The sequence below is a fragment of the Cololabis saira genome, chromosome 22, assembly GCF_033807715.1.
Source record: "Cololabis saira isolate AMF1-May2022 chromosome 22, fColSai1.1, whole genome shotgun sequence".
Taxonomy (NCBI): Eukaryota; Metazoa; Chordata; class Actinopteri; order Beloniformes; family Belonidae; genus Cololabis; species Cololabis saira.
Window position 1 is genome coordinate 217,496 of NC_084608.1, and position 72,089 is coordinate 289,584.

Consider the following 72,089-nt stretch of genomic DNA (forward strand, 5'->3'; position numbering starts at 1 on the left):
ATAGAGCTGGTCCAGTGTTCCGCGACCGGGACGAAAACCGCATTGTTCCTCCTGAATCCGAGGTTCAACTATCGGCTGTAATCTCCTCTCCAGTACCCTGGAGTAGACTTTCCCGGGGAGGCTGAGAAGTGTGATCCCCCTGTAGTTGGAACACACTCTCCGGTCCCCCTTTTTAAACAGAGGGACCACCACCCCGGTTTGCCACTCCAGCGGTACTGTCCCCTTCCTCCATGCGATGTTGCAGAGGCGTGTCAGCCAAGACAGCCCTACGACATCCAGAGACTTGAGGTACTCAGGGCGAATCTCATCCACCCCCGGTGCCCTGCCACCGAGGAGCTTACGAACTACCTCAGTGACCTCGGCTCGGGTGATGGATGAGCACGCCCCAGAGTCCACACTCTCTGCTTCCTCAGTGGAAGGCATGTCAGTCGGGTTGAGGAGATCCTCGAAGTATTCCTTCCACCGTCCGACGATGTCCCCAGTCGAAGTCAACAGCTCCCCACCCACACCATAAACGGTGCCGGCAGAGTACTGCTTCCCCCTTCTGAGGCGCCGAACGGTCCTCCAGAATTTCCTCGAGGCCGACTGAAAGTCTTCCTCCATGGCCTCCCCGGTAGGACTCCTTCTTCAGTCTGACGGCATCCTGTACTTCCGGTGTCCACCACCGGGTTCTAGGATTGCCGCCACGACAGGCACCGGAGACCTTGCGACCACAACTTTGAGCCGCTGCGTCGACAATGGAGGCAGAGAACATGGTCCACTCGGACTCAATGTCCCCCGCCTCCCCCGGCATCTGAGAGAAGCTCTCCCGGAGGTGGGAGTTGAAGATGTCCCTGACAGAGGGTTCGGCTAGACGTTCCCAACAGACCCTCACAATCCGTTTGGGTCTGCCCGGTCTGTCCTCCCCCGCCAGCGCATCCAACTCACCACCAGGTGGTGATCAGTTGACAGCTCAGCCCCTCTCTTCACCCGAGTGTCCAAGACATGCGGCCGAAGGTCAGATGAAACAACAACAAAGTCGATCATTGATCTGGCCTAGGGTGTCCTGGTGCCACGTGCACCGATGGACACCCTTATGCTTGAACATGGTGTTCGTTATGGACAAACTGTGACTAGCACAGAAGTCCAACAACAAAACACCGCTCGGGTTCAGATCGGGGAGGCCGTTCCTCCCAATCACGCCTCTCCAGGTATCACTGTCATTGCCCACGTGAGCGTTGAAGTCCCCCAGTAGAACAATGGAGTCCCCAGTTGGAGCACTATCAAGTACTCCTCCCAGGGACCCCAAGAAGGCCGGGTACTCCCCACTGCTGTTCGGACCGTAGGCACAAACAACAGTGAGGGACCTTTCCCCGACCCGAAGGCGCAGGGAAGCGACCCTCTCGTTCACCGGGGTGAACTCCAACACATGGCGGCTGAGCTGGGGGGCTATAACCAAGCCCACACCAGCCTGCCGCCTCTCACCCTGGGCAACTCCAGAGTAGTGGAGGGTCCAGCCCCTTTCAAGGAGCTGGGTTCCAGAGCCCAAGCTATGTGTGGAGGTGAGCCCGACTCTCTCTAGCCGGTATCTCTCAACCTCACGCACAAGCTCCGGCTCCTTCCCCCCCAGCGAGGTGACATTCCATGTCCCCCCTGTGAGGGTTTTAGTCCAGGGATTGGGTTGTCGAGGCACCCCGCCTCGACTGCTACCCAGATCACAAGGCACCGGCCTGCCATTGTCCTTCCTGCGGGTGGTGGGCCTACGGGATGGCGGACCCGCGTCGCCGTTTCCGGCTGAGCCCGGCCGGGTCCCACGGGCAAAGACCCGGCCACCAGGCGCTCGCCAGCGAGCCCCAACCCCAGGCCTGGCTCCAGGGCGGGGCCCCGGTAACGCCGATCCGGGCGTCGTAGCGGCCCTCTGATGTCTTCTCTTCATGATAGGCTTTGTGAACCGCTCTTAGTCTGGCCCGTCACCCAGGACCTGTTTGCCATGGGAGACCCTACCAGGGGCATAAGTGCCCCCGACAACATAGCTCCTAGGATCACTCGGGCACACAAACCCCTCCACCACAGTAAGGTGGTGGTTCAAGGAGGGGGCATAAATCAAATATATAATAATATATAAATCAAATCCATTAAATCAATTTCATTTTATTGTCCCCCAGAGGGGAAATTCGCTTTACAGGGGGGGGGATAAAAACAAGCAACATAGAACATAAAAGGCACAAAAACACAGAGCACATTCACACAGCTAGGACACAGCACACAAAGTACACACAAATACCAAATTTGGGTTCCTCCTAAAATCTATGCACATATCCTTGGTCTTTGTCACATTTAAGTTTAAAAAGGAATCATCAGAAGTTAAGGCTATGGGTCTGTAGTCATTGACGGATTTTGGGGATTTAATTTTGGCCACAGGCACGACTATCGACCTTTTCCACAGTTCAGGGACTGTCTGCTGCTCTAAGGAGCACTTGAATATGTGATGAAAGATAAAAGACAGCACAGGCCAGAACGCAGCTCCCAAGGCTCCAGCCTGCAAACATGCACAAAAGAGAAAAAAGGGGGGCCGGCACAAGAAACTACAGGAACGATGGACAAAAATGATAGCTATGAGATATTTATAATAAATAAAAATGGTAATGGAGAAGAGAGGCAGGGAAAAGGAGAGGAGAAGAAGGGTGAGAGGCACCGCCCAGCGGATCATGTCGGTGCCCCCCTGCAGCATAAGCCTATAGCAGCATATCTACCGCGAAGCTATATTTGAGACTAACTATTATATATATATTATATATATATATATATTTATATATATATATATATATATATATATATATATATATATATATATATATATATATATATTATATATCTTGTTCTATAGCTGCAACTATGACTACTGACTCTAACACACTAGAGTTTACACTACCTAGAGATTTACCAACACCAGCTAGAGGTTTACTAAACACTAACTATAGGCTTTACTAAACAGAAAGGTTTTAAGTTTAGTTTTAAAGGTGGAGGTGGTGTCAGCTTCCTTAACCCAGATTGGAAGTTGGTTCCAAAGTAATGGTGCCTGATAGCAGAATGCCCGCCCTCCAAATCTACATTTAGATACTCTAGGAACTACGAGTAAACCTGCACCCTGGGAGCGGAGAGCTCTGCCAGGAACATAAGGCACTATCAAATCTTGTAAATACTGTGGAGCTAAGCCGTTTTGGGCTTTATATGCAAGTAATAACATTTTAAATTGAATTCTGAATTTTACAGGTAGCCAATGGAGCGACGCTAACACTGGAGAGACGTGGTCTCTCCTGCTGATTCCTGTCAGCACTCGTGCTGCTGCATTCTGGATCAGCTGGAGCCTATTCAGCAAATTACTTGGACATCCTGCTAACAACACATTACAGTAATCCAGTCTAGAAGATACAAACGCATGAACTAGTTTTTCGCCATCACTCTGCGAGAGGATTTTCCTAATTTTTGCAATATTACGGAGATGGAAAAACGCTATTTTACAAACCTGATTAACATATGGTTTAAACGACAAATCCTGATCGAAAACAACACCAAGGTTTGTCACAGTTGCACTGGAAGCCATCGCAACACCATCTAATCCCTTCCTAAGATGCTCTGGACCAAGAATGATAACCTCTGTTTTATCTGAATTTAGAAGCAAGAAATTTCTGGACATCCAGTCCTTGATGTCCCTAAGACATGCCTGAAGTTTAACCAATGGTTCTGTCTCATCCGGCTTCATAGACAAATAGAGCTGCGTATCATCAGCATAGCAATGAAAGTGTATGCCGTGATTCTGGATTATACTTCCCAACGGCTGCATGTATAAACTGAACAAGATTGGCCCTAGCACTGAACCCTGCGGAACACCATAACAGACCCTTGACTGTTCTGAAGAAACCTCATGTACATGAACAAACTGGAACCTGTCAGATAGATATGATTTAAACCAACGTAGAGCTGTCCCTTTAATCCCAACAACATGCTCTAACCTGTGCAGTAAAATGCCATGATCAACAGTGTCAAAAGCAGCACTGAGGTCCAGTAGAACCAATATGGACACTAGTCCCTTATCTGAGGCCATAAGGAGGTCATTCGTGACTCGAACCAGTGCTGTCTCTGTGCTTTGATGCATTCTTAACCCTGACTGAAAGACTTCAAACAGATCATTTCTATACAAATAGTCACATAACTGGCTTGAAACTGCCTTTTCCAGAATTTTAGATACAAATGGAAGGTTAGAAATTGGCCTATAATTAGCTAAGGTGTCTGGGTCAAGAGAAGGTTTTTTAAGTAAAGGTTTAATTACTGCCACTTTGAAAACCTGTGGTACATATCCTAAACTTAGGGATAGGTTGATTTGGTCCGGTATTGTCGCACCAATAAGAGAAAAAACATTTTTGAATAGTGGAGTCGGGATGGGGTCTAACATACATGTGGTTGACTTAGCTCTATTAACGAGTGAGGTCAGCTCAGGGAGGTCTACAGGATCAAAACAGTCTAGAGTCAAGTCAGAGCCTAGGGAAGTCGCTAAAGCTGAAGAAACGCCCACAACCGGCTGGTTGATTTCTTCTCTAATTCTTGTGATTTTACTGTTAAAGAAGCTCATAAAGTCTTCACTACTGAGAGCTGCAGGAATGCACTTCACCCACCGCGACAACTGGAGAGTGACTGAGGACAGAACAAATGAGGGGCTCCGTAGAGCGTTTAGGGGCTCTACGGAGCCCCTAAAGGGACACTGATTTTTGTTTTATATTTAATGAGTTTTACGCCCGCGATAAACCCTTACGCGCGGGCGTAAGCCTAAATTATGGTTCCGCGTTAAAACGACGCAGAGCCTACGCCGTAGGGTACGCGGCGACGCGCACCTACACCGTTGGCTCTGCGTTGGTGTGACGCGGACCATAAATCAGCCTTGAGCAGCACTGAGGGGAGAGGGGAGGGGAGGAAGGGGAGCGGGGCTCCGTGCCGTTTTCGCATCGCCTTTGCAGGGGATGTCTGTAAAAAAACTGTAAAAAGTGGGGGGGACAAAAATATGATTTTGAAAAGTGGGGGGGACATGTCCCCCCTGTCCCCAGTGCGCTGTGGCACTCACGGGCAGCAACGGCGTGCTGCCACTCACTCGCTTTATTTTATACTATTTATATACTTTTTATACTTTTACTGTGACCACCAAATAATGTGGTTTCCCTGTCCTCCACCTCATCCACAACATCTCCCTCTCAGTCTCCGTGAAATTTAGTGGCACGGTGGCTGGATACGTCTCATCATGCGTCTCATTCATCCTGACGCACAAACAGGCTGCAGGAAGCCACTGCGCATGCTCAGCAGGCTCATTCATATGCAAATACTACTTTGCATTGCCCATTTATGGTATGGAGTGGGCGTGTAGAGGGCGGGATATGAGGCGAATTCAGCTGCGCAACCTTCCAGCTGGACTGTGATTTATAAAGCGAACATTGCGTGCAAGTGTGCGTGGACAGGGTTTTATAAATCCAGATTTTTTTTGCGCCTGCCATTTTCGGCTTTTGGCATTACGTGCACTTTTACTATGAATCCTGCGCACTCTTTTATAAATGAGGCCCCTGGGCTTTTGTTAATTTTGGTTTTCCTAAATAACATCCTAACATCTTCAACATTAAAATCAAGATTAAAAACAGGCAATATGGTAGTGGGGGGGGGGGGGGGGGGGGGGGGGGGAGAGTTGGGGGAGTTCCAGTCCTTGCCTGATCAACACTTCCTCCAGAGACATCCAGACACTTTTTAAATCCTTACTGTTGAATCACTGTTCAATTGTGTCTTTGTAGTTGAGTTTAGCTTTTTTAATTTCTGCTCTGACTAGCCTTTTTGCTTCCCTGTTCTCCTCAGCATTGCCCTTTTTAAACAAATCATGTTTTCTCCTTATTATTTCATTTAAGGACTTATTTATCCAAGGCTTTTTGTTTGGATAGATTTTAGCCTGCCTTGTCGGGATGCAGGTCTCTTCACAGAAAGTTATATAATCACATACGGTAGAGGTTAATTTGTGTACGCCCATACTACTTGAAGAGCACTGGGGTCCATCCTGCTCAGTAAACACAGACCAGTCAGTACAGTCCAGGCACCCCTGCAAACACTGGATAGCATCTGGGGACCACACTTTCACAGTTTTAAACTGGGCAGCCTCCCTTTTCAACACTGTCTTGTAGACAGGCTCCAGCAGTATGATGTTGTGGTCTGCGGATCCAAGGGGGGGCAGGGTGGATGATCTAAAAGCGTCTTTGATGGACCCGTAGCAGAGATCAAGTGTCTTATTAAAACGAGTAGGACAGGTGACATACTGATAAAAATGGGTCAGGGTAGATCTCAATTTACACTGATTAAAATCCTCAAGAATAAAAACAGGAGCATCTGGGCACAGAGACTGCATTCTCTCCGTGGATTGTCTGATCACATGTGCTGCATTTTTGGTGTTAGCTTTGGGGTGTATGTAGACCACACTAATACAAATTTGGGGAAATTCTCTGGGGAGGTAAAATGGACGTACTGACACAGAAAGCAGTTCAATGTCGAGGGTGCAAGTTCTTTCTCTGATGGTTATATTGTTGCACCATCTCCGGTTGACATAGAGACAGACTCCGCCTCCATGGGAGTTCCGCGTGACGTCACTGTCTCTGTCCGTGCGTAAGGGAATCCCGAAGCCGTCAATGTGTAGGTCTGAGTCAGGGACGTTGTTTGTAGGGGTGGGTATTGGGAAGGACCTCACGATACGATACGCATCACGATACTTGAGCCACGATACGATACAAATTGCGATATCCCGATTATGCGATATATCCCGATATATCGCGATATTCTACATAGTTCACCGAAAAATTTAAAAAAGCATTACACATCTTAAAATCCAAGTTGTATGTACATCAGATGATAGTGATAATGCATTGGACAGACTGAGTCAAAACAATGTAATTCAAACTTTCCATTTTAATTATGCAACATATTTGCATGAAAAAACACACTGAAACGCAATGAAAAGTGCAGTGTGTGCATTATTCTTAGATACTGAGCTGCGTTCTGGCCTGTGTTGCCGCCCCCCCCCCCCCCCCCCCATCCCCGGTCATCCCGTTGCTGCTTCCACCTGCCTACGTGGATGTCTGCCTGCACCCCCCCCCCCCCCCCGGTCATCCCGCTGCTGCTTCCACCTGCCTGCTGTGTGCTGCTGACGTCCCTGACTCCCCCAGTCTGGCCTTCGGCAGGAGGGTTCCCCCTTATGAGCCTGGTCCTGCTCAAGGTTTCTTCCCTCCTAAAGGGGAGTTTTTCCTTGCCACTGTTTGGCTTAAGGCTTTTCTCCCATTATGGGAGTTTTTACCTGCCATTGTTTATATAATAATTGCTCGGGGGTTTATGTTTATGTTTATGTTCATGTTCTGGATCTCTGGAAAGCGTCTAGAGACAACATCTGTTGTATTAGACGCTATATAAATAAAATTGAATTGAATTGAATTGATACAAAATACTCAAAATAAAATGCAGTGTCTCACCCACAAAACCAAAACCAACAAAACCAAATACAGTAGGCTACAGCTACTTGCCCCTGACTTAAAATGACAAAAATAAAATGCAGTGTCTCAACCACACTGAAATCACAAAATAAAGTGCAGCTAGGGGTGGGCAAAAATATTGATACGGAAATATATTGCGATACATACATTGAATATTGATATTGTATCGGGAGACTATGTATCGCGATATATTGCCGTATCAATATTTTTGCCCACCCCTAGTTGTTTGACAGCCAAGTATCAGTCAGCGTCAGTCATATATATACATATATATATATTCAATTCAATTCAATTCAATTTTATTTATATAGCGTCTAATACAACAGAGTTGTCTCTAGACGCTTTACAGAGACCCATACCCAGAACATGACCCCCGAGCAGTTATTACATAAACAATGGCAGGTAAAAACTCCCCTAGTGGGAGAAAAACCTTAAGCCAAACAGTGGCAAGGAAAAACTCCCCTTTAGGAGGGAAGAAACCTTGAGCAGGACCAGGCTCATAAGGGGGGACCCTCCTGGAGGGGGGACCCTCCTGCCGATATATATATATATATATATATATATATATATATATATATATATATATATATATATATATATATATGTATATATATATATATATATATATATATTAATAAAATAAATATATGTGACATATTAAAAAAAAAAAATATATATATATATATATATATATATATATTAATAAAATAAATATATGTGACATATTAAAAAAAAAAAAAACTTATGGAACTGACTTGTGCAGATCTGGGACAGGTTTCATGTTCCACTGAAGATATCCTGTTGTGAGCCAAAATCAATGTGGCCAGCTCCCTTTGTACTCTGGCTCATGTTCATCAAAAATTAGAAGAGTTAAGATGCAAATGTTGGTCGGGTGGCAGTAGTAGCGCATATATGTCCGTGCACTACATACCTCAAACCCACACTACTGACAGAGCGTTGCTTGAAGCTGCCTAAAAGCTGCAGTTCAAACCATCTGCTTTTCAGTGAAGGTACTTTCATCACCCAGTATGATGTTCAACACTATGACTTACAAATAAAATCCTCCTAAGAGTCCACACACCACGAGCTGGATTTAGATGTAGATGTTCTCTCTGCTCTTGAATGTGCCCCATGCTGACACCAGTGCACCAGGTGAAGCTAATCACCTCATCACAATAAATGACTGATGGCTTCCTCTGTGCCAGTTCTCCCAGTCAAACAAAGAACACAGTTGTGTCGTCTCTTATTATGTGTACCCGGTTATCCAGCGCTATATGATGGCTGCGCCAACAGGTTATGGGCCCAGGAAAGAGTTTGGAAGCCGATGGAATCGTTTATGCTTTGATGGTGACGAGAAAAACTATGAGTTATGGGAAACTAAGTTCCTCGGCCATCTACGTTTGCTCGGACTCAAGAAAACCATCCTCCATGAGCCAGATGAGGGTGAGGATGGTGCAGAAGAAGATGCCGGGAAAAACAAAGAAGCGTATGCTGAGTTGATACAGCTGTTGGACGACAAGAGTTTGTCTCTTGTGATGAGGGATGCGGCTGATGATGGAAGGAGAGCGCTCCAGATACTGAGGGACCACTGCGCTGGCAAGGGGAAGCCCCGTGTGATAAATCTGTATACTGAACTTACATCCCTCCAAAAGACTGTCAATGAGAGCCGAAAAGTTCAGGACTGCGTCTACAGATGAGGACAGCGTCATGAGAGTGAGAGGAAGACCTGGCGGGGACGTGAGAATGACCTGCTACAGCTGTGGCCAGAAGGGCCATAAAGCAATAGAGTGTCCAGCTGCGGGCCAGCGCAGTGGACAGAGACAATGGTGCAGTTTTTGTAAGAGCTCCACTCACAAAGAGGTGAACTGCAGGCGGAGGAGGAGAGACAAGGTCAAGCAGGCGGTGGATGAGGACGACCACACGTTTGCATTCAAGGTGGGCCAGGTGGATGGAGACCCTTTCAGCAGACCACAGAAGAGAGGGCTTATGGTCGACACAGGGGCCACATCCCACATCGTGACAGACATCACAAAGTTCAAGGACTTTGATGAGAACTTCAAGCCGCAAAAGCACATCCTGGAGTTGGCGGACGGTGTGAGGACCAGCGGAGTCGCACTGAAGAGGGGTGCGGCCAAGGTTCGTCTGATCAACAGGAGAGGATGCGCAGTGGACACGGTGTTGATGGGGGCATTATATGTCCCATCATATCCCCAGGACATCTTTTCTGTCAAGGCAGCGACCGCCAGAGGAGGAGTCATCTTCAAGGAGGGACAGAATGAGCTCATCCATAAAGACGGTATGACTTTTGGGATTCAAGTGTATGATAGGCTGTATTATTTAAACACTGCTGAGCCCATAGATGACAGTAATGATGGATGTCATGGATGCTATGATTTGCAAACATGGCATGAAATTTTGGGACACTGTAATTATGATGATGTGTTGAAGTTGGAAAGTGTCACAGAAGGGATGAAAATTAAAGGTGAATCGGATAAGCCGAACCGGAAATGTGAGGTCTGTATGCAAGGGAAATTTGCTCAGCGCAGGAACAGAGAACCAGATGAAAGAGCAACCGCACCACTTGCATTTGTACATACAGGCAGGCGGAAGCAGCAACAGCAGACATCCACGTAGGCAGGTGGAAGCAGCAACGGGATGACCGGGGATGGGGGGGGGGGGGGGCCCGGGAACACAGACCAGAACGCAGCTCCCGAGGCTCCAGCCTGCAAACATGCACAAAAGAGAAAAAAAAAAAAAAAGGTGAGGGTGAGAGTGTTAAAAATGCCCGATATCCAAAGAGGGAGAGGAGACCACCTAAGTACTATAATGATTATGAATGCAAGATCAAATGTGATGATGATGATGATGATGATGATGATGATGGTCAAGGGTTAACTGTTGACTGTTGTTACCGGGTTATGTCAGATGCAGGACCGCAGCAGAACATCTGGTCCTCCTGACACCGCAGCAGAACCGTGGTCTGTGTATCCCTGGCACCCGCTCACGTCAAACTTACCGAAGCATTTCCAACGCAGCAGGCCCAGTATTTGGGCCTCTGCCGGAAAGTTTTGATACAACTTTTAACTTCTCCCGTGTACACCGCAACTGTCTTCTCTCCGCTGCGGGCTCCTCTTGGAGCCCTCGCGAGTAAGTTTTGCTCTGAACTACCGGCTAAAGCAACTAGCTAGCTGCTCGCTACTCTGCCATTACTCGTTACTGGTCACCGCTGTTTTCCGTCCTCAGCCACCACCACCTCCTCCTCAACAAGCTTACCTGCTGGATGTAGCATGCTGTGGCTAATCCTGTGGATATTCCTGGGGTTCTCGTCGCTCCTCTACACCCGGACCCTCCGCTCCTCGACGCTAGCTCTCGTTAGCTTCCAGCTACCGCTCTCGACCCGGACCATGCCGCCGCTCCACTCCGCCGCGGCCCACCACCCGCGTCCGACGCCTGGTCCACTCTGGCAAAACCATCCTCCACACAGCCTCTCAGGACGCATGTTTTCCTACAACTTCACATCGCCAAACTCCATTCCTTCCTTCTGGTCTTCCTGCCGTCCTGCAACTTCGTTACGTCACCACAACAAACAGCATGTGAATCTGTCCAATCTCCGTCCACTTCCTCAGTCCTCTCAGCCAATCACCAAGCAACACCACCTGAAACTGGCTCTGTTCAACACCCGCTCACTCAACAACAAAAGCCTGCTGCTGAATGAATTTATAACGGACAATAATCTGGATTTCCTCTGTTTAACAGAAACCTGGCACAAACCCCTGGACTATTTCTCACTAAATCAGGCCACTCCCCCCAACTTCACCTACATGGAACAAGCTCGTGCTGAGGGGCGGGGGGGCGGTGTTGCAGCAATATACAGAAAGGACATTAAAGCAACCTCCATCCCCATTCCTGTCATTCTGTTATTTGAGCACGCTGCCTTCAAACTACCTGGCCCCACTCCTCTTGTCACCGCCGTCATTTATCGCCCCCCCAAACCAAACCCCTCCTTTCTCTCGGATCTCTCGGATTTTCTGACCCAGCTCTGCTCCATCTCTCCCTCTGTTCTCCTCCTGGGTGACTTCAACTTCCACATCAACGATGCTAACTGCAAACCTGCTGCTGAATTCCTGGACCAGCTACACTGCCTCAACTTCACTCAACACGTCGACTTCCCCACTCACGCCCGCGGCCACACCCTCGATCTCGTCTGCTCCACCGGCCTCACCATAAATCAGCTCTCCAGCCTCAACCTCCACGTGTCTGATCATCTGGCAATCATTATGGACATCAACATCCCCATCCCCACTCCCAAAGAAGCATGCAAAATATCCTTCCGCAACATCAGATCCATCTCCCCCTCTGCCCTCTCAGCCTCTCTTGCCACTCAGATGTCCGCCTCCCCTCCCCCGTCACCCGACAACCCCTTGGACCTCGTGGATTACTACAATCATACACTCTCCTCCTGTCTTGATCAACTGGCTCCCATCAAAACCAAAACAGTCTCTTTCGCACGCTCAGTACCCTGGTACACCCCTGAACTCCGCAAACTGAAATCCCGTAAACGTCAACTCGAGCGACTCTGCAAGAAATCCGGATTAACTGTTCATCAACTCGCCTACACTGATCATCTCCACCAATACAAGGATGCCCTCAACTCAGCTCGCTCCACCTACTTCTCCAACATCATCCATTCCGACTCCTCCAACCCAAAGGCTCTCTTCTCCACAATCAACAAACTTCTCAAACCCAGTGACAACATCTCCAACTCCTTCACAGTCTCTAAGTGCAACGACTTCCTCTCATTTTTTCAATCCAAAATCCAGACCATCTACAGTAACCTGACTACCTCCTCCACCCCCTCCACTTCCCCACCTGTTTCCCCCCCCTCCACCACTCAGCCCCTGTCTCACTTCTCTCCCATGTCTTCAGCGTCTCTTTCAACAGTCATGATGGGCATGAAAACCTCTTCCTGTGCTCTGGACCCCATCCCATCCACATTTATAAAAAACTGTCTCCCAGCCATCTCCCCACTCATCATCAACATCATCAACTCCTCCTTCAGCTCTGGATCAGTCCCGGACACCCTCAAACTGGCGGCTGTCACCCCCATCCTCAAAAAACCTGGACTCAACCCTGACACCATGAACAACTTCTGGCCCATTTCCAACCTCCCTTTCCTGTCAAAAATTCTGGAACGTGCCGTCGCCACTCAGCTCAAGACCCACCTCACCTCCAATGATCTGTTTGAAACATTTCAATCTGGTTTCCGCTCACGTCACAGCACAGAAACAGCCCTCATCAAAGTCACCAATGACCTCCTTCTCTCCTCCGACTCCGGCAACCTCAGCATTCTCCTTCTCCTGGACCTCACAGCAGCCTTCGACACCATCAGCCACACCATCCTCCTTTCCCGCCTGGAATCATCTCTCTACATCACCGGATCCGCCCTCTCCTGGTTAAAATCCTATCTCACCAACAGACATCAATTCATCAGCATCAACAACTGCTCCTCCTCCACTGCCCCTCTGTCACAAGGCGTCCCCCAGGGTTCGGTGCTTGGTCCTCTACTGTTCATCCTCTACATGCTCCTCCTTGGCAACATATCCGCCGCCACCGCCTCCACTTCCACTGCTACGCCGACGACGTCCAACTGTACATCTCCACCAAATCCCTCACCTCTGCAACCCACTCTACCCTGACCAACTGCCTCGCTGAAATCAAGTCATGGATGCACTCGAACTTCCTCCAACTCAACTACAACAAATCGGACATGCTCATCATCGGCCCAAAATCCCTCACCAAAACCGCTCACAACTTCACCCTCACCATGGACAACTCCATTCTGTCTCCCTCCACTCACATCCGCAACCTCGGAGTTATCCTGGACAACAACCTCTCCTTCCAACACCATGTCAACCACATCACAAGGACTGCTTTCTTCCACCTCAAAAATATTGCCCGTCTCCGTCCATCACTCTCCTTCTCTACCGCTGAAACCTTGATCCACGCCTTCATCACCTCAAGACTCGACTACTGCAACAGCATCCTCTACGGTTCAACTTCCAAGGTCCTCAATAAACTCCAATACATTCAAAACTCTGCCGCCCGCCTGCTCACCCACACCCGCTCCAAAGACCACATCACCCCAGTCCTCCAGAAGCTCCACTGGCTCCCCATCCCTCAACGGGTCCACTTCAAAATCCTTCTCCTCACCCACAAAGCCCTCCACAACCAGGCCCCCTGCTACCTCACCGACCTGCTCCACCGCTACACTCCCTCCCGCAGCCTCCGCTCCTCTGACGCCAACCTCCTGTCCCTTCCAGTCAGAACCAAGCACCGGACCTGGGGCGACAGGGCCTTCTCCATCGCTGCACCCACCCTCTGGAACTCCCTCCCCAAAAACATCCGTGACTGTACTGACCTCCCAGCATTCAAATCCCATCTCAAAACTCACCTTTACAGAACTGCTTTTAATGTGGGATTAATGTCCTGTTTCATGTTGTGTCCTTATGTACTGTCCTGTGTAATTGTAATTTGTATTATGTGTTTTGTTTTAATGTAAAGCGTCTTTGAGTGCCCAGAAAAGCGCTATATAAATAAAATGTATTATTATTATTATTTATGCACCTCGAACTTTGAAGGAAGCCATGAGCTCACCAAAATCACATTTGTGGGTTAAAGCTATGATAGATGAAATGGACTCTCTGAAAGAAAATCAGACATTCACCCTAACCACTTTGCCAGAAGGTAAACATGCAGTGGGGGGAAGATGGGTTTACACTGTAAAAGAAAATCCAGATGAGACAAAAACATACAAAGCCAGGTATGTAGCAAAGGGTTATAGTCAAGTTGCAGGGATTGATTATAATGAAACCTTTTCTCCAACTGCTAGTATGACATCCGTGCACAGTCTGATCATGTCTGGTCATGCAGCTTGCAGTGCAGCATGGCTTAGGATTGCACCAGATGGATGTTAAAACTGCATACCTGCATGCTCCTATTGATTGTGAAGTGTACATGGAGCAGCCTGATGGTTTTGAGGTCAAGTCAGAGATGGGTGAGAAACTAGTCTGTAAACTGAATAGATCATTGTATGGTCTGAAGCAGTCGGGACGAAATTGGAACAAAATGCTTCATGATTTTCTATGTGAAAATGGTTACAGTCAAAACCCGGCTGACCATTGTGTTTATAGTAGACAGACTGCAAATGAGAGGGTCATATTGTTAATCTGGGTTGATGACCTTATCATTGCTGCTGATGACAATCAAACTGTGAAAAATGTAAAAGAAATGGTGGGAGCAAAATTTAAAATGAAAGATCTTGGTGAACTTAAACATTTCTTGGGTATTGGTTTTGTGCAAAGAGGAGGTGAAATTAAAATGAGTCAAAAAAGGTACATTACAAAGATTTTGGAGAGGTTTGAAATGATTAACTGTAAACCTAGATTAACTCCATGTGAAAACAAACTGAAATTTGACAACGAGGGTCAATCTGTTGATCAAAAGAAATATCGTGAGGTTGTTGGCAGTTTGCTTTATGTCATGATATGTACAAGACCAGATCTAAGTTGGATTGTAAGCAAACTGTCACAATACCTGTCTGAACCAAAAGAACAACATTGGGTAACAGCAAAACATGTGTTGAGATATTTGAAGGGAACTGTAAATCAGGAATTGTGCTTCAAAAGAAGTGATGTAAAACTTAAACTTGTGGCATATAGTGATGCAGATTGGGCAGAAGACCAGAACAACAGCAAAAGTACAACTGGGTACTGTTTGAATTTGTCTGAGACGGGGCCTGTTATTTCCTGGAAGTCAAGGAAACAGCCCACAGTTGCTTTATCCACATGTGAGGCAGAGTACATGGCCCTGGCAGCAACAACTCAGGAAAGCATGTATGTCGTACAGCTGTTGAATGGAATGGACTGTGGCAGGGAATATGCACCAGTGTTAGTTTTTGAGGACAATCAGGGTGCTATTGCTTTGTCAAAAAATCCTGTACTGCGTCAGAGATGTAAGCATGTCGACATCAAATATAATTTTGTTCGATCCGCTCTCAGTGATGGGAAAATCTGTATCGAATATTGCCCAACTGTTGACATGGTGGCAGATGTATTAACTAAACCTGTAACAAGAGTCAGGATGGATAAGTTTGTGTTTTTTATGTTTGGGTTGAAGTGAAATGTATTGTTACTGTGGATCTTGTTGTCAGTATAAGATCAAGTGGGGGTGTTAAACTGTTGCAGAATGTCTTCTACTGCTCTTGAATGTGCCCCATGCTGACACCAGTGCACCAGGTGAAGCTAATCACCTCATCACAATAAATGACTGATGGCTTCCTCTGTGCCAGTTCTCCCAGTCAAACAAAGAACACAGTTGTGTCGTCTCTTATTATGTGTACCCGGTTATCCAGCACTATATGATTCAATTCAATTTTCAATTCAATTTTATTTATATAGCGTCTAATACAACAGATGTTGTCTCTGGACGCTTTCCAGAGATCCAGAACATGAACATAAACATAAACATAAACATAAACATAAACCCCCGAGCAATTATTATATAAACAATGGCAGGTAAAAACTCCCTTAGTGGGAGAAAAGCCTTAAGCCAAACAGTGGCAAGGAAAAACTCCCCTTTAGGAAAAGGAAAAAGAAAAAGAAACCTTGAGCAGGACCAGGCTCATAAGGGGGGACCCTCCTGCCGAAGGCCAGACTGGGGGAGTCAGGGACGTCGACAGCACACAGCAGGCAGGTGGAAGCAGCAGCGGGATGACCAGAGGTGGGGGGGGGGGGCGTCAGCAGCACACAACAGTCATGTGGAAGCAGCAGCTGGGATGACCAGAGGGGGGGGGGGGGGCGTCAGCAGCACACAACAGTCATGTGGAATGAGTAGCGGGATGACCAGAGGGGGGGGGGGGGGGTGCAGGCAGGCGGAAGCAGCAACAGCAGACATCCACGTAGGCAGGTGGAAGAAGCAATGGGATGACCAGAGGGGGGGGAGGGCCGGGAACACAGGCCAGAACGCAGCTCCTGAGGCTCCGGCCTGCAAACATACACAAAAGAGAAAAAAGGGGGGCCGGCACAAGAAACTACAGGAACGATGGACAAAGATGATAGCTATGAGATATTTATAATAAATAAAAATGGTAATGGAGAAGAGAGGCAGGGAAAAGGAGAGGAGAAGAAGGGTGAGAGGCACCGCCCAGCGGATCATGTCGGTCCCCCCTGCAGCATAAGCCTATAGCAGCATATCTACCGCGAAGCTATATTTGAGACTAACTATTATAGTTTTGTTCTATAGCTGCGACTATGACTACTGACTCTAACACACTAAAGTTTACACTACCTAGAGATTTACCAACACCAGCTAGAGGTTTACTAAACACTAACTATAAGCTTTACTAAACAGAAAGGTTTTAAGTTTAGTTTTAAAGGTGGAGGTGGTGTCAGCCTCCTTAACCCAGATTGGAAGTTGGTTCCATAGTAATGGTGCCTGATAGCAGAACGCCCGCCCTCCAAATCTACATTTAGATACTCTAGGAACTACGAGTAAACCTGCACCCTGGGAGCGGAGAGCTCGGCCAGGAACATAAGGCACTATCAAATCTTGTAAATACTGCGGAGCTAAGCCGTTTTGGGCTTTATATGCAAGTAATAAAATTTTAAATTGAATTCTGAATTTTACAGGTAGCCAATGGAGCGACGCTAACACTGGAGAGACGTGGTCTCTCCTGCTAATTCCTGTCAGTACTCGTGCTGCTGCATTCTGGATCAGCTGGAGCCTATTCAGCAAATTACTTGGACATCCTGCTAACAACACATTACAGTAATCCAGTCTAGAAGATACAAACGCATGAACTAGTTTTTCTGCATCCCTCTGCGAGAGGATTTTCCTAATTTTTGCAATATTACGGAGATGGAAAAACGCTATTTTACAAACCTGATTAACATATGGTTTAAACGACAAATCCTGATCGAAAACAACACCAAGGTTTCTCACAGTTGCACTGGAAGCCATCGCAACACCATCTAATCCCTTCCTAAGATGCTCTGGACCAAGAATGATAACCTCTGTTTTATCTGAATTTAGAAGCAAGAAATTTCTGGACCTCACTACTGAGAGCTGCAGGAATACACGGCTCCACAGAGTTGTGACTCTTTGTCAGCCTGGCTACAGTGCTGAACAGAAAACGTGGGTTACTTTTGTTATCCTCTATCAACGTTGAATAATAAGCTGTTCTTGCTTTGCGAATGGCTTTTTTATATACTATTAGAATATCTTTCCATTCACGATAAGAGTCTACAGACTTACAAGAGTGCCACTTCCTTTCTATTTTACGCACGCTTTGTTTCAACATGCGAATATCTGAATTGTACCAGGGAGTTAAGCTCCTGTGGCTAGAAACCCTCCTTTTCAAAGGAGCAACTTCATCTAAAGCTGAGTGCAACAGATCAGCAGTGTTACTAACAAGAAAATCAACATCAACATCAGAGGTAGAACCCAGGTCACTGGCCTCGACTACATCACTATTTTCCACTGTCGCAAGACGAGCAATGGTCTCCTTAAATTTAGCAATAGCTTCATCAGACAAACATCTGCTAAAATAATACCTCCTGCCCTGCACTTCAACATCAACAACATTCAATTCCAACGTTATTAAATAATGGTCGGATAAAAGGGAGTTAACAGGTGACACCAACAGACCATCAGTTTCAACACCGTAGGTGAGAACGAGATCGAGAGTATGACCAAAACAATGCGTCGGCCCGTCCACTTTTTGTGAGATACCTATTGATTCTAGAAGAGAATTGAAAGCTAATTTAAGATTATCGCTTTCAACATCCATATGAATATTAAAATCACCCACTATGATGAATTTATCTGTACTGATCAATAATCCAGAAAGGAAATCTGAAAATTCAGACAAAAACTCTAGATAAGCGCCAGCAGGGGGCCGATACACTACCACTAACACAACTGGCTTCTCTGATTTCCAGCTCGGAAATTTCAGACTAAGCGTGAGGCTTTCAAACGTATTATGATTGCACTTAGGTTCAATTTTTGTTTGGAGACTGGAGTTATAAATTGCTGCGACTCCTCCGCCCCGGCCCGTGTTTCTAGGAATGTGATGATTAAAGTAGCCGGGCGGAGTTGATTCATTCAAACTAACATACTCTTCATCCTGTAACCATGTTTCTGTTAAGCAGAAAACATCACTCCTGCTCTCTGTAATTATATCGTTTACTAACAGAGACTTGGAGCTTAACGATCATATATTTAGTAGTCCGCATCTAATTTTTCGGTCTCTTATTGGTACCAAATGTGCATTGGTTTTAATTTTTACAAGATTATTTTGGTTAACGCCTCTATAACGCCGCACCTGGTGAACTAGTGGAGGGCGGGGAACTGCAACTACTTCTATTTTGCTAGGCACCTGGTTAGAGTTACCAGTTACATCATGTAATCTTATAGTTTTGTTGGCAGGCGTTGGTCCTCGAGAAGCAGCAGAGAAGTGTGTTAAACTACAGCTCTGCATCCTGGCCTGGACCCTGCGATGTCAGGGAGAGGGTCTAATGATGGCTGCGCCAACAGTAGAAAACCTTTGGACCGTCAATATCAAATCTGTGGACTCATTTAACTCTTTTCTCATATTTTGCCACAAACTGTGACTAGTTATACTTTTTTTTTACTGTATATTAATGGTTAATACCAAATTTGGCAAAACTTAAAAGTGACGTATAAATGTATTTTGATCTTGCAACAGAGGGATTTTTTTCTTTTGTGCATGGATGTGTTAGCGTTTCATTCATCAGCCCTCTTGACAGGCTACCATATTTTATTGACCCCTAAAAAGAGGACCAAATCCCAAACAGTGGGACACAACAGAGCAGGAAAGATAAGGAAAGACAGTGATGAGTGCAGCTTGGTGACTGTGTGATGTCTTGAAGCGTATGTGAGTGAGGGTGTAATGTGTCGTGTTGGAATAAAAGTAGACATTTAAGAGTAGGACAGAAAAGGGGAGGAGCATTCACTTTTCAGTTGTATAATTTGTGTGTGTCTGTGTGTGTTAGGGGGAGGGGGGGGGGGTATAGATACTGTCAATTACGTGAAAATACCATGTTGTGGGAATTGCAGGAAATCAAATTTCCCATTCAAAAACGTGTGTTGTTTATTAGAAAACCTCAAAACACTGAAACACAAAATGGAGCTGCCCAGCAGCTAAAACCGCATGGAGCTCAACGTCATGACCACATTTAAAGGGGCCTCATCCCTGAACCGTCATAGTTGCATGAAGGACAACATGCTGCATTTAATAATGAACTGTGTGTAGAACCACACTTAATAAATAAGGTGAATTATGTCCGTAACATTCACTACACAGGTGCCCCCAGAATTCAGCATATTTGAAGAAAAACACATCAGTCACCGGGGAGGGGGGCGTATCAACCGTCCACAGCGGCTGCGCTGTACCGGAGGTTGATGGGAGCTTACTGCGGCAGGGGTCACATCGTGACACAGGTGCGAGGCAGGCAGCGTGGCAGGCTGGGGAGGGGGGGGAACAGGGGGCGGGGGCCGAGCGGGAGGCCGTCCACGTCGTGGGGGTTGGGCGAGTTCAACAGGCTTACCCACGTCCAAGTGAGCTGGTTTGAGGCGGTCAATGGAGAGGCGGGAAGTAGGGACAGGCGCAAAAAGTCTTGCATTGTCCAGCAGAGCGGACCGCTGGAGAGCAGCAGACCAAGGAACCGTGGCGTTAGGGACAAAATCCCCTGGAACCCGCAGCGGCTGCCCATAAACAAGCTCGGCAGATGAGGACTGTAGGTCCTCCTTAGGCGCGGTCCTGATGCCCAGCATCACCCATGGGAGTTTGTCAACCCAGTTATTGTCTTTGAGGCTGGTACGCAGGGCAGCTTTCATTGACCTGTGAAACCATTCACAGAGACCGTTAGCCTGCAGGTGATAGGCAGTAGTGCGGTGGAGTTTAACTCCGAGGTTCTGTGCGACAGCGGTCCACAGTTCAGACGTGAACTGTGCGCCTCGGTCAGAGGATATATCTGAAGGAGTGCCAAAACAAGCAACCCAGGTGCCGAGAAAAGCCCGGGCCACCTCAACAGATGCCACCGACGTCAATGGCACCGCCTCAGGCCAGTGGGTCGTCCTGTCAACCATGGTCAACAGGTAAGAGAAACCGTGAGAGGAGGGCAGAGGGCCGACCAGATCCATATTCACATGGTCAAAACGTCTCTCAGGAACCGGGAACAACTCTAGAGGGGCTTTAGTGTGACGGTGGATCTTGACACGTTGGCACACGACACAGGTGTTAGCCCAGTCCCTAACGTCCTTCTTGAGGCCATGCCAGACAAACTTTGCTGCAACCAGTCTCTGTGACGCCTTCGAACCCGGATGTGAGAGACCATGGATGGCATCAAACACTTGTCGTCTCCACCCTGAGGGAACAATGGGCCGAGGACTGCCTGTGGAGAGTCACACAGGAGCGTGGTACTAGTATCACCAAAGACCACGTCCTCGATCTTAAGCCCTGTGGTAGAGGCCTTCAGGAGCTGCACATCAGGGTCTATGGCCTGATCTGCTGCCATACGGGTATAATCAAAACCAAGATGGGCCGCCCCTGCCACAGCCCGTGACAGGCAGTCTGCCACGTGGTTGTTCTTACCGGCAACATGCTGCAAGTCCGTGGTGAACTCGGAAATGAACGACAGATGACGTTGCTGGCGGGCGGACCACGGCTCAGCCACCTTGGCCATGGCAAAAGTCAGCGGGTTGTAGTCGTCTAAAGCAGTGAAATGTCGTCCTTCCAGCAGGGAACGAAAGTGTCTCATGGCGAGGTAGAGACCAAGCAGCTCCGGATCGGAAGTGCTGTACTCTCGCTCGCTGGGACGCAACTGACGGCTAAAGAAAGCCAGTGGCTGCCAGGCCCCGTCCCCCCACGGCTCGTAAACCGCACCGACAGCGTAATCTGAGGTGTCTGAGGTGATGGCAATCGAGGCTGTTGGGGAAGGATGCGCCAGCATGGTGGCGTCCGCCAGGGCTGCTTTGGTGGCAGCAAAAGCCTTGTCCATGCACTCAGACCAGTTCACAAGTTGCTTGGGTTTACCTTTCAAGGTCTCATGCAAGGGTTGCATGAGCTGAGCGGCTCGAGGGATGAATCGGTGGTAAAAATTCACCATGCCAAGGAATTCTTGCAGGGATTTGACGGTCAGCGGGCGCGGGAACCGCGTGACCGCCTCCACTTTTGATGGGAGAGGTACTGCACCGCCCTTAGTAACTCTGTGTCTCAGAAAGTCAATGGTAGGGAGACCAAATTGGCACTTGGCAGGGTTAACAATCAGCCCGTGTTGGCTAAGTTGCTCAAAAAGAGCTCGGAGGTGTGGCATGTGCTGCGATGTGGATGCACTCGCTACCAAGATGTCATCAAGGTACACAAAAAGAAAAGGCAAGTCCCTTAACACAGAGTCCATTAGGCGTTGAAAAGACTGGGCAGCATTTTTAAGGCCAAATGGCATGCGCAAGAACTCAAAAAGACCAAATGGTGTGATCAAAGCTGTTTTGGGAATGTCTAGTGTGTGTACCGGCACCTGATGATATCCACGGACGAGGTCCACCTTGGAAAAAATCACCTTACCAGCCAGGTGCGCTGAAAAAACCTGTATGTTCGGGACCGGGTATCGGTTAGGTGTCGTTGCGTCATTAAGCCGCCGGTAGTCACCACACGGGCGCCAGCCGCCTCCCGGCTTGGGGACAATGTGGAGAGGCGAAGCCCACGGGCTGTCGGAGCGGCGGACTATACCCAGGCGTTCCATGTTTGCAAACTCAGCCTTTGCAACGGCAAGCTTGGTCGGGTCGAGGCGCTGAGCGCGGGCGTAGACGGGTCGACCAGTAGTGGCGATGTGGTGCTCCACACCATGCTTCACAGCAGACGCAGAGAAAGTGGGCCGAGTGATTGTCGGAAACTTGGCAAGGAGACAGTGGAAATCATCCGAAACTGAGAGCAAGCTAGATAAGTGTACGGATTCAGTCCCGCTGACCTCACACGCAAAAGAACAAAACGTAACAGCATCAATCAAACGGCGGTTCTGTACATCTATCAAAAGTCCATGTGCACACAGAAAATCGGCGTCGAGGAGGGGAAAAGTAACCTTTGCCGTAACAAAGTCTTATCCAAACCGCTGTCCTCCAAAACACAACTCAACATACCTCGTTCCGTATGTGCGGATGGGGCTGCCATTGGCAGCTTCCATAGGGGGGCCGTGGCTGTCAGTCACCATGTCCAAACGGGATGCAGGCAGGACGCTCCTCTGGGCGCCCGTGTCACACAGGAAACGTCGTCCGGAGATGCTGTCCTGGATGAAAAGCAGCCTGCCTCCGTGGCCGGTGCTCATGGCCACTACTGAGCACCGGCCCGCGCGTTTCACGGCCCGCCAAAAGTGCACGGTGAACGGCATTTGGTAGCCTTGTGTCCAAACTTTGCGTGATAAAAACACAAGCCAACCTATCGTGGAGCAGAAGGCGAGAAGCGGCCGTAGCAACGAGCGCAGAGTCGTCCCGCATCACCGGAGCGGGCTGCGCGGGGAGAAACGCGGCCACAAACTCTCCCCGACTCGCCAGAAAAAACTTATCAGCCTCCTCAGCCAGTTTCCGACAGTCAGTGATCGCGGTGTTGGCCAGTGCAGCCCTGACTTGGGAGGGCAACTGACGCAGAAAAAGTTGGGTGAAAAGAAAATCGGGTCTGTGTTCACCGACTTCCACCCGCTTCATGTGTCTAACAGATTTTCCCCACTCAGCGACACACCCGTTGAGAAACCGACCCTGGTGATTGGAGACTCCATAGTCAGGCATGTGAAGCCGACTCCAGAGACCATAGTTAGGTGTATCCCGGGGGCCAGAGCGGGCGACATAGAAGCAAATTTTAAGCTACTGGCAAAGGGTAATCGTAAATATGGTAAAGTTATCATCCATGTCGGAGCTAATGACTCCCGTCTTCGCCAGTCGGAAGTGACCAAAATGAATATTGTCTCGGTGTGTAACTACGCCAAAAGTATGTCGGACTCCGTAGGTTTCTCTGGCCCCATCCCCAATCTGACCAGCGATGACATGTTTAGTCGCATGCTCTCGCTCCGTCACTGGTTGTATCGGTGGTGTTCAGAAAACGACGTGGCCTTTATTGACAATTGGGAAACGTTCTGGGGAAAGCCCGGTCTGATTAGAAGAGACGGCATTCATCCCACCCGGGCTGGTGCTGCTCTTGTCTCCAGGAATTTGGCCTGTTTCATTAGACCCTCTCCCTGACATCGCAGGGTCCAGGCCAGGATGCAGAGCTGTAGTTTAACACACTTCTCTGCTGCTTCTCGAGGACCAACGCCTGCCAACAAAACTGTAGGATTACATGATGTAACTGGTAACTCTAACCAGGTGCCTAGCAAAATAGAAGTGGTTGCAGTTCCCCGCCCTCCACAAGTTCACCAGGTGCGGCGTTATAGAGGCGTTAACCAAAATAATCTTGTAAAAATTAAAACCAATGCACATTTGGTACCAATAAGAGACCGAAAAATTAGATGCGGACTACTAAATATACGATCGTTAAGCTCCAAGTCTCTGTTAGTAAATGATATAATTACAGAGAGTAGGAGTGATGTTTTCTGCTTAACAGAAACATGGTTACAGGAGGAAGAGTATGTTAGTTTGAATGAATCAACTCTGCCCGGCTACTTTAATCATCACATTCCTAGAAGCACGGGCCGAGGCGGAGGAGTCGCAGCAATTTATAACTCCAGTCTCCAAATAAAAATTGAATCTAAGTCCAATTTTAATACATTTGAAAGCCTCACGCTTAGTCTGAAATTTCCGAGCTGGAAATCAGAGAAGCCAGTTTTGTTAGTGGTAGTGTACCGGCCCCCTGCTGGTACCAGTTGTGTTAGTGGTAGTGTACCGGCCCCCTGCTGGCGCTTATCTAGAGTTTTTATCTGAATTTTCAGATTTCCTTTCTGGATTATTGATCAGTACAGATACATTCATCATAGTGGGTGATTTTAATATTCATATGGATGTTGAAAGCGATAATCTTAAATTAGCTTTCAATTCTCTTCTAGAATCAATGGGTATCTCACAAAAAGTGGACGGGCCGACGCATTGTTTTGATCATACTCTCGATCTCGTTCTCACCTACGGTGTTGAAACTGATGATCTGTTGGTGTCACCTGTAAACTCCCTTTTATCCGACCATTATTTAATAACGTTTGAATTTAATGTTGTTGATGTTGAAGTGCAGGGCAGGAGGTATTATTTTAGCAGATGTTTGTCTGATGAAGCTATTGCTAAATTTAAGGAGACCATTGCTCGTCTTGCGAGAGTGGAAAATAGTGAAGCCTCTACTGAAGCAATAGAGGCCAGTGACCTGGGTTTTACCTCTGATGTTGATGTTGATTTTCTTGTTAGTAACACTGCTGATCTGTTGCACTCAGCTTTAGATGAAGTTGCTCCTTTGAAAAGGAGGGTTTCTAGCCACAGGAGCTTAACTCCCTGGTACAATTCAGATATTCGCATGTTGAAACAAAACGTGCGTAAAATGGAAAGGAAGTGGCACTCTTGTAAGTCTGTAGACTTCTATCGTGAATGGAAAGATATTCTAATAATATATAAAAAAGCCATTCGCAAAACAAGAACAGCTTATTATTCAACGTTGATAGAGGATAACAAAAGTAACCCACGTTTTCTGTTCAGCACTGTAGCCAGGCTGACAAAGAGTCACAACTCTGTTGAGCCGTGCATTCCTGCAGCTCTCAGTAGTGAAGACTTTATGAGCTTCTTTAACAGTAAAATCACGAGAATTAGAGAAGAAATCAACCAGCCGGTTGTGGGCGTTTCTTCAGCTTTACCGACTTCCCTAGGCTCTGACTTGACTCTAGACTGTTTTGATCATATAGACCTCCCTGAGCTGACTTCACTCGTAAATAGAGCTAAGTCAACCACATGTATGTTAGACCCCATCCCGACTCGACTATTCAAAAATGTTTTTTCTCTTATTGGTGCGACAATACTGGACCAAATCAACCTATCCCTAAATTTAGGATATGTACCACAGGTTTTCAAAGTGGCAGTAATCAAACCTTTACTTAAAAAACCTTCTCTTGACCCAGACACCTTAGCTAATTATAGGCCAATTTCCAACCTTCCATTTGTATCTAAAATTCTGGAAAAGGCAGTTTCAAGCCAGTTATGTGACTATTTGTATAGAAATGATCTGTTTGAAGTCTTTCAGTCAGGGTTCAGAATGCATCATAGCACAGAGACAGCACTGGTTCGAGTCACGAGTGACCTCCTTATGGCCTCAGATAAGGGATTAGTGTCCATATTGGTTCTACTGGACCTCAGTGCTGCTTTTGACACTGTAGATCATGGCATTTTACTGCACAGGTTAGAGCATGTTGTTGGGATTAAAGGGACAGCTCTACGTTGGTTTAAATCATATCTATCTGACAGGTTCCAGTTTGTTCATGTACATGAGGTTTCTTCAGAACAGTCAAGGGTCTGTTATGGTGTTCCGCAGGGTTCAGTGCTAGGGTCAATCTTGTTCAGTTTATACATGCAGTCGTTGGGAAGTATAATCCAGAATCACGGCATACACTTTCATTGCTATGCTGATGATACGCAGCTCTATTTGTCTATGAAGCCGGATGAGACAGAACCGTTGGTTAAACTTCAGGCATGTCTTAGGGACATCAAGGAATGGATGTCCAGAAATGTCTTGCATCTAAATTCAGATAAAACAGAGGTTATCATTCTTGGTCCAGAGCATCTTAGGAAGGGACTATGGTGTTGCGATGGCTTCTAGTGCAACTGTGAGAAACCTTGGTGTTGTTTTCGATCAGGATTTGTCGTTTAAACCATATGTTAATCAGGTTTGTAAAATAGCGTTTTTCCATCTCCGTAATATTGCAAAAATTAGGAAAATCCTCTCGCAGAGTGATGCAGAAAAACTAGTTCATGCGTTTGTATCTTCTAGACTGGATTACTGTAATGTGTTGTTAGCAGGATGTCCAAGTAATTTGCTGAATAGGCTCCAGCTGATCCAGAATGCAGCAGCACGAGTGCTGACAGGAATCAGCAGGAGAGACCACGTCTCTCCAGTGTTAGCGTCGCTCCATTGGCTACCTGTAAAATTCAGAATTCAATTTAAAATTTTATTACTTGCATATAATGCCCAAAACGGCTTAGCTCCGCAGTATTTACAAGATTTGATAGTGCCTTATGTTCCTGGCAGAGCTCTCCGCTCCCAGGGTGAAGGTTACTCGTAGTTCCTAGAGTATCTAAATGTAGATTTGGAGGGCGGGCGTTCTGCTATCAGGCACCATTACTTTGGAACCAACTTCCAATCTGGGTTAAGGAGGCTGACACCACCTCCACCTTTAAAACTAAACGTAAAACCTTTCTGTTTAGTAAAGCCTATAGTTAGTGTTTAGTAAACCTCTAGCTGGTGTTGGTAAATCTCTAGGTAGTGTAAACTCTAGTGTGTTAGAGTCAGTAGTCATAGTTGCAGCTATATAACAAAACTATAATAGTTAGTCTCAAATATAGCTTAGGCTTATGCTGCAGGGGGGCACCGACATGATCCGCTGGGCGGGGCCTCTCACCCTTCTTCTCCTCTCCTTTTCCCTGCCTCTCTTCTCCATTACCATTTTTATTTATTATAAATATCTCATAGCTATCATTTTGTCCATCGTTCCTGTAGTTTCTTGTGCCGGCCCCCCTTTTTCCTCTTTTGTGCATGTTTGCAGGCTGGAGCCTCGGGAGCTGCGTTCTGGCCTGTGTTCCCGGCCACCTCTGGTCATCCCGCTGTTGCTTCCACCTGCCTGTTGTGTGCTGCTGAAGTCCCCGACTCCCTCGGTCTGGCCTTCGGCAGGAGGGTCCCCCCTTATGAGCCTGGTCCTGCTCAAGGTTTCTTCCCTCCTAAAGGGGAGTTTTTCCTTGCCACTGTTTGGCTTAAGGCTTTTCTCCCACTGTGGGAGTTTTAACTGCCATTGTTTATATAATAATTGCTCGGGGGTTTATGTTTATGTTTATGTTTATGTTCATGTTCTGGATCTCTGGAAAGCGTCTAGAGATAACATCTGTTGTATTAGACGCTATATAAATAAAATTGAATTGAATTGAATTGAAACTCAGGAGATCCAGCATACGGTCCATGAGCTAGGACGGCTTGCTGTCACCCAGTCCTTGAAGGGAGAAGAGCCTGCTGGCTTTCTCAGCATCCGACAGTTCAAACGTCTTCAACAGGTGAGATTTGAGCGCTATATATTTATCCGTCGCCGGGGGATTTTTAAGAAGGCTCACCACTCTGGATGCAGTTGAATTTCCCAGAGCCGACACAACGTAGTAGTACTTAGTTGTATCCGCGGTGATCTCACACAACGCAAACTGCACTTCAGTCTGGGCGAACCATGCAGATGCTGACGATTCCCAGAATTCGGGGAGTTTGAGGGTAACAGCGTTCGTAGACATGGTCGTGTCGTGTCTCTGGATACGTCCAGCAGACAAACGTCGGGGTCACCAGTGTGGGAATTGCAGGAAAACGCAGAGACAATTTCCCATTCAAAAACATGTGTTGTTTATTAGAAAACCTCAGAACACTGAAACACAAAATGGAGCTGTCCAGCAGCTAAAACCGCATGGAGCTCAACATCATGACCACATTTAAAGGGGCCTCATCCCTGATCGTCATAGGTGCATGAAGGACAACATGCTGCATTTAATAATGAACTGTGTGTAGAACCACACTTAATAAATAAGGTGAATTATGTCCGTAACATTCACTACAACGTATCCTTTATAGCTCATCCTTGTCTAAATATAATGATATAAAGTCATAAACATGAAGTAAAATGTACAGTCAATTATACATGCATAACCTTATATCCATTTGTGTAATTATGTATATACATTAAAGCTGCCAGCAGCATTGATCGGGCTCTCGCATTCAAATGTCACTGTACATTTGATCCATCTGAATGAAACTCACAGGATTTAATGAATGCGAAGTAAAGTGTTTGTGGTGAGTTTGAAGTTAGTCTGATAAATAGAGATATGATCATTAGACTCAGTGTTGCAGTTAAAAAAATTGCCTTTGTGAAAGGGATTTCATCCAAGATTGTCATAGTCATGAAAGCCTAACTGGCGCATATATTTTGTGTCAGATTGGAGAAGGTATGTGCAAGTTAGTGAGTTACATACTTCTTATTGGGGGAGGGTGCAGGCCAGGATGTCAGCAAGCATATTGCAGACATCCCCACAGACAGGTGGAAGCAGCAGTGGGATGATCAGAGGCGGCGACTGCAGGTCAGGACACAGCTCCTGAAGCTCTGGCCTGCAAAAATACACAAAAGAGAAAAAGAGGGGCGGGGGTGATGGGCACCGCTCAATGGAAATGGACAGCATGTGAGTTAAAAATGAGTGTCACAGCAAAGGGTCTGAATACTTATGAGTATTTTTCTGTAAAGATGGGGGCTGAGTGTACATTAATGAGAAATAAAATTACCTTTTTTATTTTCGCAAATGGCTGCAAAGAAACAAAGAGGGGAAATTAAAAGGGGTCTGAATACTTTGCGTACCCACTGTGGGCCTGATTTACTAAAGGTTTGCGTGCGTAAAAACGTGTGCAAACTTGACATCACCCGCAAACCAATGTGCAAGCTGATCTACTAACAGCGTGCAAAGAGGACTGCGCCTCTCAAATGAGCAAAATAGCACACGCTATTCATTTAGTACTTTTGCCCTGATGAATAATCAATATGGGGCGTACCCGCCAGAAATCGCTAAATACTGGGAGGGGAAAATGCAAATATGTTCATTTACCTCACGCAATGAGATTTACCAAGCCTGAAAGTTTTTGCGGGGATTGTGATTGCGTCTGTATTTAATACGTTCGAAAGGAAGATGCTAATCTGCCCAGCATTACGCAGGGATGCTTGTTGGTGCCTGATTTGAGGACTGGGGTGGGGATGGCTCAACTTGTGGTGAGGATTCTCCACATGCAAAAGGAGAAATATTTTATTTGAATGTTAAATCGAGTATTATTCAGCAAAAGGCTGCCACAGGAGGCACATTCATTTTTTTATTTGTGATAATAAATAAATCACGTGTTTTCATGGAGAAAAAAGTGTTTCTTATTGTGCGCCTATACTTGTTCTGCAGTTGTCATACCCCGGTGTTGTGCCGTATTCAGCACCTCTGCCGTGAAAAGCACCCCCTTGTCTGACAAAAATGATATTCTCATTCCGTGTCACGTTCTGTTTAGCGTCCAGTTTTGTGTTAATGATTCATGTTTAAATGCGCTCATGGATTCCACAATAATCATACTTTCCCACAATCACAGTCACAGATAACAAAAATCGGGTAAATGGTTATTGATGTCATTAATTAATTAATTAATAATGTGTTGTCTTCCATAATATTTGTAAATATATATAATATAAACTCCTAAGTATGTGTTTGTGTGAGTGTGTGTATATATAAATATATTGAAGTGTCTGTGTACATACATCTACTACTGATGCCTCTGGACACATCTTCCGTGATGTTCCTGGAATCATCGGGTGTTTCGGGTCTTTCAACATCATACACCCTCCTCCAGGTGACCCAACCGGGGCTGATCAGACCCCAGCTTGTGTCCAGATGGCTAGCTACCATGACTCCATGGCTCTCCTCTTTTGAGCCACAGCCATCTTGAGGCTCTCTCTGCCACATCGGTGGTGCTGCGGATGGCTCTCCTCTTCCTCTCTCCCACGATGCCTAAATAACTAAAGGCTCTGGCCAAAGATCGGGCCGCAAAACCTCTACACCCTACCTCCACTGGAAGAGACCTCGCTCTCCACCCTGCCTGCTGACAGTCACTGACCAGTCCCGCGTACTTGGAAAGTTTCCTCTCGAAGGCTTCTTCCAAGCGTTCTTCCCATGGAACTGTCAGCTCCAGCATCACTGTTTGCTTGGCCGACTCTGACACGAGAACAATGTCTGGCCGCAGGGTGGTAACAGCAATGTGGCTGGGGAACTTCGGTTGTCGTTCAAGGTCCACCAGCAGCTGCCAGTCTCTTGCAGAGGTCAGGATGCCAGCAGATGATCTTCTGGCAGGGGTTGCCTGCTCCCCAGCTCTGACAAAGGCGATGGTTCTCTTGGAGGGCCGGAACTGCTTTGCCCACACAAGTCCAGCGCTGATGGCATCAGCAATGGTCTTAAGGACTTGGTCATGCCTCCAGCGGTACCTTCCATCTCCAAGTGCCCTGGTGCAGCAGCAGAGGATATGTTCTAGGGTTCCTCGCTTGGAACACAAGGGGCATGCTGGTGTCTCTGCTAAGCCCCATGTGTGCAGGTTTGATGGGCTTGGGAGCATGTCGTAGACTGCCTGGATGAGGAATTTGATGCGTTGGGGCTCGGCTCTCCAGAGCTCAGTCCAGGTCACCTTCCTCTCCGTCGCATTCTCCCATCTTGTCCAGGCTCCCTGTTGTTTCATCCCCACTGCCTTGCAGGATCTCGTCTCCTCCTCTACTGCTCTCGCCTCCTCCTGGACAAGGCACCGCCTCTCCTTCCCCTTGGTGTTGAATTGAGGAGTTGGAAAGGACCCTAGTTCAGCTCGGCCCCGCGTGACCACTCCCACCAGGTTTTTGTGACGTAGCCTGCCCTCTGCCTCTTGGACAGCATCCTCTGCTCTCCACTTCCTGCCAGTCCTCACTTGGATCCCAGCATTGGCCACCTTTGGGTCCCTTGAATCCCTGTACTGCACCACTTCTCTGGCAGTGTGTTGTTTTTTGGTCTACTTATCATTGAATATACGAGGGGGTGCTTTTCACGGCAGGGGTGCTGAATACGGCACAACAATTTGCCTCTTCCACTAATATCTCCAACTCCAACTCGTCAAATTTCATTTTGCGCTCGCAAACCGTAAGACACGCAACACCTCATTTAAAGGAGCTTGAGGCCGGATTGTGGCAAGATTTATGAAAAAAATCCGTATACATTTTAAGTTTTCTAGTAATAATGTCAGATGAAGCGTTCCAAACCCAAAAGAATGAGCCCTCTAGTGTATCCCTCCGTTGCCTTGAACAGGCTGTGTGCTGCAAAATGTGCTGCAATTCGGTCCCGAATTTCCCGCGCCGGGCTGTGGATGTGACGTCACATGACGCTGCATGAGCGTTCTCCCCGTTCTCCCGTGCCGGCTTCACTGTTGGCTGCAGTACCCCCAATGGCCGTTGTGGTGAAGGTGGCGCTAGAGAGTCTCATTTCTTAAAAGGAGCCTCAAGCTCCTTTAAATACTGCGGTTTGCACCTGTTATCAATTGCGCATGCAATCTTAGTTGATCACCCGCAAAACACACAACAACAGCACGTGCAAACTTTTTCAGTGCACACGCAATTTAGTACTCTTTATTTAGGATCTTAGTAAATCGGGCCCTGTGTGTGTATATATATATATATATATATATACACATACATACATACATACATACATACATACATACATACATACATACATACATACGTACGTACTGTATGTACGTACGTGTGTATGTACAGTATGTATGTACGTACGTACGTACGTACGTACATACTGTACATGCATACAGTATGAATCTGTAAACATCTTGATAATATACAGGCAGAATAAAACTACACATTGTTCAGAACCGACTGTAGAAGCATAAAAGTATTTAGTATAACTTCTCCAGAGACTCAGACACACATTTGACTCCTAAGAAGATGTCCCATGCAGATGTTTGTAATGGCATTAATTAGTTTTCCATTGTAGATAGGTGAAAATCAGCCTTCATTCTTGTGTATTTTACTTGTATCTTCAAGAAATTGGAAAATAAATATTGTTATTAAACTTTAATATCATAAGAAGGATAGGGATGTTGAAGACTTGTGCACAGTACTGTAAGTACTAGCATTTGTGCTATGATTCTGCTGGCTGAACAGATAAAATGACATTTTCTCTTACAGACTTTTGGAAGGTAGAAGGTTGTCGATGCGCTGCCCCGATGAGCCAAAAGCTACATTTGAATGCAGCTGGATATACCACCGCCCATGCTACATCACTACCATCTGTCAACGAGTCAGTTTGAGTTTGAGACGCACCACTGAGGAAAAAACAAAATACGGAACAAGAAATGAAATTCAACAAAGTCACTTAAAACAACACCATTTGAGAGGAGGACGTTCAAAAATTAAAATGCTCCATGTCATTAAAAATGTTTCTATTATTAATGGCATTTATTCAAATACACTGATTGTCAGGATTTGACATTTCCCCCAGTTTCAGTTCTCTCTTGACCCTCCTGTTTCCCATCTGCCCTGATTGTCTGCACCTGTGTCGCGTTATCCTCTGTGTATATCTAGTCTTGTCTTTCCCCTGTCCTTGCTGGTCAGTACTGGACTGCACTGGTTCCTCCCTCCATGTGGCATGTCAAGTTTTTGTGGTTTTTGATCCTGTTTAAGTTCTGGTTTTTGGTCTGCTTTTGATCCTGCTCAGCAGCGCTTTTGGTTTTGCTTTTGGTTTTGCAAATAAATTTAAGTTTTTTCCAACTTCTGCCTCCTGCTCTCTTGCGTTTGGGTCCTCAACAAACCACTCCATGACACTGATGGGATACGTTAGAACATTAGAACATTATATATCTATTTTGTAGTCTGGTATAGTTCTCCCCTAGAGACAACAACACCAACTGCATTAATTAAATGAAGTTGGTCAGTAAAGATTACAATATTAACATATCACTCATCACACCAGTAAACAGGAGAAACCATTCACACAAGTCCATAACGTGTCAAGCCACCATCAGTGCTAACTTACACTTCCGGTGCGGGAACTGGTACGGCGCTCTTATTTTGAAAGTACTTCCAGTATCGAGTTCAAGCTTAAAACGCCGGCTGAAAATAATTTAAATACCTCCGAAAAGACTTAATTCAAAAGTTCCTACAACTGACAGTGCCAGTTTTGTTTGCCTGGACCTTTTACCTTCACTTATACTGCTGATAAAACTTCACACAATACTTTGAGCACCTCTGTGTCAAAAAGACATACGGGACGTACGGGAAACAAGGCCTACCGTTTTCAGGTAATCACGTGATCAGGAGTTGTGATATCCAAACTGTTGCTTACAAAGTTTGCATTCAACTTTTTTTTCTCCATTGTTAAACTCTCATTGTTAAACTCTCTTGCCTAAAAATATACTTTCATAAAAAAATATTTTTAACTCTACAATTACATAAAAGCCAATAAATCCCACAAAAAATCCCTATAAATCAGCTGTTGGAACTACATCACTGAAATTGACATGATGTTTTAACATCTGATGAAGCATTTTGACAGCACGTGGCCCCCTGCAGGGACAACGACGCTTTGCAGGTTGCCCCAGTGTCATACCCCCGCCTGCAGGGCTTTGAACTGGACTCAACACCTTTTAAGTAGCTTCAACTTCCTACCCCCATGCAGAGACGACACCTTGGAAGTTGCCTCAAACAGACTTGGAACACTAGAGCACCCCATGGGGTGAATTGGAACTTAGTGACAGTCAAATGCCCGATGGGGACATTTGGCCACAGATCACATCCAACTGTAAATTACTTTTCGTCTGTGACCTATTGTCTCACACAAGTTCCAGCGTCTTGCATCCCTGCCGAGACAGGCACCGTGGGAGTAGCTTTGACTTCCAGCTCCTGCAGAGACGAGGACTCGATACGATATATGGACTTCCTGACCCAGGGGGTAGTCCCGAATTGGAAGATCACAGGCTTCTTGTATAAAAACCCTGTTGTAAAATCTCTCGGGGTCGGCATATCAACCAGACTCTGGTCTGTGTAGATCCGCTCACCGCCGGCTGAATAAAACTCACTATACCACAAAGCGGACTTCTGAAATGGTTTTGATATATTCTTCAACACATCACAGTAAACAACATCTTTGCAAAGTTTGAAATTAATTAGACAAGGCATGACAAAGTTATGATTTATTTGGATATGAGTTCATATTTTGAAAAAAAACGAGTGACAGATTTCTCCAGACACCATGTGTATGTCAGTACGTGCGGTGAGGGTTCATGGTTGGTGAGGCACTGACTCCTTTAGTGTCAGATTTACAAATATATAAACCAAAAAGGGTAGCTTATTCAATTGGCTACTGGTTATTTCATATCTCATCAGCATTCTTCACAAAAAAACACATGGGCACACACACGCACGCATGCGCACACAACCGGTCTCTGGAGCTGTGTGAGGTGCCCTCATGCCTCAAACGCTCCACCATCATCCCAGTCCCGAAGAAACCCACCATCACAGGTCTAAATGACTACAGACCCGTCGCCCTGACGTCTGTGGTCATGAAGACCTTTGAGCGGCTGGTGTTGAGCCACCTGAAGGACACCACAGGCTCCCTGCTCGACCCCCTGCAGTTTGCTTACCGGGCAAACAGGTCGGTGGATGATGCAATCAACATAGGACTGCACCACATCCTGCGTCATCTCGACACCTCAGGGACTTACGCGAGGATCCTGTTCGTGGACTTCAGCTCAGCGTTCAACACGATCGCTCCCGCAATCCTCCACCAGAAGCTCACCCAGCTCACCTTGCCTGCCTCCACCTGTCAGTGGATTAACAGCTTCCTGAGTGACAGGAGGCAGCAGGTGAGGCTGGGGAGCATCACATCCAGCACCCGGACCATCAGCACTGGCGCCCCCCAGGGGTGCGTCCTCTCACCACTGCTCTTCTCCCTCTACACGAACGACTGCACCTCAGGGGACTCGTCTGTGAAGCTCCTGAAGTACGCGGACGACACCACCGTCATCGGCCTGATCCGGGAAGGTGACGAGTCCGCGTACAGACGGGAGGTGAAAAAGCTAGTCCACTGGTGCAGTCGGAACCACCTGGAGCTGAACACGCTCAAGACTGTGGAGATGACAGTGGACTTCAGAAAAAACCCACTGCCACTCCCCCCCCTCAGCATCCTCAACAGCACCGTCTCCACCACAGACTCCTTCAGGTTCCTGGGGTCCACCATCTCCCGGGACCTGAAGTGGACCACCCACATCAACTTCGTCAGGAAGAAGGCGCAGCAGAGGTTGTACTTCCTGCGGCAGCTCAGGAAGTACAACCTGCCACAGCAGCTGCTGATCACCTTTTACTCTGCCATCATACAGTCTGTTTTCTGCTCTTCTGCTCTTCCATCACTGTCTGGTTCGGAGTAAACAAAATGAAACAATCTATACTCCAGTGTTATCATAAACAGGTTGTCCTCAGTTAGAGTTCGATTGGAGGTGTTGGCAATACTGGACTAACTTCCTTAGTCCAGTGGATGGTTTGATGGTTCTTTGGATCATTGCACTTAGACACAGAATGATACACTCAGAACCGTACAAGGACAGTAATAATCAAAATCATAATCTAACCATTATGTCAGTCCAGGGGCCGGAAGTCAGCCAGGACCCAAAAATGGTCTCCTGCTGAGCGTCTGTCTTCTGACACAACTTTGGCTAACTGACGTAATTCGGCTATAGCTTTGGTAACATTAGCTTCAGCACCAGTTTATGAACGTACATCAGTGTAATCATATTACAACACAGCAATGCAAGTAAAGAGTTTAAGGAACAATTCCTAACATGTCAGCATGAGTCATTAGTGGAAAAGTTTCTTCCATCTCTCGGAGCTCCTCTCCAGTCTGTTGTCGCAAGTCAGTTTGGGCTAGTCATCTTCAGGCTAGCTTTCACTGCAACTGGTGGACGCATGTAGATCGTTCAGCCATCTTTACTGCTGTCGGTGTCCTGATCTAGACCACAAAGGGGCCATCCTGACGGGGTGATGACCATGTTTTTCGTCTCACCAATCAGGATCTGGATCTGGTTTCAGCAGTTCCTGCTAGGAGAGAGAGAGAGAGCAGAAACCAGCAGCCCACAGGAACTTTTGAACATTCTCATGTACATTCCGACTAATGGCCGTCATTCAGGCCATGGCTTTCCTGAGCCTTAATTTAACAGGCCATTGGTTCACTCCAAGAACGAAATCCATATGAACAACTTCAAATGGATAGGTCCTTTCACGACACTGACCTCTCTTAGGCCTCATATTGCCTTGCATATTGTATCTGCAACATGTCGGAAAGACCCTACAAAAATTTTTTTAAAGGGTATTTAGTATTTAATTCTTTGTGTACTATACTCTTTATCCCTCCTGTTTGAGCTATGGAAAAACTTACCATGGCTCAACTTAGCCACCAGGGGGAACAGATTCTTTGGAAGCACCGGTCTGCTTCGCACCACACAGAGGCCTTCTGAAGTTACAGTAGCACCTTCATTTAGCCAAATGCTTTTCTCTTTTTGCAAGAGCATTGTTTTGAATGTCAACAGGGGATAGAGGAGGGTCAGGGCTGTCTGAGTCCTGACTCCTCCCCAGATAAGTGGTTTTCCCACTTCTTGACCTATGCACCCTGGCAAGTCGGCAAGTCTGACTTAATGATTGTTCTAGGGACGGTTATCTCTACGTCCCAGAGAGATCCCCCAGATCCCCCCTCCCATCACCTTAGATTTAGAAGGGGGCAAAACCTGTTAAATTCTGTCTCCTATCTCAAAGACCACAGGACTCTCCTATTTCAAAATGTTCTCATTGCAATCCAAGTGGGTTATGGTTTAAAGGTGACCTATTATGGCATTTAATGTATATTTTAAACAGGCCTTGAATGTCTTAAAAACAATCTAAAGCTTGTTTTTTCTACATATATCATAAATCCAGCCTGTGGGTCCTGTCACTAGTTTTACCGCTTCTAACCCCTTTTTATGCGCCTCATTTTTAGGGAAGGGGGGGGTATGATAATGAGGTCTGTGCTGATTGGCTCCCTGAATGACGTGTAGCAGGGGAGGAGCATAAACCTCGCTCCGCCAGAGCAGCCCGAGCCTGTAAATTATCACAACACTGAATTTTCACAAATGGAAACTTTATTGTTAAAAAAATAAAATATGAGTTGTATATAAATAACATTTATGCACTATTTAAGCCGGATCTACCCGGCGGATGCTGAACGCTGGCCCCGGAGCCATGCCGGGCGCCCGGGAGCAGCGCTGCTGGAGCAGCGCGCATCACCGCGGCTTTAACGGGGGAATCTGACCGGTTCCGACCGGCCGGGACCGCAGGAACCGGCCTGGACTGGTAGCAGGGACTCCCGGGGACCGACCAGCAGAATTTCAGCCGGATCTGCCCGGCAGATGCTGCGTGACGGGCGCCGCATCTCCACGGCGGGCGCACAGATCGGCTCCGGGGCGCATCCGCGGCGCATCGGCCGTTACCGGTGATCAAACCGACAGATTTTCCTGAAAATCTCGGAGAGTGAAGCTGGTCCGAACTGGGACAGACCTCCGAGGACCCAGCTCCCAAACCACCCGGGAACCTGGATGATTTAACCCGGATCCGCTCCGCCGCGGCGCCGCATCCGACTGGCTGAAGGATGGACCGCTCCAGCAGCGGAGAGAGCTGGTTGTGGGCGTGGTTTCAGCAGCGGAGGCTGAACCTATGGAAATGAGCGCCTATGGTGACGTCACCATAGGCGCAGATTCAGAATGGCTCAAAAAAAGGTCACGTGACACTGGGGGACTCTGTCTGGCGGGGGTCAGAGACCCTGCAGAATTTCATGGTATTTTGTCTCCCCTGTGCTGGCAGGGTGAGGGGAGACCACTTTATATATGTTAAAACAAGAAAAAACGTGTTTTTCATAATAGGTCCCCTTTAATGAAAGTAACACCACACAAAAACTGTCAGTGCAGCAACTCTCCTGCAACGTAAAAAGTAGTCTTCAGTGAACTTATATATATATATAAACAATAAGTCATTGTCACAAAACGTTGGACTGAAAGGAAGCATTCTATCAAATAATGCCTTCTCAACTGTTGTTGAGCTCTATTGTAGCACGCCCAAAAGGAATACCAGAAAATTGTCTCCAGATTAATCATATAGTCTTCAGGAGATACTTAATCTTCTGTTTGCATGCTGTAATGCAAATGCATGCTCTTCTATGAAGACTTATAGAAGTCTTAAGAAAATTGTGGGATAAATTCCGATGTGTAAACTAAGCAGACAAAAACCCACTGAACTTTAAACACAAACTTCAGATCATCTGCATGTGGGTTTTGTGTATTAGTGCATATGTGGAAATTACTTCTCCTCAAACTACACTAAGCAAACTCAATTGGTGCATTTCAGATGAACTCCAAACTGAACTGAACTGTTCAACGGGTTTGTTTCTTCTCCACACACTCCTTTCCGTGTAAAATGTCACTGACTGACATGCAAATGACAATAGGCTCATGAACACGCCTCACTCCACTGTATCCAAAACACAGTGGCGCCCATTTTATGGGACAAAACTAGGGCTGAAACGATTCATCGAATAATTCGAGTAATTCGATTACAAAAAATGATCGAAGAATTTTCTCTGCCTCGGGGAATCATTTAATTTCTTTTTTTTCTGTTTAATTTCACCATCTCAAAGCCTCGTATTAGATGGCACTGATGCACCAGACTGATACCGAGGGCCTTCACCATCAGCCGAACCTGACAATTTACCCTCTTGAATTAAGCTTAGCTTTCTATGCTGCAATTCCAACTTATCCCTCTCAGTCTTTTGCCTCATCTCTTCCAAAGCCAGTTCTAGCTGCCATTCATGTTTTTGCTTTAACAACAAAAGTTCCTTTTGTTCCTCAAAACTCAAAACAGTATCTGCAGAAACTGAAGAACGAGTCCCCACACCAGGTTTAAGAATTCCTTTCTCCAACAAACCTGCCTTCACACTGACTTTAACAGACTCCTTTAATTTTCTATCTGCTACCTCAAGCTCATACTTCTCAGCAATTAGCAGCAACTGGTCCTTAGCACACTGATCTAATTGTGCTGCTGACGGCGAATCAACAAATTCATCCACTACAGATGCCATGCTACACTATCTACACAAAGTGACAAAGAAAAAATAAATAAATAAATACTTTAAGTGTTGGAACCACAAACAAAGCCTGGGGGAAAAAATAAACAAGGAAAATAGGTAAACCCAAAAGTAAAGAACCAAAAGGAGATGGAGATCCCGGCCAAAAAGAACAAAAGAGGGGTAAGCACAGGGCCAGCCACGCAATGGGCCGTCAGACCATGCACTTTCCCCACTAAAGAAAAACCAGGTAAATCTATAACCTTAAACAAAACCGATAACAGGACTACCGGCAATCTCCAACTCAAACTAAAATAAGAAAACTCTGCCAATATGGACAGAGGAAAACACACCTTCCCCAAGACCAGTCTCAAAGTTCCAACCCTCACCTTATTTATTGCAACCAAAGCATTACAAACCACAAAAACAAAACTTAAGGACAAATGCTTTCCTACTCCCAAACTCCACCGACCAAAACCTCCTTCAAAACTGAAAATCAGGGAGAGAAGAATCACATGTGGAACTCCCAACACTGGCACCTAACTAATTGGCTTCAACAGGTGCTACCAATAAGATAAGATAAGATAAGATAAACCTTTAAATAACTTCAAATACAACTACGGCCAAACTAAAATTCCTAACAGGAACACAAACCATATGCCAGCATCAAAAACCAATAGTCAGACCAAAGGGCGAGCCCCCATTTTGTCACACACTGGGCTAGTTAGTGACAAAGAGGGAGTCCACACATGAGTCACCAAATTCAAAAATGTAATTTATTAAAGTAAAAATTAAATAAAAACAAACCAAAAGTATATGTAGGTTTAAATGTAGAGTGTCAGTCATGTATTCTGTGTGTGGGTGAATGAAGTTTGCTGAGTGCATGTATTGCATGCAGGAGGAAAGAATACTTAGTTCCCCATTGGCAGGTGGAAACCCAGAACCAGCCCCTAAATACCCTGGCTCCCACACACACACACACACACACACACACACACACACACACACACACACACACACACACACACACACACACACACACACACACACACACACACACACACACAAGTGAGGCCAATTGGGCTGACGACCTGCCACAACTTCCATCCAGGAAGCAGAATGACCAATCAGGAGGGAGAGGGGCAGGCCGTCACACGCCCCGACTACATTTAATGCAACACAACATGCTGACGCTGCGCCCAAAATAGATCCATGCCTGTGCCTACATCCATGCACTGCGCACGTTAAAGGGGGAAGAAAGAGGCGGCGGGTATGTTTGGTTTTTGTAACATGCCATGCTCAGGCAGTCTGTAATGGCCCTGACGGGAGACTCATGTAGCTCAGTGCTTAACTCCCATCCCCAATCCACGCCATATTCCTCCGGTCCGTTCTCCCATGTTCCCCCTCTAAAGCCAAAATCATTGTTCCGCGTTAAATCGACCCAGAGCCTACGCCGCAGCCTACGCCACTCTTTGGCGAGGGCAGAGAGCGCCGGTCCGGCTGGCGGTGCTGCGCTACCGTGCAGGCTCTTTTGCCACGGCTACGCCGTAGGGTACGCAGCGACGTGCACCATTCTACGTTGTTGTAACGCAGAACCATAAATCAGCCCTTACCCGGTACATAAACCTCTGTTCCCGCTACAGTTTTAACTAAAAGAAAAGGCAGAAAATGTTAGACAAATAAAAACGTAATAAAGCTAAACTGGGTAGTTTACAATTTCAGCTCTGTAATCATTCATGGATAAAACAAGTAGCGCTGGTGCCTAATGTGCTCCAATACAGCAGGTCTCATAATTTTATTTTGAACACTGCTAATACTTTCACTTAAAACTTAACTAGAACTTAAAATTAGCTTGACACAAATGAAAGTTCAATTGAAACACGTGGAAAAAACACCCAACCTTTTAAGTTATGTGTGACACCAGGTGCAATGGCATTTCTAGGTTAGAAACAAGGACATTTCTTGATAAGATCCACAGCCCTTTGAGTGAAGGCAGTGAACCCAGTCAACGTGTCAAGTTCAGGGTCTTCAAATTCACAGCCATGAAACCACTGTACCACATAACCTAGTCTTAGTGATGTCAATTAACATCTAACATCTTATGTATATTTATAATTTTTCTTTAACTAAACAAAAATATGTTTTATCCGATTACTCGATTAATCAATGGAATTCTCAGTAGAATACTTGATTACTAAAATATTTGATAGCTGCAGCCCTAGGTGTAACACATCCTGATGAAGCTGTGAATCATCAGTATGTGACTTCAAGACAGACAAAGTAAAGACAAATTATTGATTTGTTTCACATTCATGTCAGTCAACCCAAGCATGCACAGCTCATACTCAAATATGACAAGAATCACCTTTCCATATGATTAAAACATACAAAGACCAAAAACAGTATTACAAAAGAAATCTGCAACCATTCGACAGTGAACTAACCCCATTTGACAATTCTACATCACTACACCTTCATTCAGGGTTTAGAATGATAGTAAACTATATTACTCAATTTCTCTGCCTCCTCAAGAGGGGAGTTTCTCACTTGAAACACTAAACAGAACACCCTCTGAAGCTCTTGTGTTGTCCAACAGACAAAAAATCCTCCAGACACAGATCCAAATACAGTTATCTGTATCATTTCAACAAAAACTTCCCCATAGAAGATTTAACACTCACCAGTCTCCAAATGAGAAGACACCTCCCTCTGGATTCCTCCAAGCCTCCATGCAGCTTCTCGTACAGGCAACATGCAACACTTCTTACACAAACAATCTGATCTGCAGCTGATTACACACAGACACTGACCTTTGGCCTTCTGCAGCCTTTTGCAGCAGGCTCTCTCATCAACTTCCCAATTTCCCATCAAATCACATTTCTTATACCATTTTTTTTTTTACAACTTTCCCATTTCCAACAACAACAACAGGGTTCATGGAGGCAAGATGGCTGCCGAGGACAGGTGTGCTTTGCTGGGCTCTACACCTACCTTTCTATTTTACATTTTAACACAGATTTTATCAGTTTTTGATGGTGTTTTTCGACATGAACGCTGCAAATCAAGGAGGTACTTGGATAAAAGCCCAAAATCCACCAAAAGGTACAGTGAAAATGGACCTGTTCTTATCCTACTACTTTGCCTGTGGTTGCTGATTGCTCCACCTGTTCAAGGTCTTTGTTTGGCCAGAAATCAATCAACCTCTCTTGGACATTCTGCACTTCTGAATAGTTCACCAAGACTAGTATATTTTGGGCATGGACAATTAATTATATACTCCATATTCTGGCAGACAGCATTTTTTGGAAGCTCTAACAAAACTAAACCACAGATCAAGAGAAGCAAATGGTTTGCCTATAAAATACTGCTACTTCTGCTGCTCTTATGTGGGGATATTCAGCTGAACCCTGGTCCATTAGAGAACACAAACTTAGACCAAGACTGTGATTTGGTAGGCATTTCTACTAGAATGATTGAACCAACACATGCCACCCCCCTTGGACTGTTGGCTCCTGAGAGGCAACAAAGCATTATTACTGGCTTTACTCTCCAGCCACTGGAAGAGATACACCAATTGTTTGACTCCACTAGACCAGGCATGAGTAGCAATTGGCCTGCTACCTTTAGCCAAGCTACCATTGGGACTGGCCCAGGCTCTAGTGGCAGCAGCAGGCAAGTTTCCATCAGCCCAGTTGTTCAATTCAATTCAATTCAATTTTATTTATATAGCGTCTAATACAACAGAGTTGTCTCTAGACGCTTTACAGAGACCCATACCCAGAACATGACCCCCGAGCAGTTATTACATAAACAATGGCAGGTAAAAACTCCCCTAGTGGGAGAAAAACCTTAAGCCAAACAGTGGCAAGGAAAAACTCCCCTTTAGGAGGGAAGAAACCTTGAGCAGGACCAGGCTCATCAGGGGGGACCCTCCTGCCGAGGGCCAGACTGGTGGGTCAGGGACGGCAACAGCACAGCAGGCAGGTGGAAGCAGCAACGGTATGACCGGGGGTGGGGACCGCAGGCCAGCACACAGCTCCCGAAGCTCCGGCCCAATCATCAAGTCCCAGGTTGGGGTGCAGGGTCAGGAAAAGACTTGTGCTCCGTAATGCAAGCTACAAGCCACCCATGGCCACCTGCAGGACAAAAGAGAGAAAGGGGAGGAGAAGGGGGGGGCAGCAACGGGATGACCAGGGGTGGGGACCGCAGGCCAGCACGCAGCTTCCGAAGCTCCGGCCCAATCAGCAAGTCCCAGGTTGGGGTGCAGGGTCGGGGAAAGACTTGTGCTCCGTAATGCAAGCTACAAGCCACCCACGACCACCTGCAGGTTCCGGTGTCCGGCAAAGGATGCTGCAACATGGACAAAAGAGAGAAAAGGGAGGAGAAGGGGGGGGCCAGCACAAGAAACCACAGGAGCGACTCTGACACACTAAAGTTTACACTACCTAGAGATTTACCAACACCAGCTAGAGGTTTACTAAACACTAACTATAGGCTTTACTAAACAGAAATGTTTTAAGTTTAGTTTTAAAGGTGGAGGTGGTGTCAGCCCCCTTAACCCAGATTGGAAGTTGGTTCCATAGTAGTGGCGCCTGATAGCAGAACGCCCGCCCTCCAAATCTACATTTAGATACTCTAGGAACTACAAGTAAACCTGCACTCTGAGAACGGAGAGCTCTGACAGGAACATAAGGCACTATCAGGTCTTGCAAATAATGCGGAGCTAAGCCGTTTTGGGCTTTATACGCAAGTAATACAATTTTAAATTGGATTCTGAATTTTACGGGTAACCAATGGAGCGACGCTAACACTGGAGAGACGTGGTCTCTCCTGCTAATTCCTGTCAGTACTCGTGCTGCTGCATTTTGGATCAGCTGGAGCCTATTCAGCAAATTACTTGGACATCCTGCTAACAACACATTGTTAGCAGGAGGATAGCTGTGTTGTCACCAACACAGCTATCTTCAGGCCAAGCCCCAGCAGTAGCAGCGCAGTTATCACAACGCCACCTACCACCAGGCCAGGCCTAGCCTCCAGCGGCAGCAGCCCTCCTACCACCAGGCCAGGACCAGGCCCCAGCGGCAGCAGCCCTCCCTGTACCATCAGACCAGGCCTGGCCTCCAGTGGCAGTAGCCCTCCTCCTACCACCAGGCCAGGCCTGGGGAGACGGGAGATGGTGGACAGTATGATACACATCAGTCGCATTAACAAGGCAATACTCAAGCACCGTAAATGGAACATTTTTAATACGGTTAATAACTCTAGATTAGTTTGGGACCCTCGCAATAAACCTAGTGGACTTTTAGGTGGTCACATAAACATAAGAAGTATTTTATCAAAGTGTGAGCAAGTACAACATCTGCTTCAAGAATCTAATTTTGATTACTTGTCTATGAGTGAATCCTGGTTAAATGAAAACTCGCCAAGTGCTGCTCTATCTGTGCCCGGTTTTAACACTTTTAGAACTGATCGCAAACAGGGGAGGGGTGGAGGTGTAATTTGCTTCGTAAGGGATACGATCTGTTGCAATGAAATAGAATTTATAAATTGTGAACTGGAATGTCTGGGCTTGAATATTGTACTTTCACCGGTGATGTCATTTACTCTTATCGTGATTTACCGCCCTCCTTCATCAAATGTTAGTTTTTTTGATAAGTTTAGGGATTTATTAAAGCAATGTAATTTTAACAGAGAAGTAGTTGTGATGGGAGATTTTAACGTCAATTGGCAAGATAGATCAGCAAGACAGCAACTTAAACAAGTAACGGACAGCTTTAGCCTATCACAAATAATTCGGGGACCAACTAGGATTACCAACTCTTCCTCAACACAGATTGACCTATTTTTTAGTAACATGCCAGATAGAATAAGTAAATCATATAATCTTTTAACTGGGCTGTCTGACCATAACATGATTTTAGTGGCTAGAAAATTAAATGGAAAGAAAAGTTCAGTCTCAAGGCTGAATCCGAGTGTCATGAAAATTCCAAACAACAAAAAGGAAGAATTCAAAAATGCTGTAAAGGGTATTAAGTGGGATGATTTGCTTGAATCTAATGATGTGAGTTACACTAGTCAATGCCTTACCGAAACATTGCATAAAATAATTAGGGATTTCTCTGTGAAATCCCTAAGCAAAACTAAAAAGGTATCTCTTCCATGGATAAATAAAACTATATTCCAACTAATGAGAAAACGGGATCAAGCCCTAAAAGCATCTCTGAGATCTAAATTAACAACTGATAGGTGCAAGTTCGCATCATTAAGAAATAAAGTGACAAGAGAAATAAGAAAAGCCAAGGCAAATTATTTTCTAGACATAATAGCTAATTCTAAAGGAAATCAAAAATTTATATGGCAGCAAATTAAGAAGTTAATAGGACAAAATAGTGCTAGAAAACATATCGAATTAAGGATTAACAGTACTCTGACAAACGAATCGTCTGTGGTGGCTGAAGCCTTGAATGACTACTTTGTAGAATCTGTTGCTAGTATTGCTAGCAGTTTTTCTTTGAAGCAACAACGTAGCATTGTGGCCCCAAACCCAGATGTACCTATTTTCAACCTGAAAAGTGTGACGGAATCTCAAGTATCGAAAGTGATTGATTCATTAAAACCAAAATGGTCTAAAGACGTGTATGAGATGGACTCTGCTATGATTAAAGATCTTGGCTGTCTACTGACAAAACCGATTGCTCACATTACTAATATTTCATTCTCCAGGATTGAAGGAAGTTTCCCAGAACATTGGAAACCTGCTGTTGTTGTGCCCATTTTCAAAAGTGGTGACCCTGCATCTACATCAAATTATAGACCCATAAGTATATTACCCATCATGTCTAAGATAATTGAAAAACTGGTGGCCGAACAATTAATTTCTCATCTAAATACTAATCAGCTTCTACATCCAATGCAACACGGTTTCAGGGCCAATCATTCTACAGAAACTGCAACTGTCTACTTCATAGAAAGGATTAAGACTGTAATGGACAGGGGTGGAGTTGTTGGTGCTGTTTTCTTGGATTTACGAAAAGCTTTTGATACAGTCAATCCCAATATTTTGCAATCTAAATTTAGTCAATTTAACTTTTCTGAGTTTTCATCTGGTTCAAATCATATCTTTCTTCTCGAACTCAGTGTGTTAAAAGCCGGAACTCAATCTCTACATTCAAAGACCTTAGTACAGGGGTACCCCAAGGCTCGGTCCTGGGGCCAATCCTCTTCAGTCTATATATAAACGATCTACCAAATGCATGTCAAGACTGTGAAGTAATTATGTATGCCGATGACACCGTCATTTTTGTGAAAGGTAAAGACCATTCTTTTTTTTTTTTTTTTTTTTTTTTTTTTACCTTGTCTGCACACATATTATTGATTGATACCATGACGGTAGAAACCAAAAGTGTATATATGTGCATTATTACTATATGTAATATATACATATATATACGCACACATATGCGTACACATACATAAATATACACATACAGACCCAGTGTTTTTTTTTTTTTTTTTTTGGGGGGGGGAGGGGGTGGGGGTGGGGGGTGACGACATCCACTGCCAATCCAGGAAGCAGGAACACACGGAGACACACGTCAAGCACTGGAAATCTGCAACAAAAAAACCACAAACAAAGCACGAAACCGGCACGGAGCCATCCAAAACACGAACAGCAATCGACCTAAATCTTGAGATCTGATCGCAGTCTGAGCTAAGCTATCGCTACCGCTACCTAAACCCAAAAACTAGAGAGCCAGCATGCAGGTGAACAAGCCAGTGTGTATGTCTATGTGTGTGTATGTATATGATCATGCATGTGTGTGTGTGTGTGTGTGTGTGTGTGTGTGTGTGTGTGTGTGTGTGTGTGTGTGTGTGTGTGTGTGTGTGTGTGTGTGTGTGTGTGTGTATGCATGTGACTAAATGACTATATGTGTGTGTGTGTGTGTGTGTGTGTGTGTGTGTGTGTGTGTGTGTGTGTGTGTGTGTGTGTGTGTGCGTGTGTGTGTGTAATAAACCAAACAAAGCTCCACCTGAAGTGTATCTATAGTGGGGGAGGGGGGGGAGCAACCCCGCCACCCGTGAGACCAGAGGCCGACAAGGAAGAGCCCGGAACCCAGGCCACCGGCAACCCCACAGAGGGGAGAAGTAGGAGGGAGGCAACCCACCGCCTGCGAGGCCCCCCCCCCACCCGGCGGCGGCCGAGGGGGCCCGCGGGCGGGGCCCCCACGGCGCGGAAAGAAGCAGCCAGGGATCCCGCGGCGGCGGACCGCGACCCAGGCAATCCCCGGCCACCCGGTCCGGGCCAGACACGCGGCCAGGAGGCCCTCACCCTTCAGGCCAACGACCCCCACCCGGCAGGGGGCCAGCCTGCCCGGAGAGACAGAGCCGCCCCGGCCGCCGACGCGGGCAGGCGCACCCGTCCCCCACGAAAGTGGCCCTCCAAGACCAGAGGGGCGCCCCGCCGTAGAGGCAGCGGGGGGGACCGGAGACGGGCCCGGAGAGAGGGAACCCCCCAACAAGGCGACACCCGCGCAGGCCCGACAACGGAGGGCCCCAGACCCAGGCATCCCATTCATTCATCCATTCACCTATCCGATACCTATACTAATAATAATATAATATACTATACATAATAATAATAATAATAATAATAATAATAATAATACTAATAATAATACTAATAATAATAATAATAATAACCATCTTTGTATAATATAATATTGATAAATTATTAAGTTTTTGATGTCCTGCCAATGGAGGCTCAAATCCTCCATGGCAGGACCCTTCCATACCGCATTCTCACCGACACAGACATACAATCACGCACCGTTTCCCCCTCCCCGGGGGGATCCAGCACTGCCAGAAGGCACCCCAGGCTGCACGGCGGGCCCCGCCAGGCCCGGGTAACCCGACCCACCCGTCCCAGGCCCAGGCCGGTAAAGACCATTCTGATGCGGCTGCACAACTCACGAGAGCCATGGTCAAAATATCTGATTGGTTACATAACTGCTGTTTACAACTCAACAACACTAAAACGGTTGCAATGTTCTTTGCAAAAACAAACAAAGTGCACAGAGAACCGGATGTCTTTATTGCAGGACAGAGGATCCAAATAGTAAAAGAATATAAATATCTAGGTATTGTGATTGACTGTCACCTCACATTCAAAAATCATATTTCAAAGATCTGTAAAAATCTCAAGTTCACTCTGGCAAATTTCCGGCATCTCAGGAACCACATGTCCACAGAGGCAGCGAAAATGTACATGTTTTCTCTCATACTATCCTACATAAACTACTGTCTACCCACCTGGTCTATTGCTAACATCACCACAATAACACCGGTTATTTCTCTATACAAACAAGCACTCAAAATACTAGATAAAAAACCAAGATTCTCTCATCATTGCGCAATTTTACAAAAATATAGACTATTAAGTTGGGAAAACCTTGTTCTTTTTAAAAACTGCTGCCTAATGTACAAAATTCGAAATAACTTGGCACCACCCCCACTCTGCAATCAAGTCCATTTCCGCTCCTCTGTAACTGGTGCTACTGGAGGGGAAGCCAGAGTTACCAGAGGGACAGCCAGAGGAGACTGCAAAATCCCATTTAGAAAGAGCGCATTTGGGCAATCGGTTTTTTCTTATAAGACAGCACCTAAGTGGAATAACATCCCACAGAACATTAGAGAGTCCATGTCATACAATGTCTTCAAATTTAATCTTAGGAATTGGTTGATCGATCATCAAAGATGTGAACATTAATGTGTATACTACCGATGTGGGGATGAACTGTGTATATTGTAAGGGTTGAATTATATATGTTATATGTTACTGCTGATGTGTTTGTACTTGTGTTTTAATCTTTTTTTACTAGGTACTAGCCTATTATTTCTGGCAGGGGGACTGCCAATGTAAACTAGCCTTTTGGCTACAATTGGGTACATTTACATTTTATTTTATGAAATGTTTCTTAATGTACGTTGTCCCTCTCTAACAAATAAAAATAAACTGAAACTGAAACTGAATTTCTTTCTTTCAGTTATCTCTTGATGGAACCTTGTCCCATTTTGAACATTTTGATCAGTTTTTTCTTTTAGCCTTAAATTAATTGATTTTCAATCTTTTAAAGTTCCTGTATATTATTTTGCACAATATTTTGTCACAAGTTTTAATTTCCTAGTTTTTAGGGACGTCTCCCATAGACTAAGCATTTTTTAGAAATTATTTTAGGCATAAGTTTCAGTTTAACCACGCATCTGCTATTTTAGCCAGCTATTTTTCTTAACTTTAAGTTTCTTTGAGCTCATAAGTTTCCCTTTTTGACAGTTTGGTTTTTAGCACTGATCTTTTCAGTGAACAATTGAAACTTGACTCCACAATTTTGGAAACCCCAACATTCTCCATAAACAGTTTCAGTCATTAACATTAGACAAGAACATTAGACAAGACACACATTGGCCAAAACAAACATAGACAAAAAACCTAAAACCCCATTCCAATAGAAACTTCCTCTCGTTGGGTCCCCAGACCCGTGGGTGTTGGTGAAGTCCATGACTTTGTCACAGTGAGACTGTCATCAGTTATTTTATCATTTGATCCTGATTTGTTTTCATACATTGTGTGGGTTTTTATCTTTGTTTTATATTATCATGATTTTATGATTGCATGTTTTATATTCTTGCATGATTGTGTTCTTATTGTGGTTTTATTGGTTTTACTGGATCAAAAACTGAACTGATGAGGGACACCTGGAAAACTGATTGTGTGACACACCCCACAGAGCACGATTGGTGCAGACGGACAAGTGATGGGTTTTTAATTGATTGCGCACAGGTGAGCAGGGGAGGAAAGGCACAGCAGGTACGGCAGAGAAGGGACACGAGCAGCAGTAGCAGACACGACACGAGCAGCAGTAACGGACGCCACTTGGGACTGAGTCGGAGTTCTTACCACGTTGGAAGAAAACGGTTTGGTGACGGACGCGGACCGACAGAGAGGCTACGGCGAGAGACTGGGCGGGCGTGAGAGGACGAGCCAGAGCAGGAAAAGACTTGGTTCAACGCCTACAAACGATAAGTAAAGCAGCTGCTCGAGGGAAGGAGCCCGGGCGTTTCTGCAGGGCCGGAGCTGGGAGCCGACGGACACAGGACCCCCCCCCCTTTCCCCTTTCTTTCTTGAACAATTACCTTTTTGAATATTGACTACTTGGACTGCCTCCTGTGCCTGGACTATTTTATCCTTTTTAATTGTGGACTTTAAGCCCCTTTTTAGCATTTCTATTGTGTTCTTTTAAGCATTTTACTCTGGTGTTTTAATGGTTTTAATAAAGTATTTAAACTATACTTGGACGGTTGTCGTTTCTTAACAGTGGAAACAAATCAATTGCTGGTATCCAAAAAACCTCACACCCTGTGTGACATCTTAATTTGGCGTTGTTGGCAGGATACCAGCTCCACTGTTAAGAAATGGACGCAGCCCAACAGAGTAATGCTAATGTGCCGAATGCTAACATGCCTATAACTGCACAGTTTGTTATGCCATGGTTTATGGGGGCTGCTTGGATCCCAAAATTTGCTCCCTTTTATCCGACCATTACTTAATAACGTTTGAATTTAATTTTGTTGATGTTGAAGTGCAAAATAGGAGGTATTATTTTAGCAGATGTTTGTCTGATGAAGTTATTGTTAAATTTAGGGAGGCCATTGCTTATCTTACGACAGTGCGAAATAGTGATGTAGTCGAGGCCAGTGACCTGGGTTCTACCTCTGCAGATGTTGATTTCCTTGCTAGTAACACTGCTGATTTGTTGCATTCAGCTTTAGATGAAGTTGCTCCTTTGAAAAGGAGGGTTTCTAGCCACAGGAGCTTAACTCCCTGGTACAATTCAGATATCCGCATGTTGAAACAAAACGTGCGTAAAATGGAAAGGAAGTGGTACTCTTGTAGGTCTGTAGACTCTCATCGTGAATGGAAAGATATTCTAATAGTATATAAAAAAGCCATTCGCAAAGCCAGAACAGCTTATTATTCAACGCTGATAGAGGATAACAAAAGTAACCCACGTTTTCTGTTCAGCACTGTAGCCAGGCTGACAAAGAGTCACAACTCTGTTGAGCCGTGCATTCCTGCAGCTCTCAGTAGTGAGGACTTTATGGGCTTCTTCAACAGTAAAATCGCGAGAATTAGAGAAGAAATCAACCAGCCGGTTGTAGGTGTTTCTTCAGCTTTAGCGACTTCCCTAGGCTCTGACTTGTCTCTAGACTGTTTTGATCCTATAGACCTCCCTGAGCTGACTTCACTCGTTAATAGAGCTAAGTCAACCACATGTATGTTAGACCCCATCCCGACTCGTCTATTCAAACATGTTTTTTCTCTTATTGGTACGACAATACTGGACCAAATTAACCTATCCCTAAGTTTAGGATATGTACCACAGGTTTTCAAAGTCGCAGTAATTAAACCTTTACTTAAAAAACCTTCTCTTGACCCAGACACCTTAGCTAATTATAGACCAATTTCCAACCTTCCATTTGTGTCTAAAATTCTGGAAAAGGCAGTTTCAAGCCAGTTATGTGACTATTTGTATAGAAATGATCTGTTTGAAGTCTTTCAGTCAGGGTTCAGAATGCATCATAGCACAGAGACAGCACTTGTTCGAGTCACGAATGACCTCCTTATGGCCTCAGATAAGGGATTAGTGTCCATACTGGTTCTACTGGACCTCAGTGCTGCTTTTGACACTATAGATCATGGCATTTTACTGCACAGGTTAGAGCATGTTGTTGGGATTAAAGGGACAGCTCTATGTTGGTTTAAATCATATCTATCTGACAGGTTCCAGTTTGTTCATGTACATGAGGTTTCTTCAGAACAGTCAAGGGTCTGTTATGGTGTTCCGCAGGGTTCAGTGCTAGGGCCAATCTTGTTCAGTTTATACATGCAGCCGTTGGGAAGTATAATCCAGAATCACGGCATACACTTTCATTGTTATGCTGATGATACGCAGCTCTATTTGTCTATGAAGCCGGATGAAACAGAACCGTTAGTTAAACTTCAGGCATGTCTTAGGGACATCAAGGACTGGATGTCCAGAAATTTCCTGCTTCTAAATTCAGATAAAACAGAGGTTATCATTCTTGGTCCAGAGCATCTTAGGAAGGGATTAGATGGTGTTGCGATGGCTTCCAGTGCAACTGTGAGAAATCTTGGTGTTACTTTCGATCAGGATTTGTCGTTTAAACCATATGTCAATCAGGTTTGTAAAATAGCCTTTTTCCATCTCCGTAATATTGCAAAGATTAGGAAAATCCTCTCACAGAGTGATGCAGAAAAACTAGTTCATGCGTTTGTATCTTCTAGACTAGATTACTGTAATGTGTTGTTAGCAGGATGTCCAAGTAATTTGCTGAATAGGCTCCAGCTGATCCAAAATGCAGCAGCACGAGTACTGACAGGAATTAGCAGGAGAGACCACGTCTCTCCAGTGTTAGCGTCGCTCCATTGGCTACCCGTAAAATTCAGAATCCAATTTAAAATTTTATTACTTGCGTATAAAGCCCAAAACGGCTTAGCTCCGCATTATTTGCAAGACCTGATAGTGCCTTATGTTCCTGTCAGAGCTCTCCGTTCTCAGAGTGCAGGTTTACTCGTAGTTCCTAGAGTATCTAAATGTAGATTTGGAGGGCGGGCGTTCTGCTATCAGGCACCATTACTTTGGAACCAACTTCCAATCTGGGTTAAGGAGGCTGACTCCACCTCCACCTTTAAAACTAAACTTAAAACCTTTCTGTTTAGTAAAGCCTATAGTTAGTGTTTAGTAAACCTCTAGCTGGTGTTGGTAAATCTCTAGGTAGTGTAAACTTTAGTGTGTCAGAGTCGCTCCTGTAGTTTCTTGTGCTGGCCCCCCCTTCTCCTCCCTTTTCTCTCTTTTGTCCATGTTGCAGCATCCTTTGCCGGACACCGGAACCTGCAGGTGGTCGTGGGTGGCTTGTAGCTTGCATTACGGAGCACAAGTCTTTCCCTGACCCTGCACCCCAACCTGGGACTTGCTGATTGGGCCGGAGCTTCGGGAGCTGTGTGCTGGCCTGCGGTCCCCACCCCTGGTCATCCCGTTGCTGCCCCCCCCTTCTCCTCCCTTTTCTCTCTTTTGTCCTGCAGGTGGCCATGGGTGGCTTGTAGCTTGCATTACGGAGCACAAGTCTTTTCCTGACCCTGCACCCCAACCTGGGACTTGCTGATTGGGCCGGAGCTTCGGGAGCTGTGTGCTGGCCTGCGGTCCCCACCCCCGGTCATCCCGTTGCTGCTTCCACCTGCCTGCTGTGCTGTTGCCGTCCCTGACCCACCAGTCTGGCCCTCGGCAGGAGGGTCCCCCCTGATGAGCCTGGTCCTGCTCAAGGTTTCTTCCCTCCTAAAGGGGAGTTTTTCCTTGCCACTGTTTGGCTTAAGGTTTTTCTCCCACTAGGGGAGTTTTTTACCTGCCATTGTTTATGTAATATCTGCTCGGGGGTCATGTTCTGGGTATGGGTCTCTGTAAAGCGTCTAGAGACAACTCTGTTGTATTAGACGCTATATAAATAAAATTGAATTGAATTGAATTGAATTGCTGGCGAAAAGGGGAAATTTGCAGAATGGAGGGTTCAGGTGGAGGCCATGCTGAGGGCACAAGGACTGAGTGAACAGCTACAAGCTGATTTTGTGTTGGGTGCCCTAGAAGGAGAGGCTAAGTGTGAGCTACAGCTAACTAATCCAAGAGATAAAGACACTGGGCAAAAAGTACTGGATGTTCTAAAAAAACTATATGCTAAGCCAGCCACCAAAGCACAGCTACGGGCTAGTTTTTTCAATTGCAAACAACGGACTGATGAAAATGTGAGTGCTTTTGTACTAAGACTGCGAGAACTCTTTTTCAGATGGCAGGAACAGGATGAAGGTGGAATTGGAGAGGAGGGGGATGATCTTCTGATCGACCAGTTGATGGTTGGGTTACAAGCTGGACCCATAAAACAGGAACTGAGCCGACAGATAAGGCGGAATGATCCTATGACCTTTACAGACATGTGTAAAGAAGCTCGGGCCCTGGAACAAGAGCTGCAAGATGGGGAAGACCCCATCTTGTCCCAAAGAGTATCTGCCGCAGCCTCACGGAACACAACCACAGCGAATATGGAACCATTAAAAGACCAGATACGGGCTGAGCTGCAACAAGGACTGATGGGAGAAATGAGGAAAGAGATCATGGAACAGATGAAAACCCTTTCTGCCAACCTACTAGAAGAGATGAGGACACAGCTTTCAACCAGGGAGGTGCCTTCAGGTCCTACAACTCCACCTAGGGACTACAGCAGAGCTGCACCACAAGCCCCTCAGGCAAGATGACAGCTACCAGGCACCAGGGCACCAGTCTACCAGTGGGACGCGCAGGGCAGACCTATCTGTCAGAGCTGTGGTGCAGCTGGGCACGTCCAGCGCCGGTGCCCCTGTAAATCATCAAGGCCTCAGGATTTTTAACCCCCCCTACAGCTGTGGGCCAAGCAGTGGGGGCAGTCAACCAGGAGAAGGAGCCCACATCACATTCCAAGTCCGCCTTAGTAGGTGAGTGCCCTGATGTTGTTGTCAATATGAATGGATGCCCTATACCTTTCATTCTTGATACAGGGTCACAGGTCACGCTGCTGAGCCAAAGTTTGTTCAGAAGGCACCTGGAAGGAACTGGAGTGACAAACGCTGGCGACACCCCCTGGCTGACCCTACGAGCTGCTAACGGTCTAGAGATCCCCTACGTGGGCTATGCTCTGGTCGACTGTATGGTAGGAAGTGTCCATGTCCCCGGAAAAGGTGTAATAATTGTCAATGATGAATGCTTGGGGCCAGATAAGGGCATACTTGGAATTAACATTATTAAATCTGTATGGTCTGCTCTCACTCAGGGGAATCACCCAGGGTTGTCGGCTTTCAAAACCACCATGCCCCCTGCAGCAGGACAGGTCTGGGGTCAAGCTTTTGCAGAGTGTCAGCGAGTCACCACCAGAGGGCCCCTTCCACCGTACCAGGGCGTGGCCAAATTATCACGACAGCAACCAGTCGTTATTCCACCCCAGTCAGAAATGATCCTCTGGACCCAGGTGTCGGAAGGTGCAGCTAACCCCTCTTGTGAGGTGCTTGTAGAGCCTCTCCCTGACAGTGACACTGAATGGCGGGTGGGCCGGACCTTAGCCACCCTAAGTGGAGGACGAGTGCCTTGCAGGATCTGCAACCCCAACCCCTACCCAGTGGAAGTCCCACAGCGCCAGCCATTAGCTCAGGTGACGGAGGTGGCTGCAGCCGATGTACAAGGAGAACAAGAGCTGGTTCTCAACAGCGTGGCACCAGATGTGGTGGAGGTAGCAGTAAGGCGGGTAGGGGTCACCAAAGGAGCTGACGACGCTGAGTCCCATCCGGTGATGTCCCTAAGGGGAGACGGCCTGACCCCTGAAGAACAGAGGGAGATGACCAGCCTGCTGCAGAGGTGGACCAAAGTGTTTTCAAGCCATGATGAGGACTTTGGCTGCACTGGTGCGGTGAAGCACCAGATACCAACTGGCTCAGCACCCCCAAGTCGCGAGAGGTTCAACCAGACCTTGCTGAGGCTGTTAGGTTCCCTGGCAGAGACCGACCAGGCACAGTGGCCTAACCAGCTACCAGCCCTTATCCAGGCCTATAATAACACCACCCATAGCACAACAGGGATGACCCCGCACTATGTGGTGTTTGGGAGACATGCCAGACTACCAGTGCACTGGGTATCTGGCCTGAGCCCCACGGTGGAGTCTCACACCCTACAAGGTTGGGTAAAACAGCACCACAAAGTCCTGAGCCATGCATACCAGGCTGTGAAGAAGCAATCCCAACACAGGCAGGAACGGGATCAGGCCCGTTACAACAGACGAGCTAAGCTAGCACCCCTGCTTCCAGGTGAGCGGGTGCTCATCCACAACTTCCGCAGAAGGGCCAAAGGAAAGTTGGCCCCGAGATGGACTCCAGAACCATTTGTGGTGGTGACTCAGTTACGGGAGGGCCACCCAGTTTATGTCCTTCGGCCAGAGGGTAAGGAAGCACCCACACGTACAGTGCACCGTAATAACCTCCGACCTTGCCCTTTAAATGTGTTGCAGGACAGCCAGGACTCAACCGGAGAACCAGAAACTCCGGAAGTGGACCAGTCCAAACAGTTGCCCCCTCCCACTTGGTGGCTCCCCGGACTAATCTTGAACTCTACCCAGCCGCTGGCAACACAGCCAGCAGATCTAGGTCAGGCTGAACCACCTGACTCTCCAGCAGGACCAGCAGCCCCCAGTATAGAGCCTGAGCAACCTGACATGCGCCGCTCACAGCGAACTAATTTTGGGGTAGCCCCAGCCAGGTATCGTGAGTAATGGGTCGGGACGACCACTGTTAAAGAGGGGGGAAAATGTCACAGTTAGACTGTCATCAGTTATTTTATCATTTGATCCTGATTTGTTTTCATACATTGTGTGGGTTTTTATCTTTGTTTTATATTATCATGATTTTATGATTGCATGTTTTATATTCTTGCATGATTGTGTTCTTATTGTGGTTTTATTGGTTTTACTGGATCAAAAACTGAACTGATGAGGGACACCTGGAAAACTGATTGTGTGACACACCCCACAGAGCACGATTGGTGCAGACGGACAAGTGATGGGTTTTTAATTGATTGCGCACAGGTGAGCAGGGGAGGAAAGGCACAGCAGGTACGGCAGAGAAGGGACACGAGCAGCAGTAGCAGACACGACACGAGCAGCAGTAACGGACGCCACTTGGGACTGAGTCGGAGTTCTTACCACGTTGGAAGAAAACGGTTTGGTGACGGACGCGGACCGACAGAGGCTACGGCGAGAGACTGGGCGGGCGTGAGAGGACGAGCCAGAGCAGGAAAAGACTTGGTTCAACGCCTACAAACGATAAGTAAAGCAGCTGCTCGAGGGAAGGAGCCCGGGCGTTTCTGCAGGGCCGGAGCTGGGAGCCGACGGACACAGGACCCCCCCCCCCTTTCCCCTTTCTTTCTTGAACAATTACCTTTTTGAATATTGACTACTTGGACTGCCTCCTGTGCCTGGACTATTTTATCCTTTTTAATTGTGGACTTTAAGCCCCTTTTTAGCATTTCTATTGTGTTCTTTTAAGCATTTTACTCTGGTGTTTTAATGGTTTTAATAAAGTATTTAAACTATACTTGGACGGTTGTCGTTTCTTAACAGTGGAAACAAATCAATTGCTGGTATCCAAAAAACCTCACACCCTGTGTGACAACTTCTCCACAGTGGTCCCAGACCACAGGCTAACCCCATTAGCCCCATAACCCCATCTTTTAAAGTAACACATTTAAATACCCCAGGTATTTATCGAGAGGAGCATTTCTTACCCAGTCTCAGATGCCCCCCCTGGCTCGAGGAACCCTGTCACCGGGCATCGTCCTGACGCCTCAGATGTTTGGGTCCCGGATTTCGGGCACCAAAAATGTTAGGTTTAAAACAGCATTAAACAAGTTCGTAGCTGAAAGAAGACACAAAGACTACCTTGGAATGGGGTTTTTAGCACACTCCTGCAGGAGGGGGGAGAGCAACAGGAGTGCAGAGCAACGTATGGCCCTCATTGAGAACTCCTGAGCTTTTCCCCAAAGATCCTCCCTCTAGAAGATGCTTTTATTAAGAAACTTTGACAGGAATTGATCATATAAGGACAATGCATAGTAAACAGTAGACAGTAGACATTGGGTAGTGGACAATGGGTGGAAGTGATAACGTGTGATTGAGTCCTGACATTACAGTGCTCACCTGTCACAGGACAGTAGTGAGCTGTCACCAGGTCAATTCAAAACCTAGTAGATCAGGAAGTTGCTGATGTGGCTTCTGTTAGCCACGCATGTGACAGTTTCACAATGACAAAACAAGTTCAAAGGTTGATTTACCTCACAACATCCACTCCAGCTCCATATATGCCTCACTCACCTGCCAGCTCTAACTCCTCATGTCACTATGGTTTCTCCCGCCTTCCACATCTGCTCCGCATTTGCAATCAGCCTAGGGCTTCTACGTAAGCACTCCACTCCCAGCCAGTCACTTCCAGATTGTTCTTGTGTCATGCCGGACATTCCAACCTTTTTCCCCGGACTGATCACCTGTTGCCGACCCTGCCTGTGTCCGACCTGTTCGCCTGTCTCCCTCCTGATAATTGCATCAGCCTTCTGTCCCTGACCACGAGTTCTACCTGAGCGTCTCTGGTTTCTGTTTGCCTGCTTCCTGGGCTGTCTGGCGATTCATCTGACTGACTGGCGTTTCAGTTCCTGTGTTCTGGCTTCCGGATCTACTCATTACTCACAGCAGCTGGTTTCTGGTATTTGCTCTCCTGCCACTCTGAGTGTTACCACGATCCTGAAGACTGAACTCTGCTCTATTGCCTGCTGTTCACCACAGAAGCACTTGGAAAGAGTCAAGGGTGCCCTCATGTAGCATGAGGCGCTTCTCACGTCCACCATGGCAAAGGTGCGCCAGGCGATGGCCTCCAGCCAACAGGCCACCGCCACTCAGGAGTAGACGCTATCCGCCCTGGTCGCAGAGGTCCAGCAGCTCACCCTGGTGGATTCCAAGACGGCATTGCAGAGTCCTCCAGCTTCACCTCCTGCAGCTGTACCTCTGCCAGCCCCTCCAGGTCCTGTCTCCGATCCCCAGGTAGGAGCTCCAGAATGCTACAGTGGAGATCCAGAGAGCTGTTCCACCTTCCTGAGGCTCCATCCTCTTTGCTCTGCAGCCTCAAACCTTTTTTCTCTGAGGAAGCCCGGGTGGCTTTTGCCATCAATCACCTCACTGGGAGGGCCCATTTGTGGGGAACAGCAGAATGGGAACGACAGTCCCCCGCCTGCAGTTCCTTCCAGTCCTTCACTGCCGAGCTCCGGAAAGGCTGCCAGGTCTGAGCCCAGATGCTGCCGGCAGTCTCCTGAATCTCCACCAGGGAGACCGTGAGCTGGCTGACTACGCCATAGACTTTCAGACCTGAACATGCCAGAGCAGATGGAACACTGCGGCTCAGTGCAATGCCTCTCTGCGGGGCCTGGAGAACTACATGAAGGACGAGTTAGTGTCCTTCAACCTCCCCATCTACCTGGATTAACTCGTAGTGCTGACGCGGCGAGTCGACTGATGCATCCTGGCCTGACGGGAGGAGAAGCAACAAGGAGGGGCTGGTCGTTTCCAACTCCGCCACTGCAGGTCACTACACGAGGCATCATCTCTCTGACTCGGAACCCTGGTGGGGGACCCGTAACCCACGCAACTCAGTCGGACCACCCTGTCGACCGTGGAGCGCCATCACGTCGCAGGCTGAATCTGTGTATGTACTGTGGAGGAGAGGGACATTTAATCTCCAAATGCCCAGTAAAATCCAAGACTCACCAGTAACTGGGGAAACACTGGTGAGCCCCCCCCTCTGAACTGTCCCCCATCAAGAGACCAATCTGTCCCTACCGCCTGCTGCTGCCGGGGGGTTCCCACACCCTGGTGGTATTAATTTACCCCGGTGCAGACATTTCTATTATCAAGATTGGGAAGCTCCCCCTGCCTCAGCCTGGACGGTCACGCCCTCGCAACCGTCACCGATCAGACTGTCCCTGTCCAGATGCTGCTCTCTGGGAACCACCAATAAATCCCACAAAAAATCCCTATTAATCAGCTGTTGGAGCTACATCACTGAAATTGACATGATGTTTCTTACTTTAGTTTTAAAAGTCTGTCCCTGTCCAGATGCTGCTCTCTGGGAACCACCATGACATCTCATTCCACATCCTGGATTCAACTTTACCCTTTCCTACCAACCAGGTAGCCACAACATCAAGCCCGACGCCCTGTCTTGCCAATTCTTGAAGGGGGAGGAGGAGGGTTCCAGAGAGGTGGACACCATCCTTCCCTCGGCTTGCCTGGCCATGCCATCACCTGGGGAGTTGAGGAGAGGGTCTGGGCAGCACTGGAGGAGCAGCCAGGTCCCAGCGCCTGTCCACCTGACCGGCTCTTTGTTCCCCGCCCAACTCCAGTCCGAGGTGCTGTGGGGCCACAGTTCTCATCTCACCTGCCACCCATGGATCCAGAGAACCAAAGAATTTCTCTGGCACTGTTTCTGGTGGGAGTTCCTGGACCAGGATGTCCAGGAGTTTTTTAAAGTCTGTCCCGTCTGTAACCAGAACAAGTCCTCCCACCAGGCTCCGCCTGGACACCTTCCGCCATGCCAAGGGCACACCGCCATCCTCACGGTGGTAGACCGGTTCAGCAAGATGGCGCCTGTTGCCAAGCCTGCCTGTCCACGACCTATTTGCCTGTCTCTGTCCTGGTAATCACCTCAGCCTTCTGTCCCCGACAACGATTTCTGCCTGAGGGTCTCTGGTTTCTTTTTGCCTGCTCCCTGGGCTGCCTGGTGATTCCTCTGACTGACCGGCATTTCAATTCCTGCATTTGGGTCCGCCACATGCCCTTGTCAATTACTGTTTGACCAGGTTTGAGATGTGTCAGCCGTTCTCGCTTGGAGCACAGATGCATAGAAGAACACATGAAATTTAGTGCCACCTGTTGCCAACAGGTGGCACTAAGGCCGTTCCTGAATATTCCATTGTAGATATATTCAGGCTCAGACTACAATCATACACATCAGTTGTGGAGTTACAGCCAATTGGTGTTTCATGGCGAGTCTTCGAAATTACCTCAAACTTTGCCGCATCACTACGGTCAAGCTCTCTGGTAAAAGCTTTGCAATTTAGCGCCGACCATTTGTGTAGATTGTACAAACAAAGCTTTGATCCAATCTGATCAAATCCCTGGAAATGACCAAAATTAATGAAAAATGAACAGAACAGAACATGAATATGTCATTTTTTAATGACATTTTAGGAGTCCTGCAACAAGCAGTACTGTTTAGGAGTGCTGCAACAAGATTTCCTGCTGACTCTCATATGTATTTCTTGCAACAGCTATACAAAATAATACGGAGCCCGGCAAGGACCAGTAAAAATAAATAAAGCCGACAAAAATACGTGTGTATGGTTAAATAAATTGTGCTCTCAGTTTTGCAATCTGTGCACGCAGACTGCTCATGGACATCACTTGAGACGCATGGCTCACACCTGCAAGATAAGTGCAATGCATCCATTGTAATATGTAAACGTAATGCAGTGTCATCTTTTAATCAGCACACTTCTCAGTGTAACATATATACACAGTCATACTGCAGTTTTGCAATCTGTGCCCGACTGCTCATGGACATCACTTGAGACGCATGGCAGTGACGTGTGGTCAGGGGGCGCAGGTGAGGCCATGTCTCCCCCGTCATCAGGGAAAGAAAAATTGTAAAATTTTATATTTATCCATTGATTTGCACCATAAAGTTATTTTCCTCATCAAACACAATCACACACACACACACACACACACGCGCGCACACACACACACACGCACACGCACGCACACACACACACACACACCGCTAGTCTTTCTATCTGTGAAAGATGATTGGAAAACAAGATGTAAATGATATAAATATTTTTGAGCTAATTCTGTTGTGACTGCTGCATCCTCCTATCACAATTCCTAAGATAGAAACTGACTAATTAGCAGCTCCCATAAATAAATTTGCTTCATGTGTAATGCAGAGTGAAGGCAGATTGATTGATGACCATGTCTTGCGTGTTTATGTGCAGCTTTCTTTTTTTCAGTAGTTTTTAAAAGTTACACTATTCTCTTCAACAATCTCTTCAATGTCCTTTGTGTAAAACTTCCAGAATGACCAAATCATTTTTACTAGATTTAGAGCAATCTCAACTGCTCATACCAAGATTATGTAAATGCCACATTACATTTTATTATGACTCCAAATGGTAATTACAATAAAATACAATGCAATTTGACTTGAGACGCTATAAAACGGTTGCTTCAAGTAGTTGCGTGACAAGCTAGATATTTTCACCTGTCTGATCATGAATGTAAAAAAAAAACAATGAACAACTTCTGGCATTAAAAAAATCCCAACGTGGTAGAATATAAGATGTGGAAAGGAAGGTAAATATTACTGATATTACTCTTTAGCTTTGACGTTGTTATTGTCCCTTCCCTCAAATACATCAAGAAGCTCATATGTGTATGTGTATATATATATATATATATATATATATATATATATATATATATATATATATATATATATATAATGTGCATATCTTTTTGTATACAATAATCAGTAATTCATGCATTTTCACCATGGGACTCCATTATCTTGCTCACTATGACTTAGGACCTTGGTGCCAACAGGACAACTTACACAGTACACATTATGCTCAAACGAAGTATTTGCTTTTTTAAACCCTTTTCAGAAATATCCAAATCCTTCCTGTCTTGTTTAAAGTTTATGTTTTCTCTGGTTTAGGCTGAAATAGGACAGGGGCTTGTTTCTGGTGGGGTGTTGGAGGGTGGGCTTCAATTCTTGGTTTTGAAAGCACATCAGGACACACATGGTGCTAACACCAAGCTGAGAAGGTCCTATAAAAGCATTAACAGTCAGGTATACAGCAGCTGGCCAGCTGTGCTAATTATACTGTCCAAATTACATTGAGCTGTCAACAGCTAACCCACGTGTGATTTCATGTGCACAAACACATCCACACTCCTATCAAATATGGCAGGTGCCACCTTTCATTACTTGTTTAGGGAGCGTCAGCCTGGCAGCACCTGTGACCAGTTGTTAATAGCCCTATCCAAATGCAGAATTATGTTTTTCTACAGCTTGTAAACCTAGAGGAGGGTGAAATTACATATCAGATGTAGAAATGACTGGAAAGCTGTTCGTCCTGGATCCTGTTACTTTGCCTGAGCAGATGCAGCACATTCTGCTTGAAAAGGCAGTCCCTTAGACAGACCACAGACAGCGTATGTTATCGATGAGTAAAGAGTGCAGGGATGCTGTGAGGGCTATTTATATTCAGCAAATGAGGAAACAAAGTGTTTTGTGTGTGTTGCTCTGGGCCAATGCAAAAAGGTCTATTTTGTGTAAGTCTATATTACAGATGTTTCATATTGTTTTCCTGGTGGTGGCAGCAGCTATCCATGGTACTGTTCAACACTACCGTCTCACCTTTATGAAGAAAAAGAATGTCCAGCAGCAGCAGGAGTCTCCTTCTGACCCTGAACCCATCACATTAATAAGTTCATCTCAGCATCTTCTCAACCTCCATCTGTTAATGATAATTATGATCATGCTGCTGATGATTAAAAACCACATAAAAACATTGCTAATATGTCCAAAATTAGAACTGTCTGAAACTAAAATGGACTTACAACCCCCAGAACAGAACGTTTATTCATATTTTCGTTAAGTCAACTCTGTTGGTTAAGCAGCAGCAGTCTGCTTTTCCTGACATTATTTACAATATTGTGCAAAAGTCTTAGGGACCTGTATTCCACTTTTTTTTATTCAGTTTGAACGAGTAAGATTGATGAATTGATTGGTGGATTACTTAAAATGTTCTAATAATTGGCATAATCTATTGTAAAAAAAAAAAAAAATACACACACACACACACACACACATTTGATATATATATATATATATATATATATATATATATATATATATATATATATATATATATATATATATATATATATATATATATATATCAAATCGGATTTTCTTGCATTCCAAAAGTCCGACTTCCGGCCCGCCAAAATAAAAGATACAGTCAGTCAAAGGAATGAAAAAATGAAAAGAATCCAGAGCAGCATATCCTCATATTTTACAGGATCACAACCAAAAATCCTGAGAAAAAATGCGACAGAAGATGAAACAAGATGTGACATTGCTGATGGGATGGAAGACAGCAGCATCTCCCCGGCTGAGGAGCTCCCATGTTTTCTGTTAAACTGATATCGAGAAAGAATTTAAAAAAAATATGAATTTTGTTTATTTATTTTTATTTGGGACATTTAAAAACAATATTAGCAGAAAATATTTCTGCAAAAATCAGTTCATGTTCAAAATAGGCCTACCGCCTACGTTATGTAGCTTAAGTGTAAGGTTTACACAAGAAACAAGTTTTCATATAGCCTATACTGTTGGCCCGCTGTTGTGTGGTAATTTTTCTGAAAAAAAAATATTTCTCAAAATTATCCCCCTCTCTGGTTTTTTCACAAATCGCACCCTGTATATATATATGTATATATATATTTATCAGTGGCGGGGTGCTGATGTTGTAAGGAAGGGGAGGCTCATTTTTGCCTTACATCATAAATTGTCATTTTATTTGTATGTGAATTCTACCCTACGTTCCGGCTGTGAATGCTTTGCAACGGTGGAGCGGCTACAGCAGCACCCGCTGCTTTACGGGACAATAACTGTAAAGCAACAGAATCTCCAATAACACCAGTGCAGTCTCCAATAACAGCAGTACAGTCTCTAATAACACCAGTACAGTCTCCAATAACACCAGTACAGTCTCCAATAACACCAGTACAGTCTCCAATAACACCAGTACAGTCTCCAATAACACCTGTACAGTCTCCAATAACACCAGTACAGTCTCCAATAACACCAGTACAGTCTCCAATAACACCTGTACAGTCTCCAATAACACCAGTACAGTCTCCAATAACACCAGTACAGTCTCCAATAACACCAGTACAGTCTCCAATAACACCAGTACAGTCTCCAGTAACACCAGTGTAGTCTCCAATAACACCAGTACAGTCTCCGATAACACCAGTACAGTCTCCAATAACACCAGTACAGTCTCCAATAACACCAGTACAGTCTCCAATAACACCAGTACAGTCTCCAATAACACCAGTACAGTCTCCAATAACACCAGTACAGTCTCCAATAACACCAGTACAGTCTCCAATAACACCAGTACAGTCTCCAATAACACCTGTACAGTCTCCAATAACACCAGTACAGTCTCCAATAACACCAGTACAGTCTCCAATAACACCAGTACAGTCTCCGATAACACCAGTACAGTCTCCAATAACACCTGTACAGTCTCCAATAACACCAGTACAGTCTCCAATAACACCAGTACAGTCTCCAATAACACCAGTACAGTCTCCAATAACACCAGTACAGTCTGCAAACACCAGTACAGTCTACAAACACCAGTACAGTCTCCAATAACACCAGTACAGTCTCCAATAACACCAGTACAGTCTCCAATAACACCAGTACAGTCTCCAGTAACACCAGTGTAGTCTCCAATAACACCAGTACAGTCTCCGATAACACCAGTACAGTCTCCAATAACACCAGTACAGTCTCCAATAACACCAGTACAGTCTCCAATAACACCAGTACAGTCTCCAATAACACCAGTACAGTCTCCAATAACACCAGTACAGTCTCCAATAACACCAGTACAGTCTCCAATAACACCAGTACAGTCTCCAATAACACCAGTACAGTCTCCAATAACACCTGTACAGTCTCCAATAACACCAGTACAGTCTCCAATAACACCAGTACAGTCTCCAATAACACCAGTACAGTCTCCAATAACACCAGTACAGTCTCCAATAACACCAGTACAGTCTCCGATAACACCAGTACAGTCTCCAGTAACACCAGTACAGTCTCCGATAACACCAGTACAGTCTCCAGTAACACCAGTGTAGTCTCCAATAACACCAGTACAGTCTCCGATAACACCAGTACAGTCTCCAATAACACCAGTACAGTCTCCAATAACACCAATACAGTCTCCAATAACACCAGTACAGTCTGCAAACACCAGTACAGTCTACAAACACCAGTACAGTCTCCAATAACACCAGTACAGTCTCCAATAACACCAGTACAGTCTCCAATAACACCAGTACAGTCTCCAAACACCAATACAGTCTCCAATAACACCAGTACAGTCTCCAATAACACCAGTACAGTCTCCAATAACACCAGTACAGTCTCCAATAACACCAATACAGTCTCCAATAACACCAGTACAGTCTCCAATAACACCAGTACAGTCTACAATAACACCAGTACAGTCTCCAATAACACCAGTACAGTCTCCAATAACACCAGTACAGTCTCCAATAACACCAGTACAGTCTCCAATAACACCAATACAGTCTCCAATAACACCAGTACAGTCTCCAATAACACCAGTACAGTCTCCAATAACACCAGTACAGTCTCCAATAACACCAGTACAGTCTCCAATAACACCAGTACAGTCTCCAATAACACCAGTACAGTCTCCAGTAACACCAGTACAGTCTGCAATAACACCAGTACAGTCTCCAATAACACCAGTACAGTCTCCAATAACACCAGTACAGTCTCCAATAACACCAGTACAGTCTCCAATAACACCAGTACAGTCTCCAATAACACCAGTACAGTCTCCAATAACACCAGTACAGTCTCTAATAACACCAGTACAGTCTGCAATAACACCAGTACAGTCTCCAATAACACCAGTACAGTCTCCAATAACACCAGTACAGTCTCCAATAACACCAGTACAGTCTCCAATAACACCAGTACAGTCTCTAATAACACCAGTACAGTCTCCAGTAACACCAGTACAGTCTCCAAACAAGTTGCTGAGTGTGTCGCTTATCGTTTTAACAAAGACAAAAGTCACTACGAGGATTTCCAAACTCTCCGATCAACTCGGAATGACGGAATGAAGCTACAAAACTTGAAAACCGGCAGTGTTTATATCTCAAGATCGCTGATTCGCCCATTTCTCTGTCAATCAGAAAGGGATTCAGCCTCAGACAGATCATCCAATCATCATGCAGCAGGCCAGTCTAGGCCACGCCCACTGCCCTATAGACCCCCAGAGAAGCTTCCGATGGGCAGGACAAACCCAGCATTTATCCAATGACGGTGTGTTTGGCTGCAGTGGAACAACCCACTCCAGCTTCATAGACGCTGAGTTTCTGCACGTGAAGCTGAGGAATGAATGAGAAGGAAGTCGCGTCTGTGACTGTGATAAGATTCTGAACTAAAGGTGATCACGTTCTAGCGCATATATAGTCAATGAAATGTAAACACAACAGTACATATTTGACCACTTTTAGAGGAAGCTGAGCTTCCCTTGCAGTCTTAGAGGAATCACCACTGATATTTATTTATGTATATATATATATATATATATATTAGGGCTGTCAGTTTAGCACGTTAATTAGATTAATTAATTACACTGCTAATTATGAGTGGCAAAATGTGCGAGCATTTTAAATGTGTCCCATTGAGGGAGCCAGGGCCGTTCCTGACCCATTTGGCGTCCTAGGCAAAATATTTGCGGGCGCCCCCCCCCCCCACCACATTCCCGTCCCTTCCACTACCAACACACACACACGCGCGCACGCACGCACGCACGCACACGCACACGCACACACACAGAGGCAATTTCTTTAGGATGTATTAAATAATTGACATAGCACCCCCCCCCCCCCCCCTCTGGTCATCCCGCTACTCCTTCCACATGACTGTTGTGTGCTGCTGACGCCCCCCCCCCCCTCTGGTCATCCCGCTGCTGCTTCCACATGACTGTTGTGTGCTGCTGACGCCCCCCCCCCCACCTCTGGTCATCCCGCTGCTGCTTCCACCCGCCTGCTGTGTGCTGTCGACGTCCCTGACTCCCCCAGTCTGGCCTTCGGCAGGAGGGTCCCCCCTTATGAGCCTGGTCCTGCTCAAGGTTTCTTCCCTCCTAAAGGGGAGTTTTTCCTTGCCACTGTTTGGCTTAAGGCTTTTCTCCCACTAAGGGAGTTTTTACCTGCCATTGTTTATATAATAGTTGCTCGGGGGTTTATGTTTATGTTTATGTTTATGTTCATGTTCTGGATCTCTGGAAAGCGTCTAGAGACAACATCTGTTGTATTAGACGCTATATAAATAAAATTGAATTGAATTGAATTGAATTGAAATAATTAAATATATAATATGTAATAAATAAGTAATACAACAACTCAGAGCAACAATTAAATAAAGAAACAAGTGCACACACAAACAAAATTTCAAATAGTAAAATAGGTCAAGTAAAAGGTATTGCACACAAATAATAACAACTACTACCAATAATAACTATATACAAAATACCCTGTAAAAACCTCAATTTAGCTCAAAACATCTTACAATAACAATTTTAACAACAATTAAAGCTGCAAGCAGCGATGAACGGGCCCTCGCACTCACGGCCACCGCCCCCCATAAGCATATCAGAAAAGACACCACCCACGACTTCCTATGTCAAACCATTCAAAAGTTATAGCAGAAAAAAGGGACAACCAATCAGAAGAAGGGGCGGGGCTAATTCAGGCCAATGAAGGTCAAGGACTCCATACAGAATCTGATGACACCACCCACGACTCTCTATGTCAAACCATTCCAAAGTTATAGCAGAAAATCGGGACAACCAATCAGAAGAAGGGGCGGGGCTAATTAAGGCCAACGAAGCTTAAGACTCATTACAGAGTCCCATGACACCACCCACGACTTCCTATGTCAAACCATTCAAAAGTTATAGCAGAAAAAAGGGACAACCAATCAGAAGAAGGGGCGGGGCTAATTCAGGCCAATGAAGGTCAAGGACTCCATAAAGAATCTGATGACCCCACCCACGACTCCCTATGTCAAACCATTCCAAAGTTATAGCAGAAAATCGGGACAACCAATCAGAAGAAGGGGCGGGGCTAATTAAGGCCAACTAAGCTTAAGGACTCATTACAGAGTCCCATGACACCACCCACGACTCTCTATATTAAACCATTCCAAAGTTATAGCAGAAAATCGGGACAACCAATCAGAAGAAGGGGCGGGGCTAATTAAGGCCAACGAAGCTTAAGAACTCAGTACAAAGTCCCATGACACCACCCACGACTTCCTATGTCAAACCATTAAAAAGTTATAGCAGAAAAAAGGGACAACCAATCAGAAGAAGAGGCGGGGCTAATTCTGGCCAATGAAGGTCAAGGACTCCATAAAGAATCTGATGACACCACCCACGACTCTCTATGTCAAACCATTCCAATGTTATAGCAGGAAATCGGGACAACCAATCAGAAGAAGGGGCGGGGCTAATTAAGGCCAACGAAGCTTAAGGACTCATTACAGAGTCCCATGACACCACCCACGACTTCCTATGTCAAACCATTCAAAAGTTATGGCAGATAAAAGTATTCTAGGGGGCGCTGTTGAGCCGTTAGGCCACGCCCATTAATGCAAACCATGAAATATCAAATTTATCGCCAAGTCTGGCTTGCATGCAAAATTTGGTGACTTTTGGAGAACTATCAAATATGGACCAATCACATGAAGGGGGGGCGCGCCTTTTGGCGTCTAGCGTCGCCACAGTAACACTTTTGAAAGAGAAAAGTAATGCGTGGTGTCGCAGGATGTACACGCACATTTGGATGTATAACACACCTGGGTGCACGTTACGGTTCGGGCTGAATTAACTGCCGAAGGAATGGCATAAATTTCGCCAAAATGACACAATTTATTCAAAATGGCGACTTCCTGTTCGGTTTCGGCCATGGCGCCAAGAGACTTTTCTTTTAGTTGTGACATGATACAGGTGTGTAGCGATTTTCGTGCATGTACGTCAAACCGTATTGTGGGGCTTGAGGCACAAAGTTTTCCGGGGGGCGCTGTTGAGCCATTTTGCCACGCCCATTAATGCAAACCATGAAAGATCAAATTTATCGCCAGGCCTGGCTTGCATGCCAAATTTTGTGCCTTTTGGGGAACTATCAAATATGGACCAATCAGATGAAGGGGGGGTCTGCTTGTTGGCATCTAGCGTCGCCACGGTAACACTTTTGAAAGAGAAAAGTAATGCGTGTAGTCGCAGGATGGAGACGCACATTTTGATGTACAACACATCTGGGTTCACGATACGGTTCGGGCTGAATTAACTCTCGAAGGAATGGCATATATTGCTCCAAAATTACGCAATTAATTCAGAATGTTCAAAATGGCCGACTTCATGTTCGGTTTCGGCCATGGCGCCAAGAGACTTTTCTTTAAGTTGCGACATGATACAGGTGTGTACCAATTTTTGTTCATGTACGTCAAACCGTATTATGGGTCTTGAGGCGCAAAGTTTTTTCTGTCTGAACCAACCAGATGAAGGGTGGCCGCGCTTTTTGGCGTCTAGCGTCGCCACGGTAACGCTTTTGAAAGAGAAAAGTAATGCGTGTAGTCGCAGGATGGATACACACATTTTGATGTATAACACACTTGGGTGCACGTTACGGTTCGGGCTGAATTAACTTTCGAAGGAATGGCATAAATTTCGCCCAAATGACACAACTAATTCAAAATGGCCGACTTCCTGTTCGGTTTCGGGCATGACGCCAAGAGACTTTTCTTTCAGTTGCGCCATGATACAGGTGTGTACCGACTTTCGTGCGTGTACGACATACGGCATTCTGGGGCTTGAGGCACAAAGTTTTCAAGGGGGCGCTGTTGAGCCATTTTGCCACGCCCATTAATGCAAACCATTAAATATCACATTTTTCGCCAGGCCTGACTTGCATGCAAAATTTGGTGATTTTTTGGGCACGTTTAGGGGGGCAAAAAGGCCCTCCTTTCGTCAGAAGAAAGAAAGAAAAATTCCTACAGATACAATAGGGCAGTGATTCTTAACCATAGGGCCGCGGCCCACACTTGGGCCGCGAGCGCCATCTAGTGGGCCGCGAAAAAAAATCAGTTTTGTACGTGTGGGCCGCGGGGGCCGCGGGACTGCATAGCAACTCCCAACCAAATGAGGAGAAGAAGACCCTCAGCTAGCTGTACGTGTAATAGTAAGAGAAATGGTGTGTATTTATAGAGAAAATCCTTCATTTTGCACAGATTACGTTTAGATCCACCAGGATCAGGGATCGATTACTTGGGTCTGCGCCCAGAGCGAGCGAGCGCGGCGTGATCATTTATCCCGACACGTCCCCGCGGCCGGGGAGGTCGGTGCCGCTCGGGCGGCTCCGTCGTTACTGCTGAAGGATTGTAGATGTAGGTGTGGGCTGGACTGTTGTTCGGGCTCGCAAAAGCATCGGAAAGTGACACGGCTGCAGCGGCCAGAGAGCTGCCGTCTCAGCTGATCAGGCTCGGATGAAATCCGACACGCGCAGTCCTGACAACTTATTAATGTAAATAAAACTTAGTAAGTTACTTAGTAAGTAATTAGCTTGACTCTTACAGAGATGAGAAGCGTAACAGGTGGAAAGGGAAGTTCAACCCGGAATGGACAAATTAATCCTGGTTCAGTCTTCCCACTGGGACAAAACCAGTGTCTCATACGTTCAGAGACCGTGGCGTTCAAAGTGCAAAAGTGAAATGCCACTGAAACAAAACACAAAGTTTTTCATCAAACATATCCACTCAAGTCTGAACTGAAGTCACAGAAAATAAGCTGACCATCTTAAAACATGTTTGGGTCCACATACAGCTGTGAAGCAGCTTTCTCCACAATGAACATAATTAAAACTAAATATCGTTCCAGGCTCATCAATGAGCACCTTCACATGTGCATGAGAACCTGACACCATCCAGCCCAGATT

General features: G+C 46.0%; 1 pseudogene; it reads left to right on the top strand.

The window, feature by feature from the left end:
- The first annotated feature begins 24,113 nt into the window (after positions 1 to 24,113).
- Positions 24,114 to 27,009, top strand: LOC133422985 (uncharacterized; annotated as a pseudogene).
- The last annotated feature ends 45,080 nt before the right edge of the window (positions 27,010 to 72,089 follow it).